Below are 72089 nucleotides of genomic sequence, written 5' to 3' on the forward strand. Positions count from 1 at the left end.
CAGGAATCCTGTAGGATTTCCTGTAGTTGTTTCTCCTTCTGAAATTCAAGCTAATATCTGAGTAGGGCTACAACTGCTGACGAGGTTCTCAGCTGACACGGAATCATAGATGGAAGGTATCAGGTAAGGTGAGTGAAAAAGGCTGCTGCTTTGATTTGCCATTAATTTTATTCTCTTTTTTTTTGCAGCATGAAGGAAACAAAATTTTTGTTTGTTACTGTGCAGGGACATAAAAACGATTTCAACGAAGATATACAGAGATGGGAAGGTGATATAGGGCGATGGATGGAGGCAAGGAGGTCCACAAGCCTCATAGACAGATTTCCAACCTTTGGGTCCTCCTCTGAGATTGATTTTGGCCTTTCTGTAGTTTCTACAGGATCCTCCTGTAGAAGATACAGAGTTTCTTGTAGGATGCGAAATTTCAGACCAAATGAGACCAAAACTTGGGAAAGGGTAATGGTGATGGAGGAATGGACTGTGAGGGATGCATGCAGCCTAGTCATGTCCTTTGTCTTTGTCTTTTGCGATCCTCCTAAAGCCTGCAATGACCTTCCTGCAAATTAGAATTTATTCAAAAGAAATTAGGTTCATTTTTTTCTTCTTTCTTTTTTTTTTTTTTAGACAGCGGGGGCACCTCCAAGGGGTTTTCACCTAGGGATCTTTTATTTCATTTCCTTTTTTCTCTGTTTTTTCTGTTTTTTTTCTTCTTCTTTTTTCTCTTTTTTTTTTGTTTGTTTGTTTGTTTCTGCTCAAGGTGTGGGTGGAGTGGAGACAGGGACCTGCTCCACTACCAGCACTGATTTACCCAGAGTTTCAATGAACTCCTGCTTAGAAAGGGGCTTCTAGTAGATTTTCAATCAATGCCCATTGACGAGCATGGGGATGCCTTCTTCATCAATGGTACGGATAAGGACTGAACCATTGTCATTGCATTTTTCCACTGTATATGGTCCCAGCCATCTAGTTCTCAGCTTGCCCTTGAAATCCTTGTACCTTGAGTCATACAACAGTGCCCAATCTCCCGGCTGAAATTGTTTCTCTCTGAGGTGTCGATCATGCCATATTTTTCTTTGAAGTTGGACTACCTATGAGTGGAGAAGGGCCTGCATTCTATGTTCATCTAATCCATTTAGCTGAAGCAATCTTTCTTTTTGTGCATGGTTGAGGTCTATGTCTAGCTGAGATGCCAGCCTTAATGTGTTATATTCAAATTCTATGGATAGTAAATCCTTCTTCCCATAGACCAGTTCATAGGGTGTGAAACCTGTGGTAGTTTTCCAAGTAGTGTTATAGGCCCAGGTGACCTCAACCAATCGGTCTACCCAATATTTTCTATTGTTGCTCACTACCTTAGTCAAAATCTCTTCCAACGCTCTGTTAGTGACTTCCACCTGTCCATTTTCTTGGGGGTGATAAGGGGTGGAAGTTCTGTGCTTAATCTTGTGGTGTGTGAGCAGGTCTTCAACTAAATTGGAGGTAAACTGACTCCCTTGATCTGTAACTAACTCTCTCGGGTAGCCAAACTTGTAGAAGATATTTTCCCTTAAAAACTTAGCTACTTTTTCTTCTGTTGCTTCTTTGGTTGCCTTTGTTTCTTCCCACTTTGTCAGGTAGTTTGTGCACACAATAATGTAAGACTTCTGTTTTGAAGGAGGGTTGATAGGACCCACAAAGTCCATGCCCCATTTCTCAAATGGCTTGAAAGTCACTTGAGGTTGCAGGCACATCTCATCACTTGGAGTCAGTTTCCCCATCCTTTGACATCGGTCACATTGGCTGATGTATCTCCTAACATCTTGATGAAGAGTGGGCCAAGAGTAACCTGCCTGCAAAATCTTCAAAGCAGTCTTCTTTGTGACAAAGTGGTCCCCACAAGGTCCATCATGACAGGTTAAGAGGATGTCAAAGACTTCTCCTCCCTGACACATCGCCTCAAAATCTGATCTAGGCCAAGTTTGAACAGGTTGCCCCCAATCCAAGTGAATGGGGTGCTTTTTCTCATGATCTTGCTCTTCTCTTTTGAGGACAGGTGTGGCAGAAACTATGTTGAAACCAAGTAATTTGCTATATCAGAAAACCATGGAGAGAGTACTGAAATAGAAAATAAGTGTTCATCTGGGATTTTATCATCCACCATTCCCTCTTCACCTGTAGGCAAATCTAGTCTAGACAGAAAATCAGCAACAACATTTTCCTTACCTAGCTTATCAACAATAGTCAAATCAAATTGCTGCAACAAAAGTAGCCATCTAATGATACGAGCGTTTACATCTGGTTTATTCATCAAAGACTTAATTGTAGCATGGTCATTGTGTATGAATGTTTGATAACCAGTGATGTAGTGTTTGAAGTTTTTTAGGGAATGGACTACAGCTAGGAGCTCTTTTTCGGTTACCATGTAGTTTAATTCTACCTTGGATAGGTTTTCACTGACAAAGTATATGGCATATGGTAGCTTCTCTTCAACTTGTCCTAGGGCTACTCCTATAGCTTTGTTCGAAGCATTTGTGTGAATGTGGAAAGGTAGGGCCCAATTTGGACCTCTCAAGATCGGGGCAGTTACCAGCTTACCTTTCAAAGAATCCAGAGCCTCTTGATAGTTGTCAGTCCATGTAAACTCAACATCTTTCCCCAAAAGACCAAACTATGGAGATGCTAGCTTGCTAAAATCCTTGATGAATCTTTTATAATACCCTACTAAGCCTAGAAAACTCCGAACATCTCTTACCTTTTGAGGAGGTGGGACCCTTTGGATGATAGCAATCTTGTTGGGATCCACTTGTAATCCTTGCTGAGAAATTGTATGACCTAGCACGGTCCCTTGAGTCATTAGGAATTCACATTTTTCAGGACTGAGGGACAGGTTCATTTCAATACACTTGGCTAAAACTTTTCCCAGGTTAGTAAATGTTTCTTGGAAATTGGAAACATAGGGGGTAAATAAATCCATATAGATTTCCACTAAATAATGAACCAGCTCAACAAATATGCTCAGTACTGCTCTCTAGAAAGTAGCAGGAGTATTGCACAACCCAAAGGGAAGGACCTGGTAGGCAAAGGTACCCCATGGACAAGTGAAAGTGGTCTTATCTTGGTCTTCTGGGCTGACTTGGATCTGGTTGTACCCGCTAAACCCATCTAAGAAAGAAAAAACTTCTTCCTTACCAGGCCATCTAACACTTGATCTATGAAAGGCAAAGGGAAATGGTCCTTCTTGGTGGCCTTTTTAAGCTCTCCGTAATCTACACAGATTCTCCACTTCCTGTTTTTCTTTGGCACTAGCACCAAAGGAGAAACCCATTCAGTGTCAAAGATGGGGTAGATGAATCCTGCATCCAGCAACTTTTGTAGTTCTTCTTTGACAATGTCCTTGAGGTTTGGATTCATCCTCCTTTGAGGCTGCCTAACTTGCTTACAATCTTCCTTGATGTAAATGTGATGAGTATAGACAGAAGGGTGGACTCCCTTCATCTCCTTATAACTCCAAGCAAAAGCATCCAAGTGATTCTTCAATAAGCTACACAACTCTTTCTCCTAAGAGGTGGATAGGCCTGAGTTGATCCTCAGGGTTCTTTCTGGGCCAAATTCCACATTCTTAACTCAGAGAGAGGTCGGATCGGCCACACAGAGATCAACTGAAGCATTGGCTTGGGTTTCTTCCACCAACTCTTCTAATGGAAATTCACTGGGGGGTGGATTCTAGATCAAGTTTTCAATAAGATCATCCTCAGTTTGTGGAACCACTATGGTAGTTTCTACTGTACACACTGGTGCGGAGTATACTTCATCCTCATCTTCCTCCTCCAACCAGAGGGGTAAATCATGTTCCAATAGAGGTTGGGCAGGAGGATAGAGGACTAGTTGCTTGGATATCTGCCCATTCTTGATGGTCATACTCCCGACTCGACAACTGATGTAGGCATCTGCAGTAGCCAACCAAGGTCTTCCCAGGATGAGAGGATACCTAGTGAGCTTTGATTTTGGTTGGAGAACCAAGAAGTCAGTAGGGCACTCCAAGGAATCAATGGAGACCATGACATCTTCCACGATCCCCTCAGGGGTCACGGTGGAGCGGTCTGCTAACTTCAGTACTGTGGAGGTATTCCTTAGGGAACCCTGAAGGTTGAGTTTGAGCATAGTGTCCCTGGTCATTACGTTAATGGCGGCCCCTAGATCAATCAAGGTGTGGGGGATTATGGTGCCATTGATGTGGACATTGACTACAGGACTCCCAGGGTCCAGATATTTTGGACAAATTACCTGTCCCAACATCAAGTCGGACAGTTTTCCTATGACATTAATAGTTGGGGCATCTCTCTTGCACCTGCCTGGGTGCCTGAAACACTTCTCTTTGATCAACTTGTTGTAGATTGGTACATCTTTTATGGCCTGGAGAAGTGGTATTTTTACACATAACTATTTCAATTCTCCCAGAAGCTCAGTTTCTTCTGGGGTCAGTTGTGTGGTTCCAGTTAGTCTCTCAGGAAAGGGTGGAATGACTTTCGGTTCACTTTCTTGTTTCTCTTCTTCATCCTCCTTAGGAGGAGGTTGGCTGTCTGGGAGGACCTTCCCAGATCATAGGTTGATCTCTTGAATCTCCACAGCATAGGTAGGGCATGTTGTTTCTCCAGTATATACCTGTTGGGTCTGTCTGTTATTGGGTTCAGGTTCGGTTGAGCAAGTATTTGGGGTTGTCTTGGGGGAGTAGGAGGTAATGGTTGTGGTTGAGAAAGCGGTGGAGGAAAAAGAGCAAGAGGAGAGTTGTATTGGGGCCTCCACCCTGATGAGGTGTATTCTACTGAGGTTGTGGCTGAACATGAGAATGAAAGGAATGAGCAGCAGATTGAGTATGGTATTGAGATGGATACGACCAAGGAGGGGGTGTGGACCAAGAAGGATGAGCAGGGGGAACCCAAGAAGGTATGTGAGTGGATTGATTGGGGTTGTAATAAGTCTGGGATGTCCCTTGCATTCCCTACTAGTAAGGTCTAGGTCCATGAGGCCTCCTTTGGTTCATGAAGTAGAGTGGTTTAGCGGCTCCTTCAGCCCCTTGGTACATAGCTTTAAATCAGGGTAAGGATGGGCACTGATTTATAGGGTGGTCTTCTTCACATACAAGGCACAATTCTACAGAGTGTAATGGACATTCGTTCTGTGGATGCTTTCTAGTGCATCTGGGACAAAAGATGGCCAAAGCCCTCTCATCTTCCTCTTGCTTCTTTTGGATTCGCAAGGTATCCATTTGCATGGCAATGGTCTATCTCATCTCACTTTTGAGGTCTTCCATCTAATTTGCAAACTTGTTTTTGGATAAGGGGGCACTAGCTAAAAGTTGACTTCCCCAACCTCTTTTTCTACTACCCTAGAATGGTTTCTAAACACAGTCTTTATGTCATCATAAGGTAGCTGGTAGATGTCTCCCCCAGCCAAAAAATGGAGGCTATCTAGAAGGTCTTCAGGGACTCCTCGGAGCATAACCAACTTCATAGATTCGGGGTCAAGTGTGCACCTGGCCCTTTTATAACTGAGTTGGAACCTCTCTTCATAGTCTTCTAAAGATTCATCACTTCCCATGGTCATCCGAAAGATTTCTTCCTTTGTTTCCTTTGACCTATAGTAATCCTGGTATTTGTTGTTAAAGGCTTGTTGCATCTGAGCCCAAGTTGTAATAATATTTCCAGGTAACCCCATGAACCACCGTAGTGCTGCATCCTTGAGGGTAGAGGGAAAGAGTTTCAACTTCTGCTCATCTTCTGCATAGTCATAGGTTCGACAAAGGACAACAAACTCAAACAAGAAGGTATCAGGGTCTTTAGTGGTCAATCCATGGAAGTGAGGTAAGGCTGAGGGACTTATGTTTTTCATCTTTGTGTCCCCATTGGTTTCTCGAATGGGAAAGGTGCCTTCTATTCTCTCCTCGTTTCCTATGCCGTTTCTGTGTTCAACCATGGCCTCAGGAGGAACGTTTTCTTGCTCTTCTTCTGTTATAGGATCTTCGTATATCTCTGGAGGTTCACCTATAGGTTCTTCTGGATCACTGCCACCAAAGAAGAGAGAAGGGTGACTTAGTGATGTGTTGGGGGTGTTGGGTAGGAATTTTCCTGAATTGTCTCTATTCCTACGAGGCATGAAAGAGAATCTCTTTTTTAGGATTTTTGTGGTTCTTTTTTTGCTTGTACCTGCAAAACTGAAATTGACTGAACAACAAATTTCAACTAACTACAATAAACCTTGCTAAAATGAAAATTTTAGAATTGAAATAAAAGCAGGAAATGACTAATCTATGTTGCTGAAATGAAATTGCATAATTGAAATGCTAATCTACACTTGCAGAATTGAAATGCTAAGCTACGCTTGCAGAATTGAAATTGCAAAATTGAAATGCTAAGCTATGCTTCTAGAATTGAAATTGCAGAAATGAAGTGAAAGAAGGAAATGCCTAGTCTATGCTTGCTGAAATGAAATGAAAGTAGGAAATTTCTAATCTACTTTTGCGGAAATGAAATTGCAGAATGGAAATGAAACAACTACTCTACTCTTGTTGAAATAAACTACTTAGCAGAATGTTGCAGTAGAAAATAGAAGAAAAGCAGTAATCACAAATACTCTGACGCTTCCCCGGCAATGGCGCCAAAAATATGGTGGGCTCCAGTATTGCAGCAATGATGCTGCAACTCCTGGGACTCCTTTCTTTACTTTTATCAACCTGGTAGTTCGTAACAAACTTGGACGGTGTTGTATGCACAAGTACTAGCTCTTATTGTTGGCTGTCACTTGATCAGCTGGCACAAGTTCACTAGGAGCTCAAGCCAAATTCTATGAGTTCTCAGAAGAAGCCTTTAATTGTGATGCAATAAATCTAAATCAAAAGAGGCTATTCTACTTTGCAGAAAGAAGATGAAAGCTGAAAGGAAATGCAAACCCTAGCAAACCCTAGTTTTACCCATTAACCCTACATTTGCAAGAAAAAGAGATGAAACTATGGAAATGGATGCCATGGACTACTGTCAAGATAAAATGAATTTACTTAAGCTAATTCTAAAGGAAAATGTGGAAGGACCATCTTTTTGTACTTTTGAGCAATTTTATGCAGAGTTATTATGGTTGTGCTTTAACTTCTTTGACTGTGTAGATGTTTGGTGGCGAAAGGAGATGGATTTGGCTGTTTCAAATGATGGGGAAGGAGTGGGGAGGACCTAAGGAGTCCCTAGCATCTTTCTAGAGATTCCCATTGCAATTAGACTTCAAAAAATCACTCGCATGAACTTCTACAGGAAGTCTGCAGGGGATCTATAGGAAGTTCTACAAGAGCAGGCCGAAAGTGATTTTTGAAGGTTTGGAGAAGGAAAAATGGTGGGAAAAGGAAAATCCAGGTTGGATGAGGGTGTTATAGGGTCTATGACTCTGTCAATGAAGATCAAACATGAAGCTGATGGTTGGTTTGGTTCAAAGGATAAGAAAGCGACTTTGCACAAAAACGTAGAAATTAGGGCTATTTGGGAAAGTGTGGCGAATGAGTGAAGAAAACCTTGAGAAAGAGACTAGATCAGGTTGTGTGATGGAGGAAGGATAGGCTAGAGTGTCTTACAGGTGCTCTACACACTTCTTTTCAAAACTAAACCAAGAAAAAGCTATGAAAACAGAGTTTTATGTATTTTTGACCTAATTCTTGACCTAGAAAACAAAAAAGTGCTGAACATAATTTTATGGACAAGAAATGATGCAAGAAAGCTATGGAAACTAAGCAGGAATAGATCTAAGCATGAAAACACAACTGATATCAACTTTTCCAACTCGAAATCTAACACTAACAATTGCATTGGAAAGCAAAAACAGTGTTTTGGTGGCAGCAAGGGTACTTTGGTCTCAATTCATGGTCCCAAGGAGGGAGAAAGGAGCTCAAATCCTACTTGGTAGCATTTTTTGTGGATCTTTTCTATTATTGCAGCAAACTAACTAGTCAACCTGAAGCAAGAACAACTATTCTAATCATCAAAAACAACCTAAGTAATAAAGCAAGATTTAATCTAAATAACAAAAATTATTTCATGAATGCAAGAAAAACACATAAAAATACAAGAAGGAGGTTTTGGTAACTTGGGTTGGGCCCAACCCCAAGAGCTACAGCCCCCTTAGAAAGACAAGTTCTGGTTCAAGGCTGAATTCATCTTCATTGATCAAAAAATAATAGTCATGTCACAAAACTGTTTACAGAAAGAGCTCGAAAATGAGCTGAATGCAAAGCTACACTAAAGTGTGAAAATAAATTGGTCAATATCTAACCTATTAAGGCCTGAGGCCTTCTTATTTATACAAGTTGAGGACCCCAACAGTCCTCCTAAACTTTAGGAACTCGGCTGCCAAAACTTGCAGATAACAGCGACTTCACTAGACCTGCTCGGCTACCCCTTGAAACCATCTTTGGTGGGTTGTTGAACTCTGAGTTGTTGGTGGAGAACTCGAGGAAGGGGTCATTTAGTGTAGGAGACACCCCTTCTATAAATCCTCAGCCTTGTTTCTTCAAATTTTGCTACCAATCTGCTCATAAATGCCTGATCTTGGTCTAAAAATGTCCAAAAATCTGCAATAAGAACGTATTAGACTTCGTGGTAAAATGACTATCCCCATTCACTCAATTAACATAAATATATTCAAAATCATGCATAAAACTATGGAGAATGGTGGATTAAATGAGAATAATAGGAAAAATTAGCCCATATAGTTACCCATTTCTGGGGATCATCAATAATTTAGAAATCAACCTTAGGACTAGGCTAAGCATACTCGACTGAGACTGACATTATTTCAAACACTTGGCATCAAAGCAACCTACAGGTCTAGCATACAAGATAAAGAATAAATGACTAAAATAACTTATGAAAAATAACCAAAAGGATCACCTCCTTCTCCATTGGACTATTATGTCATCAATTAGGTCTTGCATCCATCCATTTAACAATTACAAGTAAATACATGAAATAACCATGATATGAACCAGTCAGATAACCATGCTTATAACCATCATTAAGCCATATAAATATAAGAGATATGAAAGCCATTAAATCCACATATAAAAATGTACAAAAGTAAGAGAGCTTAGCTTTTATTAATCATAGGAAAACCCAACTAGGTTCAGGACTTCCACGTACCACCCAACCATAAACATGGCTGAACCAAATCTCTCTTTCATCCAGTCACCCTCATGCCATATTCCAAGCATGAATGTGGGATCTCATAGAACAAGCAATCCAAGAACAACCAAGGGAATCCAAAGGTTAAACCATCTCCACCCTCACCAAACCATGATCACACCAAAATCGGTGTTCCGATCAGAACCAAACCAAACTTGGAATGCCATCCGGAATCCATCATTATCCTTGAATAATTTTCCGTGTCCTTGTCTCTTAGGATTTACCACAATCCAATCCCAGATCACTAGGCCATAAACCAAGACCAGTCTCCCAAGCTTTACCATAATCCAAACCCGAATCACTAAGCCCTAAACCAAGACTTCCCCCTCAGACTTTACCGTGTATCCTGCCAAAACCGATCAAGGGATTCCTAGACCTTTGGGAATGGAACTTGAGACCACCTCCGCCCCGGATTCTGAAATCCATCTGACAAACCAAAACTCAAAAACTGAAATAAACATCCCGATACCATGGCATCCAAAAAAAGGAAAGGCTAGGCTGAAAACCATTGTCATAACCGAGAAAAACCATGCATGTCCAAACTAGCTAGGAAATCACACATGAAAAAGGTTACATGTAAGTATTCCTGTTGAAGCTAATTTATCCTACTCTTATTCCTTGATCCTTGCTTTCCTTCCTTTCCCTTTTATTGCTTTTCCTTCCTTGGTCCAGAGCTATAGTGCTCTCATAAAACTCTAAGTGACCAAGAGTGAGAGAGAGAGAGGGAATAATGAGAGAGCTCCAAACTTGAACTGAAAAAAGGTTACCAATTGATCCTCAAAAGCCTTTTTATTAATGAGGCCTCTATTTTCTTCATTTTCCATTATTTTCCTTCAATTTCCTCCTCACATGCAACTTGTGACCTTTTACCTTCCTTTTCTCCTATTTTCCTTTATTTTCATTAATAAATGTGTCAAAAATGCCTTTTTGCCTTTCAATGCCTTTGCCTTATCCTTTACCAATTTCCTTAGCCAAAACACACATCCAGTGATGCCCACTAGGATATATTTGCCTGGCATTCAGCTTGTAATAAGTGTCCCTTAACCGTGGTCTTATTTTGCCTTTATTAACTTTTATTACATGAAAGTTTCACTAGGGTTGTTACATTTTAACTAATTGAATGTGATATGTTTATATATCATGATTTTATCAAAGAGCTAATTTGACTTTTTGTGATAGGAAGTAAAAATAATTGTAAGTGTAACCTATTGATGAGATATCAATGAGGTGCGATTTGAACTTATTACAATTGCTTCTGAGTCTAATGAAAAGTATGTGCTTAGTACAGGAAAGCAAGGAAATGTCTGGTTGGGTGGTTGGAACTAGCTACAAGATTGTTAGCAGAAATAGGAAAAAGAATTAAAACATGCAACAATATGATGGTAAAGCACTTCAGGAGTAGGGCTATTGTGGGACATTAGTACCCAATAGTTTCCATTGATTGTCATAAGCATGCTATGACTGGTATTATGGTTTTGAGGCAAGGGTATGAATTGATTTTTGGACCTTCCTATGCAAGGAAACCTTTCCAAGGGATGGATCACCCGAGGGACTAGAAAGTAGAGAAGTGGATGACAAGGAAATTGGAAGTTGAGTGACTACTCGGAAGGGGGTGAACATATTTCTTGAGCGACTGGGAAGCAAAGAAGGGAAGGTTGGGAAATAAATTTGTTTTGGTGATCAACATTTCTAGATGGAATCAAAAGCACATTGGGAGTGTTCCCCAGAAAAATGAGTCGATAACTATTCACTGAGAGAACATGTAGTGCATGGATTGTATCATTAGACATTGGATGTAAAAATTGATCTTAGCTCAGTGGATTATGGACTTCCTAGGAAGGAGGTGGATCTCTGGTACTACTTTGACGATGGATGTATGAGCCTCTAGATTCCCTTGTCATTGATGTGAGCATCACATCCTTTTATTTGTTCACTGATGTGAGCATCATTCTTTTTATTTTTTGGCTTAAGAAAATGTACATGTGTATATATGTGTATATGATTGTAAATACTGTGTTGAGTTGTGATTATAAAGCTCCATATATAGTATGTTTATTTTCTAGTTGAAGAAAATGTGCATAGGTATGTATGTTTTTTTCATTATAAATACTACATCGAGATGGGTTTATAAAGCTCCATAAGAATATGTTTTTCATGTTTTCAAATTTGATTATTCTAAATACTACAATGAGTTGCGTTATAAAGCTCCATAGGCAGTATATTTTGTTGGTCATAAGCATTATAGAACACCAAGGACAGTGTTCCCCAAGGGGGAGGGGTTTGTAATGTCCCTTGGTTGGTTTTCCATGTAAATAAAATAAGACCAAGGTCATGGGACACATATTCCAAGCTGAATGGTGGGAAAACATTGTAGTGGGCATCACTTGTGATTTATTAATGGCTATGGAAATTAGCAAAGGCATTGGAAAAGGAAAAGAGACAATAAATGGCATTTAATTAAGGAAATAAAGGAAAATAGGAGAAAAGGGATATGAAGAGACACAAATATGCATGCAAGGGAAATTAGAGAGAAAATGAAGGAAAATGAAAGAAAAGGGAAAAAGGAAAGGAAGAGACTAGACATCAATGATAAAAAGGCACTTTAGAAATAGTTAACATTGTTTCCTCAGTTTTTGATCAGTTTCAGAGATTGAAATCCAAGAGAAGAGAAAGAGCACTTGGACAAAATAAAGCAAGCAAGCAAAGGACAAGCAAAAGGAAAGCAAAAGAGCGTAAGGATAATGCTTGATCAATAGCTACAATTGGATTCCATTGCAGGTAACGGGTTGCATGTGTGATTTCACTATTGAGATTGGATTCATGGTACTTGCATGTAGTTCTTTAGTTAGTTTTCTATCTTGGAATAGTATTTTCTTTGTAGCTATCTTGAGAGGGAATTGAGCCTTCTTGATGATTCTTAGATGAATTTTAAAAGTTTATAGCCAGATATGAATTCAAGCCCTTTAGATTCTATGTTTACTATCTATTTGACGAAATGTCTATCATGTATAGGCATGTACCACTGAATATTTTGATTCAGTATTTGTTGCTTAGAATTCTTATCATCATAAACATCATTCTGTAAAGTTCTGGGTACTTCTAGGAAGTGACCTGAAGGCCATCCCTAAAAATTTGGCAAATATCTCACAACTGATGGCACACAATAGAGGAATTTTGGTCATACTCGCATTGATACAATCTTATGTAGTTGGAGCCTCATAACCACATGCATGATGTGTTGTGGGTATGGTTCGGGTGTTAGGCTTGTGAAAATAAGTTCCATCTCAAGAACTGATCATCAGAGGTTGTGTACTAAATTTTGGTTTATTCGGTGTTCCTAAGAGGTATCAATAAGCTTCTAGTTTTTAGGCCTGACTTCCATAACTGTAACTTGGACGTTGGGTCATATCATAGTGACAGTCAGATCATGTTTACCTTGAAGAGCTTGTAAAAGTGGGTAAATGTGGGAGGATTCATTACAACTTCTTATATATATATATATATATATATATATATATATATATATAATATATATATATATATATATATATATATATATATATATATATATATATATATATATATATATCTCATCTATATGAAAAATAAGTTTTCATATATGTTAAAATGGTGTTTTGATTTGAAATGAGCCACATGGATGACATTGATGTTTACTTCTTTTCAAAGCCCAAAATTCCCAATGTACCTTGGGTGCATTCCCATGGATTTATTGGTGCATTCCCATGGATTTATTGGGCAAGGTACATTAGGAGCGATTTTATATTTAAATGAGGACATTTTGTATTTAAGTCAAGTAAAACATGTTGTTTAGGGACCATTCAAAATTATTTTTCTTTCTTCTTCTTCTTCTTCTTTTCAGGTTAGTGACTTTTTAAGTCATATTTTTTCTATCTTTAGTTGGTTACTATTTTAAGTAGTGACTATTTTGTATGAGAGTGTTTATTTTTTAGTGTAGTTTATTTTATTTAATAATTTAAGTTTTATATAGTGAATATTTAAAGAAGGCAGTGGCTTATGAGAGGTTTAAGGTCCTTGTGTTGCTTCAAGCTCTTGGGGTGACAAAGTTATGACCTAAGCAACACCTTAAATAGGTTCTATCACCAACCAACCCTAATAGGGGCATCATTTTCCATAAATACCATTGGAGAGAGGGGAGGAGAGACCAAATAGAGTGATTCATTCATTACCCATTTTTTATAAGTCTTCCCCAATGTACAATCATTACTAAGATGACCATGTGAATAGTATTAGCCTTCACTTGAAAGTAAATCCATTATAGTTTAGACTCTGGTGGTGATTCAGTGAGCCAAAGTTGATGTAAATGGAGTTTAGTAAGGCAGATACCAGATCAAGAATGACCAAAATCCTAGAAATCCCCATGTCTCATGAGTTGAAAGCATTGTCCTTCCCCTTTGGAAACTCTCCTGGACCTATCTTTACCTCTTTCTTCCTTATTATTGTCCTTCTGCACTCCTTCCCCTCTTGCCCCCACCCATCTCTCCTTGACACTATCATTTTAATTATTTTTTCCTAACGTCCTCCCCAACCCTCTTCCCCCCATCATAACTTACAATATGAATATCTTGTTGATGAATACACATATCCTATTTTCCTTAATGGTGGAAGCAACCTTGGACCACTCAGAGACAAACCCCATAAACCATTGACTAGAGGTAGAAAATACCTATTGCCTCTAACTCAAAAACAAGGTCATTCTTAAATTCAGTTTTGGAAATAAAATTCTATTTTAAGTTCCTTTAAAGCATCATGCCCCACTTAAGTTTCCAAATTAAATTTCTCTCCTTAAAATGAAAGGGAATTTCCAACCCTAATAAAATTACGGAATTAAAAGATATGGTTAAATCAAATGTTCCTCTTGTTAACTTCCTACAATAATCAATGATTGAATGAACTAAGACAACTTCTCTATTAAAATCGGTCACCCCCCTTTGGGACTTTGTGGCCAAAAATGCAATAGGGTGGTCCAAAGGGATTATTATAGGATGGCATAATAAACACATTTGTTTCATTTCAAGTTTTGCTTTTTAAGCTAATATCTCCTCCCTTTTCCACATTATGGACTTTGATATGTTTCTCCATGGCTTCAACATCTATGTGCCTTATGTTGATTGGAAGGATTTCTAGTTGTCTTTCATAAAGGTTCCTTCCATGGACTCGGACATCTCTAACATTGACCGAGATTTAATTTTTTTTCTTTTGGGGATCCAAAGGTTTGGAGATGTGTGGCTAGAGCATGTCCCCTTTATGATTTTATTACTAACCTCTTTGAATACATCAACCTATGTGACATTCTCCTAGCTAATATCTAACCCATTTGGTTTAACAACAGAACTAGTTCTATCCTTGATTCAAAATGCTTGGATCTCTCTCTCATTTTGGAAACTTTTTAAGATAAAAATATAAATTTTAAGCAATGGGTAACTATAGGAGGGGACTCATATCACCACCCCATGATTGTAGAATTAGAATCCTTCCCACTTGGTTTAACAACAAAACTAGTTTTCCCCTTGTTTTAAAATGTCTAAATCTCTTTCTCATCTTGTAAACTCATTTTGATAAAAATATAAATTTTAAGAAGAGGGTAGCTATAGGATGGGACTTAGATCACCTTCCCATGATTTTATACTTGGAAGCCTTCCCATCTAAAATTCCTATCCCTTTCAAATTAAATCCTTCTTGGTTTCAAGATCCATTTCTCCATGAATCCATAAAACTTCAATGGATCCATTTCTCCGTAAACTAATTTCAAACCCCTCCTATATGATTTTAGGAAATAATTGAGAGCTGTGAACACTATATCAAGATGAGAGTAAATCAAAAGGGACAAGGAATCCAAATCCCTAGGTGATATCAATTCTAAGTTAAAACATTATATTGAATTAAAATCTTCAAGATATATCTCTACAAATCATAAAACCTAAATCAAATCACTTGAGGAACAAAGGAGGAAATACCTCCAAGATAGGGAAAAATAATGGAGAATGAAAAGTAGGGAACTATGGTTACAAGTTGGGGATGAAAATACAAAATATTTTATCAAAGTTTTGGTCGTCGGATGCCTATCAATACCATCTGGTGCATATAAAAAATCGATTGATCCAAGGCCACATATTTTTAGGAGACCTCAATAAGTGGTTGTAAATACTTTAAAGAAATCTTATTGCAAGACAACATAGCAACCATAGGACACATCTTGAATATAGCTAGGCTCTTTCCTAGATATGTCACCAAAGAAGAAAATGAGTCCTTGGAGGTTGAATTCACTAAGGTGGAACTTGAAAAGGTATTACACAATTTTAAAATGGGAAAAAATTAGGTCCAGATGGTTTTCCCATTGAATTGTATCTAGAATTCTCTAATTTATTAGTGGAAAATATACTCTTAGTAGTGGAATATTCTTGGCTCACAACTCAAATTATTTCTCCTTTCAACTCAACATCCATAGCCCTAATTCCCAAAGCATACAATACTGAGTCCTTCAATCTATTCAGAACAATATCCCTCTAAAATTATTTACAAAATTATCTTCAAGAAGATAGCCCTTTGCTTCAAATGGGTCCTATCAAACAACTGAATAATTTGGTTCTCTAGAAGGAATACAAATGCATGATGTGATCATTCTAGTGCAAAAATGTCTCCACTCCATTCACAAAAAAAAACAAAAACCTATTCACTATAATATTGATCTTCCCAAATCTTTTGATCGACTTAGCTAGATCTACATTAGTCTCCTCCTCATACATCTAAGTTTTAACCATACTTTTGTCACTTGGATTATGTTGCATTAGCCCTCCTTCCTTTGAACTTCTTATTAATGGAGTTGTCTCACATTTTTCCATGAAGAAAGAGGCTTGAGATAGGGATTCTTATTTCTCTGCTTCTCCTTCTCCTTGTTATAAAATTTCTGAGAAAGCTCATATATAATTCCATATACAAAAGTAGTTTAAAAACAATTTCACTTGTTTGACATTATTCTCTAACTCATCTACTATTTTTTGATGATATTCTTATCTTTTCTAATTTCTCATTAGATTGATAAAATTCATTAAAATCTACTTAGAAACTTTTTCACTTGCCATCAAAATCCTCATCAATCATGCCAAGTCCAACATCACAGGCAACCTGAATCTTAATAGGAGGGACAAAGGTCCCCTAAAGGTTATTTTCTCCATAGAAATTTCTAATATCAATCGAGTAAAATACTTGGGTTTTGCCTTAAAGCCAAATAGTTGCATAAAATATGACTGGAAATGGCTCTAAGAAAAATTTGAAAGCTTAATCAAAACATAGTCCAAAAGATGGCGCTTTGCGGCTATTAGGTTAGTTTTATGCAATTCATTGATTAATGCTATTCCATTTTTTGGGCTTCCTTAGCATGGATTCCTTCTAGTATACTACACAATATCAAGTATTTATCTCTATGATTCTTATGGTCTAGGAAAGAGGGGAAATTTTGTTTTTCCCTTACATCCTCGAACTCGATCACATTGCCAAAGCCTCAGGGGGATGGGGCTAAAAAAATATGGTTGGTTTTCAAGAGCACTAGATGTAAAAGGAGTATGGAAACTTCTCCAAGGTGTAATTTTATGGCCCTCAATCATATCCTCAAAGTATATCGATTGTTCATCTATTGTAGACTATATCCAATTTGTAGAGAAAAAATCGCCAATGGATACATAATTTTGAAATCCACAATAGAATATTTTCCTTTACTAAGTTCACATATTGGATGGAAAGTTGGAAATAAAAATAAAATTATCATTGGAAAGGAACCCTATATTATAAATCATGGTTGGCATGTATTCCCGAAACCTTTGTTACACTCCCTAAACAATATAGGATGGTATATTTTAAACCAAATATCTTCTTAGAATCATGGATCACATTCCTAGATGTCATTTATAGATCTACATCTAGATGGGTTGAATGTTGAACCTTGGGAAAAATGAATTTTCAACCTCACCTTTTCTCATGTAGTGATCTCACATCAAGAGGATATACTAATTTTGACTCCAAACCCTTCTTGTACACACTCCTCAAATTTGGCTACTTAGCCTTGGTGCAAGAAAAATACTCAAATGATTAGCCATGGTGGGGAAATGTATCTAAGACTTAAGATGTCCCACAAAACCCAAATTATTCATGTGGATTTTTCAACAAAACAAAGCACCAGCATGGGACAACCTATAAAAAATATCTTTCATTGGACCCAACATGTGCTCCCTCTCATGATCATCCCAACAATCAGTAGAGATTTTGTTCATTTATTGTCCCTCCACTATTGTCATATGGAAGGATTTTTTAAAGATGTAACAAAAAGTTTTGATATGCGAAGGCCCATCAATAAGTAATGTTTTAGAGAGATTGCTCACAACGCCCCATAAAAATCACCTGTAAGCCCTTTTGCTTATAGCTACCAAAGGAATTTGGCTAGAAAGAAATCAAGCCATTTTGGAGGGAAAGTTCCCCTCACATTTAAAGTTTCCATTCAAAGCCTTACTATGGGAGGTTCAGTTAAAAAAATACAACTTAGATTCCTTCTCTTTCTCTCTTTAAGCCTAAATATCAAACAGATTCACCATGATATTTCTTTGATGGAGCAACATAGGGAAATCCCTTGGTGGGTGGGGTAGGTGGCATATTACATATTTCTCCTACTTTCACTATATCTTTTTCAACAAACATAACTCTTGCTACCAACACCTATGCAAAACTTTTCTATCTCAAAATAATTCTTCACATTTGTTTGAGCGCATTGTATCTCAAGTATGCATGTCTATGGGGATTCACAAGCGGTTATCAAAAGGATGAAAGGAACTACAAAGACAAAAAATTATACTTTATTAAGCCTTTCCAAAAGACAAAATGATTTCTCTCCACTTCTCCAAGATCATTTTTTATCATGTTTATAAGAACAAGAACATAGAAGATAATGCAGTCTCTAAAAGTGGCATGGACTTTGACAAAGGAACATGACAAGGTCACTCAAAATAAAGAAAAGTAGATCCAAGAATATATTGTTAACTCTTGGATCATATTATCTCTCTTAAAGTACTCCATAGTTTTGTTATGTGTTGATGCCCCAAAAATCATTGTATCAACATTGGGGGATAACCACCCGGTCCGGACCTTAGTACAACTCCTTTTCCGTTTGGAATGGTGGCTCCGACTGGGGATAATGGGACCAGTTTCCCAGAAATGGATAAACGGGATGAATGAATGATTGGTTGACTAATCTAATGATAGGCGAATAACTTAATCTATCGGCGAAATAAAAGAACTACTACTAATCCCGGGAACTATTGTACTTTTTAAAGTGTAGCGCTTGATGATCTATGTTTATAAACAGGCATGTAGATGACTCTATTCAATAAACATGGACTTTTATTCATTCAAGAATTACTCTGCTTAAATCGTTAAACAAAGGGATTAGCGCAATATTGCTACACTTTATATATCATCGATACATATATGATCAAAGGAAAAGCATCCCATAAGCATCCAATAGTGGAAGGAATAAAGAAATGTTGTTAAAACACATACATATATTCGATAATAGCAAAGGCAATCAGATAACAATTCATATGAAAAGAATGAATTCAGACATAGATAATAGTACCATATGAGCTGCTAGACACTCTCGATATCAATCGCTATTTGAGATTCTTCTTCCAAAGCAGAAATACTTTCAAACAAAGACAGTAGTGCACATTTGCATAAAAGCTTCCTTGTCAAAATTAGAATAGCTGGTCCAGTTTTATAAAAGAATATGGCTGAAGCACAATAGTGCAACTTCAGTCTTTAAGTCAAGTACAAAACTTTATGACCCTTTCCAAAACAATGAAAGGGTCTATAAATACTTAATTAATCTAACTATCTACGAAACTGAAATCCTACTTAATTGGTATCAATTGATTTTCATCATATTTTCCTCAGCAATCTGGCAGTCGGTGGCATGAATCATCAAGTAGGTTGTTTTCCTCTAAATCTAAGCTGACTTATCGCAAGCATTGGCTCCACTTCAGGTGGTCTATTGAGGCGAGAGCTAAGCTAGGCGGCATAGGTGGCATCCTGAGTATCGGGGATAATATACCCGATTGCATCTGTAAGGCACTTGAGGGCGGCTCTTTGAGTGTGTGGTTTTACCAAGAAGAACCAATAGGTGTCCCATGTTAAACTGTTAATTCCAGCAATTAATCTCCCCTTTTCCTCTAGATCTGGATAACATGACTGCTCCAATGTTTTCATTGCTGTCAATTTTCCTGGCGTGCATTGGGAAATCATATTTGACAAGTAGAGAGTGTTATTAACTAATTCAACCAAATTGCTTGTAGTTGATTTGCACCTTGAAACTGCCCTCTCTACTTTCATTAACTGGGACTGCCATTCTGTAAATAATATATCTTTATGTGACTCTAAAATTCTTGCTAAATTCGCTGCTTGTCCCTGATCAGTATCTTGCCAGTCAAGAAATGTAGCTATCGTTTCTTCAACTTGATCCAATTCCGTCCTAGCCTTTTCTATTTTCTCACTTATTGATGCCGTCAATTCACATAGTGGTTCCGCCTGGGCGATTTGTTGACATAGAAGCTTAATTTGGGCTATCAATGCCATATTTATCTGTAGTGCTTCTACTCTTAATTTAGTTATTTGTGGAACGCCCTTTGTCTTCTCAAGCTGTGCTGATAGTTGAGCAATTTGCTCATCTTTTGTTTTCAACATTTGCTCATTTGTTGCCTTCAGTTGTGCCAAGGCCTCTGACAACTCTTTCTGCTTCTGGATTGCGCTGTGGTCAATCATTTGTTTCTCTGCCTGCAATTGTTGAGTTAGTTGATTGTTTACTTGCTGTTGTGTCAACAATTGATGTTCTGCCTGCTCCGCTTTCTGTTTTGCTTCAGTTAGTTGTGCCTGTAATAAGAAGATTTCCTGGTCGTTTGTTTTCAATAAAAGACTTACCTCTGATGCCTTATCTATTGTTGTTGCTGAATAGGCTCCAACATATTGTGATAGTTTTGTCAGGTCATCAGAGCGGTCAAATTCCTCCTTCCAAACCACATTGCCCATGACCGTCTATTCTGGGAAAAGGGAAGGTTGATCAGTCCTTCTTCTCTTCCTCTGTCGTTTTACTACAGCTTTATGCCTTGGGCTGTAGAAGACATCCAAGGGAGGAATCTCTTCTACCTGCAAAATGATTTGATCGGAGGGGTCCTTTGGTATTATTTCTACTTCTTTTGAAATGGGTGGGCCGCTGGTTCCACTTAGAACCTATTTTGAAGTGGTTTCCTGTGTGTCTACTGCTTTCGAAGTTTCAGTGTCCTTTGAACATTCCAAACTGCTGATAATAGAATCAAATTGCTTCCATTCCTGGAGCAATTTTGGATCAATATGAGTATCCACATTTACTTCAATGTTGGTCTGTTTCTTCTCTTTAGTCTAGGTCTCCTCCCGCACTTTCTCCTGCTCTTTAGTCTGAGTTTCCTCCTGTGGTTTTTCTTGTTCTTTTTTTGTAACTGGAGGTTCCTTTGACTGTTCCCGTTCAGGCTCGCTTGACGATGTTGTTGGGGTTGTTGCTAACAGATCTAGAGGCAGAGTTTGCAACCTCTGTTCTCTAAGTCTGTTGAATTCAACCAACCCTTCATCTTGATATTTCATTCTGGAAAATGCCTTAACCTGCATTATTGACTCAGCTGAGGAGAACAGGTCATCGAACATATCTTCTTTATGATCAAACTTTGCCAATTTGGCCTGTTCAAGTGCATTATAGGCGACTTTGTTGGGATCAAATTGCCTATTAGGGAGAGTTGCTAGAGTTAAGGATTTTATCTTTGTAGCTTCTTTCTCTGCATGTTTGAAATCATGCAAGGTGTAGACACCACATCTCAAAGGAAAAGAGGGCCAGATCTGCTTCTTATTTTTCTTGAGAGTCTGTGTAACACCCTCAGCAATGATCTGATAAGCTATTTCCCTCGCCAACAGTTTATCAGGTATGTACAAAGGAAGGATGTGAGGTTCGGCTTGGCTACCGAAAACTCTTATATAAGTGAACTTTTCCTCCCCGAACCATCTTCCTACTGATGTCAAGTCAATCCCGGCTTGGTAGGAAATCTTGGGAGCAGGTTTATCAAAAATAGAGTAATGAATGGGTAACATAAAGCCATTGCGGACATGGTATAAATGGTGCTTATAAGAGGATTTCCATAATTTCTGATGGTATATGTGAATAGGCATGGGGTCTTGTGATGTCCACCTCCAGCCGAGCACAGGAAATTCAGAATTAAAACACAAGGTATCTAAAATATAGGCACTATAGTAGAATGGGGGAATTAACCTTTCAGTAACGCGGGTCTTATTTCTAAACTCAAGAACAGTTGTTGCTAGTTTATCTGAGAGTATAGTTGCCCAATACATTATTTCACTGTTACACGCCGCTTCCATCAAGGGAACCATTTCTATAGTGAAATTAGAAGAGTCGTGCAACCCCCACAATCTACACATCATTATTCCAGCATAACAATAAGGAGAACATAGGGAATAAACCGAGTACTTACCAGAAGATTCATGTTTTTGTTTTGCCAGATTTTTTCTCCAATCCCAGATGGGTTCAGATTCAACTAAATTCTCTTTTCGAAATTTCTCCAAAAACGCCTTGTTGTACTTCTTCTCTGGCTCAGGCAAATGATACATTTGCCTTAAATCATCAGCCTTGAATGACCCGAAAATTCTCCCGTCTCTGGTGCAGAAGGTTCTGTCCATGATTGGGATTTCCTCAATTGCCCATCGTACTACATCCGTATATGGGAGAATTTGTTCCCGAGCTGCTATCCGATGAAGGAAGGAGTCAGCTAAGTCCTTTAAAGTACCATCAGATTTCCGAGTTGAATCTGCAGAGGCTTGTACTGTTGTCACTTCAGGTTCTTCGGCTTCAATCAAATTGGAGGTACTTTGCCAAGTAGTTTTGCCGAGACCAGAACATGTAGTATCAGATATCAATCCTTTCGTTTTATTTGTTGGATCAGCGATGGCTTGTCATGTGGCTGGCGCAGTGGAAGCGACTATGGTTTTCTTAGACTTCTTCCCCATTCTGTTTGAGTTTTCTTCTTTGGAAGAATTTTGCACAGGAGTGAAAGTAAACGTAACACAGAGAATTGGTAATGAAAATCCAATATGAGAAAGATAAATTGATCAATGCGTGATGAGGGATTAACTTTTAAAGTGGCCGCGGATACAATCTATGAGGAAGATTTCAGGACTTACTATTACATTAAATGGCCGTTTAAAACCTGCCAATCCTTTAAATGCCCATCATATCATTAATCAGTCGAATGATTCGTTTAAGCGTGCCTTAGATGTTTTGGCGGTTGAGCGCAGGTAAATCATTGTTCGATAGATCAAGCTTTTAATATGAATTGATCGTGATATCTCTCTGTTTTAACGGCTTTTTTGAAATTTTCGCTTTATCGCAATCGGGCATCAGGGAAAACTTAACTCCTTATATTGACACCTGTTGAAATCCCCGATCGCCGATAGCGATATCGCATCACATCGGCAGTATGGGCACTCTACGAAAACATGGATAGTATATTGCCGATCGCCGATAGCGATATCGCATCGGGGAAAACCAATGGGCCGTTAAAGTATGCTTCCTATGTCATTGCGATATGCGATCTTGCGATCGCTTTATCGCAATGATAAAAGATTGATTATTTGTATTATTAAGATCAAAATGGGTTTATCGAAAAGGTTTTCATAATGTTTTTCATTTTGTTTTCGGACCTTTTTTGAATAATACAATGTTGATACCAATCAAAACTAAAGGGACCCATTTCATATGATAGTTTTTTTTAAATAAACAATGATATGAAATGGGGGGTTGTTGTAGAGCACAACAATTGGTGATTTGCTGGAAGAAACAGTTATCTCTGAAAAGTATGGAAATACTTAAACTTTTTCAAAATAGAGTTCTCATTAAAGGGGAAAATTCTAATATAACTAGGCATATATGCATTCTAAATAAAATGAATCTATCATTGTTAATTTCCTCTCTTGTTTAAAATTAGATACATTCTAAGTTTTAAATTGGAGTTTATTGGTTTATAATGATAAAACATAGAACCTTTCCCAATCAGCTTTTAAAATTGACTCCTTTGTCATAGGTAGAGCCTCTGCTGCCAACAAACGTTCATAGTTTCGACAGGGATACCATTAAACCATATTATTGTCCATTGTCCCATCCATTTAAGAGTGTGATTAACAGAATGAATTCAAAACATGTTTTCACATTTTGTATTTCCTTTCTTTTTCTGTTATTGCTATGATAAAAAGCCATTGTCCTGGTTTGGTGGCCAGCTATTGACAATGCCATTCACTGGTAGTAATCTAACCGAACAAGCTGGCTCGTGATGAGACCCCTTGTCTTATAATTCTAAGCCATTACCCTGTTTTGGTATGCAGTATTGGTAATGTCGGTTAAACTATTTCCCTATGAACATGGTAAGCAGGCTTGTAATAAGACCTCTTATCTTTAATATCAGATATTTTAGAATTACACTCTGAGTAACCATAAACTTTGGTGAATGGGATGGACAATTTTCTCCTTAAGAGTAAATGGATGACAAGGTAAGAGGTAAAGATGCTGAAGTTGGATTAGTTTCTGTTTTGATATTGATAACCCTTTTGTGGCCAATCTGAAAACATAAAATGATTTACAATACTTCTAAACTTTGAGAAGGGTTCACAAAAATTGAATTGTGATTTTGGAATGCAATTATACCTAGTTTCCTAGAAATTATCCCTCTTATGTAAGACTTATATTATTTTAAAAGTAAATATTCACACTACTTCTGTTGAGCAACTTTTAAATACAGCAAAGGTCAATGGAAGATACCTTACAAATTTATTTTCTAATGGTCCTACAAACTACAAAACTCTATTAAACTAAAAAGGAGAAGGGGTTACCTCCTCAATTAAAGAATTTCTTTAAGATAAGGCCATTAACAGGGAGAGAATCTCTAAAACCTGATAAATCTTGTAATATGAAGGTCGAATGGCCTATCTTCTCACAGATCTGAAATGGCCCAAGCCACATCTTCTGGAACTTGGTGTGTTTTTCCTTGTCCTCATGGGCTTTGTCCCATTTCAGAATTAAATCACCGACTGGAAATTGTTTTGAACCGGATGAGACTGAATCAAAGGATGACTTGATGATTTGCTGATGTTTTTCATGAATAACCTTGGCTTTTTCCCTTTCCTCTTCTAATTTTAGAATTTGGTCATGTCTAAGTTGAATAGAAGAAGAAGGTCTTTCCTCAATAAACTGAACTAAGGCTAGAGAAGGAAGAACAAGATTTGTTGGTAACACTGCTTCTTTTCCATACACAAGGTTAAACGGAGAAGATCCTATGGAAGCCTTCTGTGTTATCCTATCAGCCCATAATGCGAATATTAAGGATTTGTGCCATGTTTTATGGTTATGTTCGATAGTTCGCTTAATAATTTTAATCAGATTTTTATTTGTAGACTCTGCTAAGCCATTACCCTGAGGATAGTAATTAGCAGAATATTTTAATTTAAATCCTCTTTTAATAGCGAAATCAAACATAGCATTGCCTGAAAAGTAAGATGCATTATCAAAAACAAGAGCATTTGGGACACCAAACCTGGTAATGATGAATTGATCTATAAACTCAATGATTGCCTCAGAATTTGTTGTCTTCAAAGGAATTGCTTCAACCCACTTAGTAAAATAATCAGTAGCAGTAAGGATATACTTATGTTGTTTGGAAGAATGCGGAGTAATTTCCCCAATGATATCCAATCCCCATTGCTCAAATGGCTGTTCAATGTTGACCGGCTGCAAAGGAAAAGCTGATTTTCTTTGTCTTCCACTAGAAGTTTGACAATTTTGGCATTTCCTTACATATTCATGAGCATCTCTAAACAGAGTGGACCAATAATAGCCAGCATGAATGATTTTATGGGCTGTTGTGTCAGCTCCAAAATGTCCTCCTGCTGGTCCATCATGTAATTCCTGCAAAACCTTTTGTGCTTCAGGTTTTTCTAGGCATCTTAATAAGATTGACATAATTTTGCCTAAAAAGCACATCATCAATAATTGTGAAATTTTTTTCTTTCAATCTAATGACCCTTTTGTTTTTGTAAGACAGGTTAGGAGGTGCATATCCATTTTTCAAATAAAAGATTAAGTCAGCATATTGTGACTCAGAATCAGTAATACTTATCTAGTTGATTTCTTCGGTTTGATCCGTATCACCTGATTCTGGAATGTTGGATGCTCCTGCCAATAACCTGCAAAAACCTTGGCCTCTAACAATCTTTGCTGGTTTAATTTCTAAGTCATATTCTTGAAGTGTTGTAACCCAATTTGCCCTTTTTTCACCTAGTTCCTTTTGGATCAATAGTTGCCTTACTGCAAGAAAAGGAACTATAACTTTTGTGTGGGTTTTTAAAAGGAAGGGTCTGTAATGCTTGACAGCTTTATATACAGCAAAGGCTTGTTTTTCTACTTCGGAGTAATTCAATTCAGCACCCTGAAGATTTGAACTATAAAATGAAATGGGTGCTTCCAAATTGTGATCATTGAGCTGTGTGAGTACTGCTGCATAAGACAAGTTGGATGCGATAGTATACAATGTAAAATGATTAGAAAAATTAGGAGTATTTAAGGCTGGGGCATTGATTATTGATTGCTTGATTAAATCAAATGCTTCCTTTTCTGCTGATCCCCACTTAAAGACTGAATTTTTCTTAATCATATTTTGAAGTGGCAAAATAATTTGAGAAAAATCTGGAACAAATCTTTTGACAAAATTGATTTGGCCTAAAAATGACTGCATGGATTTTTTATTATGAGGGAAAGGGATTTCAGAGATTTCTCTGATCCGATCAGGATCAATATAAATGCCATCTTTAGACACAATAAAGCCTAAGAGCTTTCCTTGGTCAAGAGCAAAGAAAGATTTTTTAGGGTTAAGAGAAATACCATATCTTTTGCAGCGTTGAAAGATTTGATTTAGATCATGCAAATGATTGGACTTCTCCTTAGAAAATACAGTAATATCGTCTAGATAGACGACTAATGTTCTATTAATCAACCCTTTAAAAGCTATATCCATCGCCCTTTGGAACATCGCTCCTGCATTAATAAGTCCGAAAGGCATTTTCTGATATGCATATGTTCCCCATTTTGTTCTGAATGTGGTTTTAAGCTGGTCATCAGGATGGACCAGAACTTGGTTATATCCTGAGAAACCGTCTAGAAAGGACATTAACTCAGAGCCTGCTATTGATTGGAGTATCTGCTCCATAGTAGGTAATGGGAAATTATCTTTTAAGCTCGCCTTGTTCAAATTTCTGAAATCAATACAAATCCTAATGTCGCCATTTTTCTTTCTGACTGGCACCATATTGGAGACCCAGTTTGAGTGCCGAACGGGAAAAATAATCTTAGCTTTCAAGAGTTTGTTAAGTTCATATTTTATTTGACTCTCTAAGTTTGGATGTATTTTCCTCAACTTCTGCTGAATTGGTTTCTGATCGGGAAGCATTGGAATGGTATGCTGGATGATGGATGTATCATATGTCTTTAAATCATCATATTTCCAAGAAAAAACCTGTTTATTTTTCTTTAACAGTCTAATGAATGCCTCCTTCTCTTCCAAGGAAAGTCCTAATCCTAGATTAATGTTTTGAGGAGTTTGCTCAGTGCCAAGATTTATCAACTCAAACCTTAGGGTAGAACTTTGGAGCTTTGCATTAGTCACAGGTTTAAACCTGTCTTTAATATCATAAAGATCCTCAAGCTTCACCACAGGCTTAGGGATTAAATTTTCCTCAGGTTTACCTCTTATTTGAAGGTCATGCTCGTTTTCCTCGATGATTTGATCGTCATAGGACTTTTCGAAAGTTAAGAACTGTAAAATATCTTCATCATGGTTGAACACTCTCCAATTCGTGACATTTTCAGGAATTGATGGCCTAAAAAGCAACTCTACTAAAAATCTATCTGGGCTGTAGTCTTCGGAAGGTAGGAGCTTGGAGGCAACATCGGCTAGCAGGTCGGCTGCCGAATTTTGAGACCTGGGAATAGAAGAAATTTTGAATGCCAAAAAGTGGGAGGTAAGTTCCTGTGTCAGCGATTGATAATGCTTGAGATGGGTGGAAAGACAATGAATTGTATTTCTTACCTGTTTGATAATAATTTCAGAATCCCCGAACACTTTCAAATATTGGACCTTGAGGCCAATGGCTTTATATAGTCCTTGGACTAAGGCTTCATACTCTGCTGTGTTATTTGTGCATTCAAATTCTAACCTACGGGACAACATTGTTTTTTCCCCTTGTGGGCTAATCAAAATACATCCTGCTCCTGAGCCCTCACTAGATTTGGACCCATCGAAATATAACGACCAAAATAAAGAAGTATTAACAATTTTATTTACAGTTTTCTCAGTACCATTGAAACATCTTGACCTATCTGTTTGTGAAAAATTTTCAATCTGAGATGTAAAATGGTTTACTGAGAAAGGGGATGGCTAGGCAGCGAAGTTGCCAAAGAATGACTCTGATGAATAATTCCCCAAAATGTTGTTATTAAATGCTATTGGTTGGTTTTCTTGCTCAAACTTAGTAACTGTATGGGTCATATGTTTTTCTCGATCGATCCTTATTTGATTTGGCTTAGCCTTATAGGGAAGCCACATATGTGACCAATCAGTAGAAATATACCCATGTAGTTTCTCAGACCAATCCCTACTCAATATTAAACCGTAAAATTCAGGTATATCGGCTATTAGGATATCAATCCTTTGTACTATTATGGGATCAGCAGATAACCTGATAGTTACAGAATTAATTTCTCCCAAAACCTGTACTTTAGTCCTGTCCAACTGTACAATATGAATAGAAGACTTCTGGGGTTCAATGTTCAGTTTGGAACAAACTGAAGCTGGCATTATGTTAGAAGATGCCCCTGAGTCAATCAAACAGTTGTGCAGGTTTCTATTGTAGATCTCATAGGTTAGAAGGAAAGGTGGAGTATGAGAGTTTGATCTATCTCCTATTAGGACTGCATCAGTAGCTTCAACCATACCAGAAGGTGGTTGACCTGTATCGTTAGCAGCTTTAGCACTGGGAAGAGGTGAAGTTGGAACAACATTTAATTCTTTGAGAAGCAATTTTTGCTGATGTTTTAATTTTCTAAGTTCAAACATGGTAATGTTTGCCTTAGTTTTCTTCATATCATCAACAATATTGTAATCCATTGAATCGGATACTACCAAAGTCTTATATGTTAAAGGAGTATTTGAGGTTGAAGGTTGGTTTTGAGGAACTGCTGCAGGTGGCTTCTTTGTAGATACTTTTTCCTTTGTTGTAGCAGCACCTGCACTCCTTTTCTTTGAAGTTGCCTGAATAGGTTCGAAGGTACTTTTACTCCTAGTAGTGACAGGAAATGCTTCTTCTTCATTATCTGTATCAGAGTTAGGCAGTATGAAATCCCACATTCCATGACATTCAACAATATCCTCTTCTTCATCAGTAGGTGTAAATGTTTCTTCTTCTCCTTCTTCAAGATCTGAATCTGCATTTGATATAACATTTGGTGGTTTTGATTCAGTTTTCTTATAATTTCTAAAGGGTCTTTTGGTTGAGGTTTCGGCTACCTGTTTTTTGATTTCAACCATTTCGTTTGACAAAGTCTTGAGGACCTTTTGCAGACCCTCCATGTCATATGGATCTTTTGGGTTTTTCTTCCTTGAATCATCTTTAAAAGAAACTTTTTTGGCTTTTCTATCTTCCAGAGCAGCTTTCTTTTCTAGAGCATTAATGCGTTTCTCCACAACAAGTGCTTCTTTCATGTTTTCAGCTAAAGTAGGTTTCCCAGCCCTGTATACAAAAATAGCTATATTGGTAGGTAGGGCAGTTATATACCATTCGCTTCGGATTTGCTCACTTGGTTTGGAGGCCGTTGGGATTTTATTCAAGAGTTTATTGAATCGGGCATTAAATTCCTTAATCGATTCCCTATGCTCTATCCTAAGATTGGAGAGATTGTTTATTAGTGTAGCCAAAGACCTATCATCTCCATACTTAGTAAGAAACTGTTCTTGGCAAGTGTTCCAACTGGTAATGGAACCAGAGGGTAAAGAAAAATACCAGGATCCTGCTGATCCTTGCAAGGTATAAGGGAAAAGTCTAACAACAACATCTTTTTATGTTACTCCTTTCAAGTTGACTGCCAACATGAAGTTATTAATATGTTCCTCAGCTTGGGTCCCATCATCTGGGTTAAACTTGGGTAGCCATTTTTCAGGAGCATCAGGTAATGCATGCAATGGTGCAGGCATGTTGACTGCACCAGGCCTGGTCCATGGATCTGCCATTATAACAGCAGTAGCAGATGATGCTACTGTTGAAATTCCAAATGTCTGGGAAGGAAATAATGTTGCGGAGTGAGCAGGTTAGGATGTTAAAGCTCCTAATCCCTGATGAACAACAATATGTAATGGAGGAGTGGATGATTGACTTCACACAGGGGAAAGTGAGATGGAGGATGTGGATGAAAGCTCTTCACTGTCAGATCCTTCAGTATATTTCTTCGCATTTTTCCTTTTGGGTAAAGGGAACTCAGTGGGTTCAATACCGAGATTTTCACTCTGAAGTCTGGTGAGAGGGTGAGGTAAATTAAACTGCGAAGTCGCACTGCTTTGTGATACCTCAGATTTCTGTGGTGAAATCGAGAAGCTCTGAAGTTTGTGGATAAGAGACTGGACTTCAGGGGATTCAAGACTTAATTGTTCTGGAGTATGATGGGTTTGAGCAGTGGTAGTTGATTCCTATTCTTCTTTCTTGGATACTGGAGAACCAGCATGCAATTGGGAAGTACGAGGTGATACGGAGGGAGAATTACTCTTAGAATGGCCTGCAGATTTGGGTTTGCTTGCCATTCACAGTTGAGGCCCTCCTTCTAGTGCCAAAAATGTTGATGCCCTGAAAATCGTTGTATCAACATTGGGGGATAACCACCCGATCCGGACCTTAGTACAACTCCTTTTCCGTTTGGAATGGTGGCTCCGACTGGGGATAATGGGACCAGTTTCCCAGAAATGAATAAACGGGATGAATGAATGATTGGTTGACTAATCTAATGATAGGCGAATAACTTAATCTATCAGTGAAATAAAAGAACTACTACTAATCCCGGGAAACTATTGTACTTTTTAAAGTGTAGCGCTTGATGATTTATGTTTATAAACAAGCATGTAGATGACTCTATTCAATAAACATGGACTTTTATTCATTCAAGAATTACTCTGCTTAAATCGTTAAACAAAGGGATTAGCGCAATATTGCTACACTTTATATATCATCGATACATATATGATCAAAGGAAAAGCATCCCATAAGCATCCAATAGTGGAAGGAATAAAGAAATGTTGTTAAAACACATACATATATTCGATAATAGCAAAGGCAATCAGATAACAATTCATATGAAAAGAATGAATTCAGACATAGATAATAGTACCATATGAGCTGCTAGACACTCCCGATATCAATCGCTATTTGAGATTCTTCTTCCAACGCAGAAATACTTTCAAACAAAGACAGTAGTGCACATTTGCATAAAAGCTTCCTTGTCAAAATTAGAATAACTGGTCCAGTTTTATAAAAGAATATGGCTGAAGCACAATAGTGCAACTTCAGTCTTTAAGTCAAGTACAAAACTTTACGACCCTTTCCAAAACAATGAAAGGGTCTATAAATACTTAATTAATCTAACTATCTACGAAACTGAAATCCTACTTAATTGGTATCAATTGATTTTGATCATATTTTCCTCAGCAATCTGGCAGTCGGCGGCATGAATCATCAAGTAGGTTGTTTGCCTTTAAATCTAAGCTGACTTATCGCAAGCATCGGCTCCACTTCGGGTGGTCTGTTGAGGCGAGAGCTAAGCTGGGCGGCATAGGTGGCATCCTGAATATCGGGAATAATATACCCGATTGCATCTGTAAGGCACTTGAGGGTGGCTCTTTGAGTGTGTGGTTTTACCAAGAAGAACCAATAGGTGTCCCATGTTAAACTGTTAATTCCAGCAATTAATCTCCCCTTTTCCTCTAGATCTGGATAACATGACTGCTCCAATGTTTTCATTTCTGTCAATTTTCCTGGCGTGCATTGGGAAATCATATTTGACAAGTAGAGAGTGTTATTAACTAATTCAACCAAATTTCTTGTAGTTGATTTGCACCTTGAAACTGCCCTCTCTGCTTTCATTAACTGGGACTGCCATTCTGTAAATAATATATCTTTATGTGACTCTAAAATTCTTGGTAAATTCGCCGCTTGTCCCTGATCAGTATCTTGCCAGTCAAGAAATGCAGCTATTGTTTCTTCAGCTTGATCCAATTCCGTCCTAGCCTTTTCTATTTTCTCACTTATTGATGCAGTCAATTCACATAGTGGTTCCGCCAGGGCGATTTGTTGACATAGAAGCTTAATTTGGGCTATCAATGTCGTATTTATCTGTAGTTCTTCTACTCTGAATTCATTTATTTGTGGAACGCCCTTTGTCTTCTCAAGCTGTGCCGATAGTTGATCAATTTGCTCATCTTTTGTTTTCAGCATTTGCTCATTTGCTGCCTTCAGTTGTGCCAAGGCCTCTGACAACTCTTTCTGCTTCTCGATTGCGCTGTGGTCAATCCTTTTTTCTCTGCCTGCAATTGTTGAGTTAGTTGATTGTTTACTTGCTGTTGTGTCAACAATTGTTGTTCTGCCTGCTCCGCTTTCTGCTTTGCTTCAATTAGTTGTGCCTGTAATAAGAAGATTTCCTGGTCTTTTGTTTTCAATAAAAGACTTACCTCTGATGCCTTATCTATTGTTGCTGCCGAATAGGCTCCAGCATATTGTGACATTTTTGTCAGGTCATCAGAGGGGTCAAATTCCTCCTTCCAAACCACATTGCTCATGACCGTCTGTTCTGGGAAAAGGGAAGGTTGATCAGTCCTTCTTCTCTTCCTCTGTCGTTTTACTACAGCTTTATGCCTTGGGTTGTAGAAGACATCCAAGGGAGGAATCTCTTCTACCTGCAAAATGATTTGATCGGAGGGGTCCTTTGGTATTATTTCTACTTCTTTTGAAATGGGTGGGCCGCTGGTTCCACTTAGAACCTGTTGTGAAGTGGTTTCCTGTGTGTCTGCTACTTTCGAAGTTTCGGTGTCCTTTGAACATTCCAGACTGCTGATAATAGAATTAAATTGCTGCCATTCCTGGAGCAATTTTGGATCAATATGAGTATCCACATTTACTTCAATGTTGGTTTGTTTCTGCTCTTTAGTCTGGGTCTCCTCCCGCACTTTCTCCTGCTCTTTAGTCTGAGTTTCCTCCTGTGGTTTTTCTTGTTCTTTTGTTGTAACTGGAGGTTCCTTTGACTATTCCCGTTCAGGCTCGCTTGACGATGTTGTTTGGGTTGTTGCTAATAGATCTAGAGGCGGAGTTTGCAACCTCTGTTCTCTAAGTCTGTTGAATTCAACCAACCCTTCATCTTGATATTTCATTCTGGCAAATGCCTTAACTTGCATTATTGACTCAGCTGAGGAGAACAGGTCATCGAACATATCTTCTTTATGATCAAACTTTGCCAATTTGGCCTGTTCAAGTGCATTATAGGCGACTTTGTTGGGATCAAATTGCCTATTAGGGAGAGTTGCTAGAGTTAAGGATTTTATCTTTGTAGCTTTTTTCTCTGCATGTTTGAAATCATGCAAGGTGTAGACACCGCATCTCAAAGGAAAAGAGGGCCAGAACTGCTTCTTATTTTTCTTGAGAGTCTGTGTAACACCCTCAGCAATGATCTGATAATATATTTCCCTCGCCAGCAGTTTATCAGGTATGTACAAAGGAAGGACGTGAGGTTCGGCTTGGCTACCGAAAACTCTTATATAAGTGAACTTTTCCTCCCCGAACCATTTTCCTATTGATGTCAAGTCAATCCCAGCTTGGTAGGAAATCTTGGGAGCAGGTTTATCAAAAATAGAGTAATGAATGGGTAACATAAAGCCATTGCAGACTTGGTATAAATGGTGCTTATAAGAGGATTTCCGTAATTTCTGATGGTATATGTGAATAGGCATGGGGTCTTGTGATGTCCACCTCCATCCGAGCACAGGAAATTCAAAATTAAAACACAAGGTATCTAAAATATAGGCACTGTAGTAAAATGAGGGAATTAACCTTTCAGTAACGTGGGTCTTATTTCGAAACTCAAGAACAGCTGTTGCTAGTTTATCTGAGAGTATAGTTGCCCAATCCATTATTTCACTGTTACACGCCACTTCCATCAAGGGAACCATTTCTATAGTGAAATTAGAAGAGTCGTGCAACCCCCATAATCTACACATCATTATTCCAGCATAACAATAAGGAGAACATAGGGAATCAACCGAGTACTTACCGAAAGATTCATGTTTTTGTTTTGCCAGATTTTGTCTCCAATCCCGGATGGGTTCGGATTCAACTTCATTCTCTTTTCGAAATTTCTCCAAAAACGCCTTGTTGTACTTCTTCTCTGGCTCAGGCAAATGATACATTTGCCTTAAATCATCAGCCTTGAATCACCCGAAAATTCTCCCGTCTCTGGTGCAGAAGGTTTTGTCCATGATTGGGATTTCCTCAATTGCCCATCATACTACATCTGTATATGGGAGAATTTGTTCCCGAGCTGCTATCCGATGAAGGAAGGAGTCAGCTAAGTCCTTTAAAGTACCATCAGATTTCCGAGTTGAATCTACAGAGGCTTGTACTATTGTCACTTCAGGTTCTTCGGCTTCAATCAAATTGTACGTACTTTGCCAAGTAGTTTTGCCGAGACCAGAACATGTAGTATCAGATATCAATCCTTTCTTTTTATTTGTTGGATCAGCGACGGCTTGTCCTGTGGCTGGCGTAGCGGAAGCGACTGTGGTTTTCTTAGACTTCTTCCCCATTCTGTTTGTGTTTTTTGCTTTGGAAGAATTCTGCACAGGAGTGAAAGTAAACGTAACACAGAGAATTGGTAATGAAAATCCAATATGAGAAAGATAAATTGATCAATGCGTGATGAGGGATTAACTTTTAAAGTGGTCGCGGATACAATCTATGAGGAAGATTTCAGGACTTACTATTACATTAAATGGCCGTTTAAAACCTGCCAATCCTTTAAATGCCCATCATATCATTAATCGGCCGAATGATTCGTTTAAGCGTGTCTTGGATGTTTTGGCGGTTGAGCACAGGTAAATCATTGTTTGATAGATCAAGCTTTTAATATGAATTGATCGTGATATCTCTCTGTTTTAACGGCTTTTTTGAAATTTGCGCTTTATCGCAATCGGGCATCGCGGAAAACTTAACTCCTTATATTGACACCTTTTGAAATCCCCAATCACCGATAGCGATATCGCATTGCATCGGGAGTATGGGCACTCTACGAAAACATGGATAGTATATTGCCGATCGCCAATAGCGATATCGCATCGGGGAAAACCAATGGGCCGTTAAAGTATGCTTCCTATGTCATTGCGATATGCGATCTTGCGATCGCTTTATTGCAACGATAAAAGATTGATTATTTGTATTATTAAGATCAAAATGGGTTTATCGAAAAGGTTTTCATAATGTTTTTCATTTTGTTTTCGGACCTTTTTTGAATAATACAATGTTGATACCAATCAAAACTAAAGGGACCCATTTCATATGATAGTTTTTTTTAAATAAACAATGATATGAAATGGGGGGTTGTTGTAGAGCACAACATTATGAAAACTTTTGACATGTGATAGTTCATCATTTTTTCAAATTATGACGATACTACAACTATTTTTTTTTGGACTTTTGTAGAACTTGTATTAGGCTGAAAAATATATGTATTATTTTACTAAACTACAAAAAAAATGAATTTTGTTGGATAATAACAATAGAAAATCAGAGGACGTGTCCTTAAAAGCCAAATTTTTTCTCTCCTTTCTAATCATATTTAGTGGGCACTTTTGGCCAAAGGAATGTCATTAGACATATACATAAAGCAATTTTTCTTATATCTTATGAATATAATTACATATTTTTTTTCCCTAGGAAAAAGATAAGGCTAAATTAATAATAAAATAAAAAATGAAAATATATTTTAAAATCCATTCTTATCGATACAAATCTATTAGACTAAATTGATATGATTTAATGTATACCACTCTAGATTATGACATTAGAGTCTCCATCTTGACATGATAAAAGGTAAATTATGTTTTGTTTGATAATAACAACAGAAAATTAGAGGACATGTCCTTGAAAGCCAAGTTTTTCTCTCCTTTCTAATCATATTTAGTGGGAACTTTTGGCAAAAGGAATGCCATTAGACATATACATAATGCAAATTTTCTTATATCTTATGAATATAATTACATATTTTTACCCTAGGAAAAAAATAAAGCTAAATTAAAAATAATAAAAAAATGGAAAAATATTTTAAAATCCATTCTAATCGATACAAATATATTAGAATAAATTTATGTGATTTAATTTATACCACTCTAGATTATGGCATTAGTGTCTCCATCTTAACATGATAAAAAATAAATTATGTTTTGTTGGATAATAAGAACACACAACCAGAGGACATGTCCTTGAAAGCCAAATTTTTCTCTCCTTTCTAATCATATTTAGTGGGCACTTTCTGTCAGACCAAGAGTAACTCCAGACTTGGCAGAAAAACTGATTCATTTATTTCATTAGGTAGCTATTGTTATATACATGAATGTGACTGATCGGTTCATCTTCTTGATGATTGTTCACATTCCAAATTCACCCAATCGCAAAGTATTAGGTGTCAACATTCCCCCCCTTAATCTAAAGGGATGTTGGTGAGTCCAAGCATCATTCTAAATCTTTCAAGCTTTTCTCTTCCAAGCGCTTTGGTGAAGATGTATGCAATTTGCTCATTTGTGGAACAATGACGGAGATGGATTGTTTTGGCCTCAACATGATGTCAGATCAGATGATATTTAGTATTGATGTGCTTTGTACGATCATGGAACTTTCGGTTCTTAGCCAAATTTATTGCAGAGGTGTTGTCAATCATGAGTGGAGTTGATTGTACTTGTTTTACCTGCAAATCTTCAAGAATTTTCCTGAGCCGCACAATTTCTTTCGTTGCTTCAGCTGTTGCCACATATTCTGCTTCTGTTGTGGAATCTGCTGGAACTGATTGTTTGCGTGATCTCCAAGAGACAGCTCCTGATCCAAGACTCATAGCATATCCTGAAGTAGATACTCCAGTTTCTTTGTCTCCATCGAAGTCTGAATCAGAGTATCCAATCAATCTGAAGTCGTCCACCTGTGTATACTTGATTCCAAGGTCTTGAGTTCCCTTCAAGTACCTTAGAACTCTTTCTGCAGTAGACCAATGTCCCTCACAAGGCTTTTGCATGAACCTGGAGAGGATTCCAACGGTAAATGAAATGTCTGGTCTGGTAGTAGTGAGGTAGATGAGACTTCCTACAAGCTGTCTATACCTTGTTGCATCCTCAAATTCCTTTCCTTCAATAGATGTGAGCTTTAAGTTTTGTTCCATTGGAGTAGAAAGAGGATTGCACTCTGTCATGCCAAATCTGTTTAACAAATCTCCAATGTATTTCTTTTGAGAAAGAAATATGGATTTTGGATGTTGGGTTACTTCAATGCCAAGATAGTAATGAACATAGCCAAAATCAGTCATTTCAAAACTTTTTCCTAATTCTTTCTTTATGGATGCAATATAGCTTTCATTGTTCCCTGTCATTAAAAGATCATCTACATATACCACAAGATATACAACTGTTTTGCCAACTTTCTTGAAAAATAAAGTTGCATCGTCAAGATCAAAATGATTGAAGTTGAGTTTCAGAAGATGCTCAGTTAGTTTTTCATACCAGGCTCGTGGTGCTTGTTTGAGGCCATACAAGGACTTCACAAGTTTGCATACTTTATGTTCATGTCCTTTCACAGCAAATCCTTCAGGCTGGGACATAAAAACATTCTCTTTTAGATCTCCATTCAAGAATGCAGTTTTTACATCCATTTGATGGACTTTCCAACCGTTCTGAGCAGCTAGTGCAAAGAGTGTCTGGATGGTGGCCCATTTTGCTGTGGGGGCAAAAGTTTCCTCATAATCGACCCCTTCCTTCTGTGCAAAGCCTTTTGCCACAAGCCTAGCTTTGTGCTTGTCAAGTGATCCATTAGCTTTGTATTTGTTCTTGTAGACCCACTTGTAGCCAATTGGTTTGGTTCCAAATGGAGGATCAACCAGCTTCCAAGTGCCATTCTTTATGAGGGCATCATACTCCTTTTTCATCGCTTCTTTCCATTCATCATGAGAAGCAGCTTATTTGAAGGAAGTTGGTTCAAAATCTATAAACAAGTTCAATTCACAATCATAAGTAACATCCATATCAACAGGTGAATTAGAGTCATCTACATCACCTCCATTTTGTCGGTTTGAATTTCTGGTTCCTGTTTTTCAAATTTCATCACGATGAACACTTTCAAGTGTCTTTGTCAGCCACTTTGGGGGACCTTTCTGAGATGGTCCAGGCTGCTCTGTTGATTGAGTTGGGACTGAATCAAGATTGAGTCTCCCAATTCTATCAATTACATCACTTAAAGCATCATCCATTGTTGGAGTTTCATGCAGGGGAGATTGTTCTTCAGAAGAAGATTACACATGTTGATCTAGTATAGGAATCCCCCCTTCAAGATGTGGAATCTGATTATCAAATTCTTGAAATGATTTTGTTTTTGTGAATCTATCCAAGCGATCAAGTTGCCGCTCAACAACATTGTCAGATTTGGATGATTCCAGAAAAATGACATCTCTAGATACAACAAACTTTTTATTTACTTCATCATAGAGGCGATATGCTTTAGAGGTGTTTGAATACCCCAAGAAGATACACTTACGACTTCTAGCACCAAGTTTGTTTCTATGTACCTTTGGTATCAAAGCATAACAGGTGGAACCAAAGATCCTGAGATGTTTTACCGAAGGAACATGTCCATACCACAATTCATAAGGAGTCTTGTTTCTTATAGCATTAGATGGACATCTATTCTTTATATATGCAGCACATAGAACAGCATCAGCCCAAAACATTATCTTTACATTTTTGAAAAAGAGCATGGATCGTACCATATTCAAGATTGTTCTATTCATTCTTTCAGCTACACCATTCTGTTGGGGATTATCAGGCACAGTTGTTTGATGTTTAATCCCATGTTGGCGAAGATAGTGTTCAAATTCATTTGATGTATATTCTTTTCCATTATCAGTGCGAATAGACCCAATATGAGATTGTGCATCATTTTCAATCCATTTATGAAAATTCTTGAATGTTTGAAAAGCATCAGATTTGTTTTTTCAATAAATAAACCCAACACATTCTGGTGTAATCATCAATAAATGTCATGATATATTTATTTCCATTTGCAGAAGGAACAAGCATTGGACCACATAAATCTGAATGAATGAGTTCAAGCTTCCTATGTGCTCTTGAATGTGAATCATGAAAAGACTGTTTTCTATGCTTTCCTAGAATGCAAGCATCACATTGCTTATGTTTCCTAGGAATTGTAGGCAAACCAGCAACACCATTTTTCTTCAATAAGCGGAGACTGTCATAGTTTAAATGTCCAAATCTAGCATGCCATAATAAACTTGATGGAAGTTTACCTTCTTCATGATGAGAAATATATGAGAAATGTTGTGCATGAGCAGAGGTTCCTTGCAGTTTGAGAAGCCTTTCTTCTTCTATTCCCCTCGTGATAAGTGAGTGGTCAGATTATTTTCTTACCTCAAGCTTGCCATCAAACATATGAATGGAGTGACCTTGCTGGCGGATGTGGACCAAGGACAGCAAGTTTCTCTTGAGCTGTGGGAGATATAGAACATGATCCAGAAGAAAGTCTGGAAGACCAGGCAGTTTAAGCCTGATTGTGCCAAGCCCTGATGGCTTGATTTTTGACTGATTTGCAAAGTATACTGCTCCATCAACATTGTCAGTGAAATCTTCAAAAAAATCTTTCCTATGAGTCATATGACAGGTTGCTCCTGAATCAAGCAACCAATCATTTTTCGAAGAAGCAAGTGAAGCATTAAACAAATCTTCATTTACTCCAATGTTACATTGTGCCTCAATATAGTGAGCGGATTCAGGTGCTTTACCTTTGTCTGTATCATCATTTTTACCTTTCTGCTGGTTTCTTTTCTGCTCAATTTTGTCCCATAGTAGCTTGCATGTAGAAGCATCATGTGATCCATTTCGTTTGCAGCGAATGCCATGCAGATCTGCTTTTTCTGCTTGAGAATGTCTGCCCCCCCTACCTCTGAAGTATCTTCCTCTTCCTCTTCGTCCACCTCTTCCTCTTGTAGAATCTTGAGCATGATGCTTTTATTTATGAGCAAGGCAAACAGTCTCTTCAGAAGATTCAGGGACTGTCTTCTTTCCAAAGGTTTTCTCTCTTTCAGCAAACTTTTTCATAAGAGAATCAAAGGTTATATCTTTAAGATTTCTATTTGCTTGTACAGACTCAAGATAATTGGAGTAAGTAGGATAGAGTGCCTTGAGAAAAGAAATAAGAGGGATATCCAACTCAACCTTAGTGGATTTAATATCATGCATTATAGACTTGACTTCAGATGCAAGAGCAAGAGGATCATTATTTTTCAGTTCAAGAGTGAAGAGTTTAATCATGAGCTGAATAACTTCAAGTGCCGAATGTGAGTCATAGAGTTCTTTCAGCTTTTGTAAAGCTTCAAAGGCAGTTGAATATGATGAAATATGGTGACTTACTTCTTCATTTACAGATGTTGCGATTAATGCATAGGCTTTGCTGTTCTTGTTTTCCCAAATGACGAGCTCTTTGTCTGATGTAGGCTGCACTGGGTCATTTTCTCCTTCTCCGACACAGACTCCTTTCCACAACTCATTGAAGATGAGGGTGTGTTTTATCATCCGGGACCATTCAGGATAGTTCTCGTTGCCAGTGAGAACTATTCCTACCATAGAGATGATTGAATGCATTCTGTGAAAAAAAAAATAACTTCTGCTGATAGAATAATACTTCTAATGGAAATAATAATGTGCTTTTGTGGAGAAAAAAAACTTTTGCTGCTAAAAGAATGATTCTGATTCTGCTACGCCATTTATATATTATTGACTATTGAAATGAATGGTGATAACATGCTACCACTGTAACATATATCACCACATATATATCACAGCATGAACAATTTGAGCGCTTGTGTTAAACACTGCCACTTTAAAATATGAGCACTACTATCACCGTACCATATATCACCGCATATATATATCACATGAAAATGTAACATATATCACCGCATATATATATATATCTATATATATATATATATATATATATATATATATATATATATATATATATATATATATATATATATATATATATATATATATATATATATATATATATCACATGAAAATTTAAACGCTGCTTACTGTAACATATATCACCGAATCATCATAGCAGAGATAATGGCCAACACATGAAGCACCAAGCTATGAGGGAGGAAGAGTCATATTTGTGCATTAAGCATCAAATTTACATAACATACCAAATCCCGCTCAACCCAACCGTAGCCCAGCGCTCTAGTTTAGAGCCAAGCCACAAAGGAGAGAGCCTACAAGGGGTGCAAGTGTATGCACGTACTGGAAAGAAACCCTGGAATACCGCTTCCTTCCAAATGACTCTTCAAACCACCGTTCCAAAGCTGGCCGATAGAGGCATTCTCCAAAGCTCAAGATTCTGATAGACATGAAACCACTAGCAATAACAAAAACAACTTTCAAACTATAGAGCAACCATGTCAGTTCATACCAGTCTTTAGCCACATTCGATACCATTCATAAGTATCGATCAGCAGTATTTATTTGAAACAGGCTCCGATACACGAATTCGATACCATTCATCCAATCTTTAGCCGCATTCGATACCATTCATACCATTCAAGTGCCTCAAGGCATGTTGAATGCCAGACGAGCTGACGAGAAATACATTATATGATCTCTGGCGTAGCTTTTCAAACAAGTAACCATTCCAAAGAGCACTTCTTGATGCAAGCGATTAATCAAGGATGCTATTTTTCATTTTTCAAAAAAACTGGGTTGTTTCCAACCATCTCTCAGACAGCCCGAAATTTCTCAACATTCTGTGCTACAGCTTGACAGCGTACCCATTGAAGAAGGTACCGACAGGGGATGTGTTCGAGGCTTGATGTGGAGCGCCTCAGGTATCTTGACTGTTCAATTTCAGATGTCAGGCCTATGCAACTCAGAGACAAGCGTTATGGACAGAGCGCAGTGGCAGAGGCAGAGGTCAGGACAGAGGAGTTACAAGGAGCATAATAGCTAAAACAAGGAGTTGGCTCTGATACCATGTCAGACCAGGAGTAACTCCAGACTTGGCAGAAAAACTGATTCATTTATTTCATTAGGTAGCTATTGTTATATACATGAATGTGACTGATCAGTTCATCTTCTTGATGACTGTTCACATTCCAAATTCACCCAATCGCAGAGGATTAGGTGTCAACACTTTCAATCAAAGGAATGCCATTAGACATATACATAATGAATTTTGTATTATATCTTATGAATATAATTACATATTTTTTTCCCTAGGAAAAAAATAAAGCTAAATTAAAAATTTTAAAAAATGGAAAAATATTTTTAAAGCCATTCTTATCGATACAAATCTATTAGACTAAATTGATATGATTTAATGTATACCACTCTATATTATGACATTATTCATAATATCGGCACTTGATAGATCCAGAGTTAAGATGGATCTAGGTTGGTTTTAGTCATATGTATTTTCCATTGGTTTCTCCAATGACATTATGATAGTAGTGGCTAGTTGGTTGAATTTCAAAAGAAATATAGCAACATTTCTTTCAATTATATCTAAATGATCCTTTGTAGTTTCCATTTTGAGATTCATATATAACGAGGAAAAGTAAAACATGGTTATTTTAATTCCCTTCACAAAGGCAAAGGATTCCTCAATTTCACCAATAGAACTTCCATGTATAACTGAAAGTGCCCCTAGGTGATAAACAAGTGTACCAACCTTATTTATTATAAACACTTCATTAATCTCCCATAATAAAATCCTAATTTTAACACTATAATTTGAGGTATCCCTTGGCCACTTTGGGCTTACGTAACTGAATTTTATAATAGAAATTATTTTGATAAGTATTTCAACTATTACCAACCTATATTAAATCAATGCAAGCCCCCTCTATGTTTCATTTATGATCTATCATTTCTCCCTTCCAGCCCTAGTAATTTTCCAAGATCGAGTTCCCAAAAGCCACAATTTCTTTAAGTAATTTTCCCCAGGTGTTGCTCCAAATGTCTCCAACCACCATGACATAACAATGGATCACTACCAAATTGAAATAAACCTCTTTGAGACTGCACCAATCACCCATCAATTAGACTTGAATGGAATATGCCTCATATGAGGTGAATTTCTAATTTTTCCCAAGATGAGTATTCTCACAACTTGGCCTACCATCATAAATGGAAGTTGAGCTATATCATTTCATGCCTTATGGGTCGACAACATCGCTAACCTACACATTAACGCCCCCTGCTCTTCTTCATACTGTTACATAAACCTTCCCACCACTTTTCACATAGGATGTACTTATGTACATTCGGGATGGGAGGCCATGTATTGGACCTCTCCTTCCACATTTTAATATTATATTGTATGGCTATTCATGGATCCTATGGGATGGTGTTTAGACTTGAATATCCATTCTAAACTAGGACACTTTCCTCCAACTTGGATCCCTCCTTGGTTAACTTATCTACTTCATTATTGTCCCTTCTCAGGAAGTGATATAAATGAATTGAGGAGAAGGATTGCATTATGACATTTGTTCTTTCAATTATGTCCCTTAGTTTTTTGTATTTTGGCAATGATTATTTCACCATGTTTTGAATGATCATTTATAAATCTCCAATTACCACTAGATCATCAATCCTAGTTATTTTAGCCAACAATATCCCTTGAAGCATGTCATATACCTCTGTACGATTATTGGCCATGTGTCCCAAGCCCCAAGAATATTCTATTACCTTGTTTCTTTAGGGTTGAGAATGACCCATATGCTCCTACCACACATAGATTGTGATTGCATGCACCATCAAAGTTGAAGATAAGGGAGGATTGAGCCTTCATCCATTTACCATATTCCTCCTTTTCCATCATTAACTTCCATGGTTCCTCAAAAAAAAAAAATTGAATATTCACATCCATTTAATATTATGTACATTAAAATAATAAAAAATAATAAATTAAATTTATATTCTTTAATTATTTAATAAATTTGAATAATTTGATTTTAAAAATAATTTAAACTCATTTATATACATATATAATTATCTATTTTTATTTAATTAATATATTACTTAATATATAAATATAACTATTTTATTGATTGGGGAAAAAGATAGTTCTACCAACTGAGGAAGCTCTGGCGATCATGGCGGCTTAGGGTTTAGCAAAATCTGCTACGATAGACCTGCACAGTTTGCAACAACTCTGCCATCTCTTACAGCAAGACGACAAACCATAAGGGACAAGGAGAGGCACGTGAATCATGATTCTCCCTCAGGGGGAGGACATAGAGCCTCCCCCCAATGAAAATGAACACACTCCAATGCATGAGGAAGCCTGCAAGCAAACCATCCAGGGAGAAACGGGAGAAGGACAAAATACACAAACAGACAAGGAGACCGATAATGAGAATCCCAAAGTGACATCGACCACCTGCAAGCCGGTTGCAACCAAGAGACCTAAGATTGAGCTCCCAAGCAGTAGGATCAATGCTCAAATCCAATACATGAAGGACCATGCCTTGATCAGGAAGTTTATTGGCTTTTGGCCCACAGAAAAAGCATTGCATGGTTGGATCGCAGCCAAATGGAAGTTGAAAGGACACATAACCCTGCAGTTGCATCCTAAGGGCTTCTTCACGGCGATTTTCAACTGTCTAGAGGATAGGAACAGAGTCCTTGATGGAGGGTTGTATTTCTTCAACGCTGTTGGACTGTATCTGAGGGATTGGGTTGAAATATTCAACCCAGATAAAGAAGATCTTAGTTGGGCACCAGTTTGGATCCACCTCTACTCCCTTCCTCTGGAGTACTAGGATGAAGCTTCACTACAAGATATTGGTAACAGCCTTGGTGAGTTCGTCAAGATTACAGAGGAGACTAAGCTTCGAAGATACACCTCATATGCCCGAATATGTGTCTACATGCCTCTTAGAAATGCTCTTCCAGATGTGATAAGCCTTTTCCATGACGATTTTGAATGGGTCCAATCAATAGACTATGAACATGTCCCGTTTCGCTACAGGAAATGTCACGCCCTTGGCCATTTATTTCGTGACTACCCCTCAAATCTGAAGACCTCAGCCCCAACCCCCTCTAATAAATTTGATGCAGATGGCTTCACCAAAGTCTCCAATTGCAAAAATAACCCCAAAAAATCTTGTCCAAACCCCAAGACATTTTCTGACAACCCTTCCATGCCGTCCACAAGGAACAGTTTTGAAACCTTGGCACAACTAGAGTTGAACAACCTCAAAGCTCCTGCTCTCTCTAAGGAGCATCCCAAGTCAAAAGTCCAATCTTCCTCCACCAGCGCAAAGAAACCCCAAAAATCTACTCCTTCAGCATCATCAAGTAACCCCTTAAGCCATGAAGGCCTCTTCCTAGAAGAGGAAGGCTCATATGGAGGAGGATCGATCGGATCCATGGGTTCTTCTACATCAGGCATTGATTCATCATCCTTTTCTTTCGGTTCCCTGGTGTCGGCTTCTTGAGAGCTCCTCAAAGTCAGAAGATTGATCACCTTGCTGAGAGCCATATCTTCGTCAAAGGTGACATCATGACTAATTATGACTTCCCTTTGACTAGCTACATAGATTCTATAGCCTTTAGTATTTTCACCATAGCCCACGAAAATTCCCTTCTATCCAGATGCTCCCAATTTATTTCTTTTCTCTTTCGGCACATGAAAGTATACAGGGCTTCCAAAAATTTTAAAATGAGAAACATCAGATTTCTTACCGGTGAATTTTTCTTCAGGAGTCTTGGAACCCAATGCTTGATGAGGGCATCGATTTTGTACATATATGACAGTGTTTGCAGCTTCAGCCCATAGAAACTTAGGAAGACTTTGATCATGTAGCATGGCCCAGACAGCTTCCATAATTGTGCAGTTCTTCCTTTCTGCCACACCATTTTGTTCAGGAGTATATGGTGTAGTAGTCTCCCTCTTGATGCCAGCCTCTTTACAAAAATCATGGAACTCATTAGATTCATATTCAGTCCCATTGTCAGTTCTTAAGATATTGATCTTCTTTTCGGTTTGATTCTCGATTAGGGCTTTGAAGTGTCGGAACCAAGGGAACACGTCATCCTTCTTTTTCAAGAAGTATATCCAGGTCTTTCGAGAATGGTCATCTGTAAAAGTGAGATAATATGAGTATCCTCCCAAGGAGTTCACAGGCATCATACCTGATATGTCTGAGTGAACTAGTTGTAATATATCGGAGGTCTTGCTTTGACTTGAAGGGAATGGTCCCCTTTTGAGCTTTCCTTCGGCACATCCCAGACACACACCTTCTTTCTCTACTTGGAATTCAGGCATCCCTATTACCATCTGTCTTACATCGGGTAGAGATTTGTAATGAAGGTGGGCAAACCTCCGATGCCAAAGTTCGGACTGAAGCATTGTGTCACAAGACATGACACCTAGCGGACTTCCACCGACTTGATATAAAGAATCAACTCGAAACCCAAGAGTGAAAGCATATTTAACATTACTTTTCCATATGCGTACCTTACCATCGCTGAAGGTTACCTTATAGCCTTTGTCTTCCATTGCCAAGACGGATACCAGGTTCTTTTTGAGATCAGGTACATATAATACATCTTGTAATTGAATCGTATTACCTTGATTCAGTTTAAGAGAAACATTGCCTACACCTTTCACTGGGTATTTCATGTCATCTCCAAGGACAATTTCCAAGTTAGTTTCTTTCTCTACCAGATTATAGAGTACTTCTTTGTAACCAATGAAGTGTATTGAGGAACCACTATCAATGAGCCAAATTCCCATTGAATCCAAAGGAGCGGAGGTAGATAGAGCAGCTGGTAGATAATATTCAGCCTGCTTATCGTCAACAGTGTTAGATTCATACCTGGAATTTCTAGCCTTCTTGAATGGTTACCCTCTTCCTTGATTTCCTGCATTCCGTTTTCCTTTATTGTTGAATTTTCCAATCCTTTGATTACCATGAGAGGGATTTTGATCATCGTCACGGTGAGAGTCCTTTCTATCAGGGCATTCCCTTGCATAGTGACCTGCTTTATTGCAAATGAAACATCGTCCTTTTCTTCCACCCTTAAATCCAGCCTTTCTTTTTGATTTAGACCCAGAATTATTTCTTTTCTTAGCATGAGAAGAAAAAGCAGCAGGAGGACCTTTAGGCAAGGGCATTTCCTACTCTTCTACCCTTGTTTGTTCTTGAATGCATCTAGCCATTAATTCCTCGAAACTAGGAATTACATTATTGTTCAGAAGAGTAGTCCCAAACACATACCATTCAGATGGTAATCCTCAGAGAGTTGTGAGTGCCATTCCTCTGTCAGTAATGGTTTCCCCAATAGATAGGAGATCGTTCTTGATCTCGGTGATTCTTAAGAAGTATGCTTGCATACTTTCATCTTTACCCTTCTTGATTTCCCTCAACTTATTTCTAAGAAACAAAACTTGATTTGCATCATCAACTTTAAATAAACTCACCAGTCTGTCGTAGATTTCCTTGGAAGTGTCTAGATCAGAGATGTAGGCCACCAAGCGCTTGTCGATAGAGTCCCGGATGATCTTCTTTGTTTTGACTTCTCCATTTTTCCATTTGTTCCAAGCAGCAGCAGATGCATTTGATGAAGGCTCAACAATATTGCCTCTTACATGGTCCAGCACTCCTTGATCTTCAAGGGTTAGATCAATAGACATCTTCCATCCGTGATAGTCAGCTTTCTCATGGAGCTTGTCTTCGGCAGGAAAGAGTGTTGAGGACCCCATAGTTCTTTTAGGATAGCCTTGCCAATCTTCTCTTCAATGATTGCTCTTGCTCTTGCTTGGGCTTTGTCTTCACCTCAGCTCTGATACCATGTTAAGTTATGGTATGTTCTATGCTTATAACAGTTTACTTATTTTTCTTATTATATTTCACCGATTAGCAATCACATGTACATAAAGTAAAGTGCAGATAGAACATTAGACGATCGACAGAAAACAAGCCAAGACAAGAGACACAAGATGTGGCAGCTAGCCAGGGACAAACCCCACAATGTGTGGGGAAACCCTTTGATCAAATCTTCTTTTATCTTCAATAATTCAGTAGAGAGAAATAGTACAAGAAATCTGATTCATATCAGCAGTAGCAAACCCTAGATCAGTAGCATCAGCATTAGTGGCTTCATTATCAAACTAGGGCAGACCATATCTCACAAACCGACAGTCAGATTGACTTCATTCCACCACCAAAAGTTTCGGCTTCCAGAGGAGGTTTAGATGAACCTACAGCGCAGTTCAGATGAGGAGATCTTCTAGACCACGCAAGTCAATCTTTACTTCTGCAGTTGCAGCTTCAGTTTCAGCAGTTTCCGGCTTCAAACTAAGGCAGTCGATATCTTGCAAACTGTTCGTCGGATTGACTTCATTCCACCACAAAAAGCTGTGGCTTTCAAAGGAGGTTTAGATGAACCTACAGCGTAGTTCCAAAGAGGATATATTCTAGGCCACGCAATTCAATCTTTACTTCTGCAGTTGCAGCTTCAAATTCAGCAGTTTCCGGCTTCAAACTAGAGCAGTCGATATCTTGCAAACCGTTCGTCGGATTGACTTCATTTAACCACCAAAAGTTGCAGCTTTCAAAGGAGGTTCAGATGAACCTATAGTGTAGTTCCAAAGAGGAGATATTCTGGGCCACGCAATTCGATCTTTACTTCTGCAGTTGCAGCTTCAAATTCAACAGCTTCCGGCTTCACATGTGTGAGAGAGAGAGACCCATTTCAGCGCAGTAGAGAAGAGACTCATATCTGCGCAGTAGAGAGAGAGAGATGTGATGAGATGAGTGAGTCCAAATGAGGAAAAGTCCTCTTATATTTATACACAACGTTGGTGGGTGAATAGATGCGACTGTTGGGCTTCTGAGCCTACATGAGTTGTAGGTCGACTTGATAATAATTCCATAATCAAAATAAATTCATATCTCCATGAATACTTATCGGAATTGGATGATATTTATATCAATCCTACACCTCTCGATGAGAGGAATCTAATAAAAATATTATTAGCCATGAATAAGATGACCCACATGAAGTTTTTCCCTGGTTGCCAATTTTAACAGCCTTGAAAGGAAATCCAAGAAAAGCAGGGTTTGGAGGAATTTTCAGAGATCATAAAGGTGCTCCCCTTCTAACCTTCATAGGCTCAAATGGATGGGACACAAATAACTCAGAATAAATCAAAGGGCTATGGCAGGGGCTCCTCCTAGCTCAAACGCATGGTTTCTTCCCACTCATGATTGAAGGTGACTCTCAAATCCTAATAAATATGGTGAACAAAATTCTGCAAGGGACACCCTCAAACAAAGTGGGCAACAGTTGGAGACTAGCAGAAAGACTGGAACTCATTGATGTTTGGCTCAGGACCCATAGAGTAGTCAATTTCAAACATATTCGTCGGGAGGGTAATAGAGTGGCTGACCTTCTTGCCAATATTGGAGTGGCTCTGAATGCAGACTCACTATATACTGTAGCCACGGAGGCCTAGTTAAAGGACTTCAATGAATTAGTGAAGATTGAGAAGGCACTAGAAGAAGGAGAGCACCCGAATGCGGGTGACATTCAAGAAAATTTATGAAGATCATGAAGAACGACGGCGAGAGGATGGGCCACTTGGCTGATGGCGCCTCACCCCATACCACTCTACGCCGATCTAATGACAGACCACAGGCAACATTTAATGCAGGCTCGAATCGAGAAAGGGCTATTATCTACCCAAACATGGAATCCCCTCGGCTCATTGTCTCTCCTTCTCCCCTGCTCCACTGCAACTGCCCGCCCCAAGCTACTGAACCCAGCTCCCACATAGTCACTGGGCGTCACTGCTGGTTAGCTTGTTGTGTTGATTTTGGTAATGGGCATCACCACTCCCATTCTAGGTTCTGCCAGTTAACCAACCCCCAGCCGGTCCTTGTTCCCCTTCTCAATCCCTCCACCATCGCTCCCTCTGAACACTTAGCTAGGTATTCTAACATGGTTCGACATCGCATGAGGAGTCGAAGAGGAGGAACCCGGGGAGGTAGTGCCCACCCTCAGACTGAGCTGAATCCTGAGCCTGCTGCCTCCTCTCCTTCCCCTGAACTGTATCACCCCCATAGCTATGGTTTGGGAAGATATCCCAACACTCGTAGTGGTCAGGGTCGTGCTCTATCTCCAAGTGCAGGTCGCAGAGATTTTGCAGTTCACACTACCAATTTCCCTTTGCCCCCTCACCCCGCTCCCCACTCGACCCAATTCAGATTTCGTAGCACCTTGAACAGACCAGTGATTACTGCTACAGTCACCATCCTTTTCACTGAAGATAATGAGCAGCCAGCTACCCAGGTGGAAAACTCTGACTTGCGGCAAGGGGAGGCTCAAAGGCGCAGAAATGGCTGAGACACAGGAAAGAATCTGCTGGACGAAGGAAATGTTGCTCTGCATGGCCAGACCATGGGTGGCAGTCAGCATGCTGAGGGTGGTAGTTCTGGTGCCACGCACTCCCCAGGTGGAACAGGGATTGATGGGCTAGCTCCGAAGGTGGCGGCTGGCAGCCATGGCGACGTCCATCTGGCAGGTGGGCCACACAGCGGGGCGTCAACGGAGGAGGAGGATGACTGGACGACATATGCGTGTCCGATTGTTGAGGAGCCCATCCCGAAAGAACTCAAATGATATGACGTGGCTGCCAGGTGTCTTTTTTCTGGTTTTTTTGATATGTTAGTTCTACTGGAATTTGTCTGGTTCTTTTTTGTCATGGTAAAACTTCTCTGGTTCTTGTTTTTTCCGGTCTTAAAGATTGATATCCCATCTAGGTATTTTTGTCTCTGCGGACTGGTTTCCCCAATGTTGGGGTAGTCAAGATTCTCTCTGATACACTATGTTAAACTCTGTTGAGGCCTGAGCCTCTCTGTACATTTTTGTTACATATTAATAGATTAACCTAACTTAGAAAAAAAAAATATAACTATTTTATTACTTATTGAGTGACCTTTTATTATGGAACCAACATTTTGATTATACAACAAAAGTTTCTCCATTCTCTTTTCCCACTCTTTTAATTCATGGACCCATATACCCACTTATTTTCTATTAGGCATGTATATGTACATTACATAATTGGTTTTAGGTTTCTCCATTCTCTTCTCTCACTCTTTCGATTCATGGACCCATATGCCCACTTATTTTCAATTAGGCATGTACATGTACATTACATCATTGGTCTTTATTGGATCGAGATTCATATTGGTATGCCATAGGATACCTCCACTAACTTGCGAAGTCACAAATTATTAGTATATTTAATTCGTAGGCTATTAAATATATTTTGAAATTATAACTAGAATATTTTTAAATTATAATTGGAATCATTTTAACAAATTACGGATTTATATTATTAAAAAATATATATGAAAAAAGTTACATGATATACTTATTCACTATTTGTGCGAAGAGGCACTATGCTAAAATAAAAATAACTTCAAATTAATATAACCAACCTAGATCCATCTTAGCCCCGGATCTATCAAGCATTGAGAGGGATAAAATCTGTGGAGGTGCAAACCTCTTTTTTGAGTGAAAAACTTAAGGAAAGGTTTTCACCTTGACAGATTCGATCCCTTTTGGTGCTTGATAGATCCAGAGTCAAGATGGATCTAGGCTAGTTTTAGTCATGTGCGGCCAAGGAAAATCTATCGAACATATGATTACTTTTATCAATAATATGTAAACATGTCTAATATGAATATAATCACTTTAAATATGCTAAATATGTCTAATATTTATCTAGTCATTTTAATTTTAAGTTTGCTTAGTTACCTCAATTTGTTGAGATGATAAATATTGTTAATAACTTTAATGATGGAATACAATTTTTGAATGCGAAGTGACAATGTAATAGTGTTGAATGATAGAAAATGTGAATAATAAGAATGCAGTCAATTACAAATAGTCTTCATAGTGATCAATCTCAAATTATTTTTTTCTACTATTCTTATTGTCACCCTTATTACTTTTTTCATCTTTTCATATTGATTATATGAAAAGGACAATTGAAATTGTAAACCATTTAAATCTTTAGTCGAGTTGTTGCAGTAAACATCATACCTTGTCTCCCTTTGATCCAAATTGGATCCTAGAAAACTGTCTAAGTTTTCATGAACTCTTTAAAACTCATGCCAAGGATTAAAAGTCTTATAAAGATCAAGCTTATTAGAGATATCCTCGTAACAGTTGCAATTTGTGATCAGCGCGGAGCAACGAGGACTGTTGGTCAAGCGCGCAGATTGTCGGCCCATGGTAATGCACGCTATCACAATTTAGCAAAACCAGAGGCCATTTCAAGAAACGGGGATAGTTTCTGATATGAGATTAGTGACAAGTCACTAATTGCATATCACAGGGCAAACCCCTCAAAAAAGGAAAGGCCGCAAGCACTCGAACCCAAAAAATCATAAAATGCAGCGGATATCATTCCTATTCCGTCAGAAGTGGGATTCCACAAAACTGACAGAATATTAGAGGGGATTCGAGTGGTAACAGGTTTCAACCGATTTCCACTTGATGCCATACAGCGAGTGCCACGCGTCTGGCAAAAGAAAGAGAAAATCGTTCACATCAGACAGGTAACCATCATGCTACTTAGCCGCCCGATATGAATGATGACTATACGATCTGGGGCCCCCAAATCAATAGTGGAGACGCGTTTCGATGGATGACCAGATTTGACAGGGTCAACAGGCAGAGTTGTATAGGATTTGAGGCCCGATATAGACGATGCATTGGCAGAAGGTCATGTTTTGCGGTATTCTTAGAGTTAATGGAAAAAAAATGGTCGTTTCAAACATCTCCAAGAAAACTGACACTCATCCATTATGAAATAGGTGGCCATCTCCCTGTGAGGCATTATACGATGATTGATTATGTAGGACAGAGGGATTCAAATGAACAGAGGTAGGGAAGCAGAAACGAATAGCCAAGAAGCAGATTGGCTTAAAATCCACCAACTAAAAGAGAAAGGAGTAAGAAAAGTAGAAGCAGAGAAAGCTAAGAAGCTAAAAGCAGAGAGAAGAAGCCGAGCTGACCTGCAGAGGCAAAGGAAACATCGAGCCAGAGTTAAGATAGAGACAGAGAGAGTCAGATAGTTTGTGCACTCTAGAGAAGGCTTGAGAGGTTCAAGAGCACTCCTCTATAATGCCTGTCATGTATGAGTCTTAGATTGGGCTCATACCGACGTGACCAATAGAGGTCCAGAGTCAGTAAGGAGAGTCTATGTACTACAGAGACTTGGGGGATCCAAGTACAGTCTTGCTAATTTATATCTATTGAGTGAGACTCGAAATGAGCTTACTGTTGTAAAAACTTTGCTTGAAAACATAATAAAGAGGCCACCACTAAAGGTTGGATCGGGAGATGTAGCCTAGGAGTATTGGGTGAACTCATTATTAAACTTGATGTGTTTATATGTTTGCCTGTTATGTTTTCTTTAACTGCTTCATTTCTTATGTATGTCACGATATTATCAATCCGTTGCACAAAATAACATAGGCACATCCATGCACATGAGTCTGTAATACATTATTCATTGTCTTATATCAATTCTAGATCAAGTGGTGTCAGAGCTCTAGGTTGCTAACGTTAGACAAGATTGTGCTGGAGTTTTTTTTTTGTTGAATGCTAACTAGGACAAAGCTAAAATTAGGAGAAGGAGAGGTTATTTAAGCTAACTTGGAAATTGGAAGAGTCTATCCTAAGAGGAAAATGGCAGAAGAAAGTCCCTTGGAATCAGACTCCTAGTTCATGGCTAGTTTCATGACCATGAGGGCCATGGTAGAAGAAATGTATTGAGAATTTAAGAAAGGTCGGAGTGAAGATTCTTCAACTTCCCAGCATGACAAAGGAGTAGAAGAATCTCTCCTAAATGACCATTCTAAAGGCAAAGGGAAAGAAGAAAAACTTCCCACACCTCCTGATAGTCCTGAAAATAAAAATAAGAAAGCATCTTTAATTAAATTAGATGTTAAATTTGATTTGCCAATATATGATGAAGATTTGAATGTAGAGAAGCTAGATAATTGGATTAGATAGATTCATGTATATTTCAGGGTGCTGAGCATTGATTCAGACAAAAGTAAGATTCATCTGATCAGCCTACGCCTTGGAGGAACTGCCTTGGTATGGTGGGAAGGCAGAACACAAGCTGACATGAAGAAGCATGGTAAAATTCTTTCTGTCTGGAGTGAATTTGTTTTTGCAATTAAAAAACAATTCTATCCACTAGCTTACATGCAGCAAGCTATGATGAGTTGGCAAACTCTTCGCCAATTGAAAGGGCAAAGTGTAAAAAGTTACACCCAAGAATTTAGAAAAAGAGCTTTGATTCTAGGAATTTCTTTAGACTCACTTGAAACTCTACTGAAGTATATAGGTGGTCTATGATGAGCCCCAAATTTGGTAACTTGTTGGGCTCATTTGGCCTAATTATCCTTGTTCAATCCTTCATTTTTCATAGATTATGCATTATTTTTCAGTATGTTTATGTCATTTGTATGAATAAGGGTAGTCACTCTTCCTAGGTGGCTAACACGTGCTCATTTCAGGTTTTTTTGACACATGTTGGAGCAGAACCGAGCAATCATGGGCTAGAAGACAGCCAAGCTTGGGGTGAGGATTCGTAGGGGGGTTGTCTATGGCATTAAATAGCCTTCCTCGAGATCTTCACCCCCAACTCCGAGCTCCAAAGGCCACCAAAATTGGATCTAGAAGGCAGCCAAGCAGATTTTGGAAGGAGCTGTCTACTCACATTTTGGGCAGCCAAGTTCCATAGATTTAGGAGGCCAGCTAGGGCACTCGTGGTGTATAAATGTTAAGGCTTCAGCCTTCATGAGGGAATTTTGGAAAGCATTGCATATTTTGCACTACAGTGCTGTTACTCTACTTTGTTCTCTTGTAGCCATTTTTGGCATAACTCTTGACTTATGACTATTTTTTGATAATGAGAAGCAGTCCGATTTGATATCAACTCTGAGTTTTCTATAGGAGCCATAGCTCTCAGGGTTGGGCCCAACCTGAGAGCCTAGGGCTTCCTTTTTGTACTGTTACCTTTCCTTTATGCATCGTAACTCTTGACTTATGACTATTTTTTGATAATGAGAAGCAGTCCGATTTGATATCAACTCTGAGTTTTCTATAGGAGCCATAGCTCTCAGGGTTGGGCCCAACCTGAGAGCCTAGGGCTTCCTTTTTGTACTGTTACCTTTCCTTTATGCATCGTTGTTCTCCTTTTATGCATTTGAAACATATTTCTGTTGGGCAGATTTAGTTGTGTTGGTTAAATAGGTCACTGTGTATGAATAGAATTGCTTCAGATGTTTAACATGGATTGGTAGGATACTAACAGGAAGAAGCTCCAAAAAAGGGTCAACAACACTCTCTGTTTCGCCTCATCCTTATTGGATCAGGGGTTGGAACTGAAGAAATAGTGTTGCCCCAACAAAAACACTAGTTTGCTTGACCATGCAATCCTTAGTGTAATGTTTTCATTTGCAGAAGTTAGTTATGGGTTCATATCTCTGAAATGTTTCTTTGCATGATTGATGTACATGGTTTTCTTTCCAAATAAAGATGCTGTTCATTCGTTTTTTTGACAGTTAGATTAGATTAGCTAGGACTTTGATTATTTGTAAGACGTTGTTGATTCGGTTAAAGGTACATTGTGCAGGGCATCTCTACCACTCTCTCATCCACCTAAGCTTCATCAGAGTTGTTAGCCTCCTGCTGCAGCAGGTTAATCATCTTTCATGATCGACAGTTTTACATGCCAAATATGTCGTGTTATGCATGCTGCAATGCTCCATATTTGCTACAGATGGCCAAAAAGTATCCACTAGAGTAGGCTGGTCTAAAGGCCACTGCTGTGTTCCAATTTTGATAAAGCAATCCATTTTTGGGTTGAGGCGGTTTTTTCAGTTGGAGGTACTCAGGCTGGAGTTCACTAACATCTTTTTTTCTCATCACCCTTATTATGTAACTCCCTATTAGTTTTTACCTCCCCCTATTAAAATCATGTATATAATTCCCCCTATGTAAATACCCCTCCCTGGAATTATAGCCATACTTTCTACTAAGTCCGGGAAATCTCAGTCCATCTGGGAATTTTTAGCCCATCCGAGTCATTGAGGAACTAGTTTAACATCTGGTCAGCTAGCAACCTCTCCCTTAACCCCAAAACCCCCAAAAACCCATTTTTTCACCTTCCCCTTGTAAAATTTCACCCCACCGCTGTAAAAACCCACATTTCGCCACTAACCAAAAGATCCTGCGCATAAACATTAACCCGCGCCTTCACTTAACCCCGCAATATTAAGTTTGGAATATTCCTGCGAATATTCCCGCCCGTTAACTCCCCATCCCGTTGCGTCCGCCGCCAGCCATCCGATCCATAGCCCCACAGATCTACGGCTGGCGGGCATCCTCATCCCCGACGCGCCCGACCTTTAACGTCCGGGAGTTCGGCGGTTTTGCCGCCGTACTCCCGCCACGCGTCAGGCATCGAGCTGTGGCAGAGCCCCTCCCTCCGAAACCGCCGTCCCCCATAAGCGGTGCGCCACATACCGCTTACCGCCTGGTGCGTCACCAGCCCACGTCACCCCCCTTGTACAGTCACCCGATGAGTCATCCGCCTGCGTGGCCTCCTGCCATGTCACTTCCACGTGTCCCGCCACCGTACCTGCCACGTCATCGTCTGTACGAGATGACGTCATGCTGACGTCATCCCGCCATGCTGGCGTCATGTTGATGTCACTCGCCGTACAATGCTGACGTCATCAACCCTTTTTTGACGCAGAGGCGCGAAAGTCGCACTTCGGAGCCCCGGAATCGAATTCCGAGGCAGTTTTCGCTCATCGCAGGATTTTTTGGGACAGAATGGAGAATCTTCAGGGAATATTTAAGGAATCTTCGCCCCATGCAGCCCCAGGAAGCCCGAAAAGGCGCAGAAATGATCCATTTTCTTCACAGAGCATACCAAAATGATCAGAAGACAATTCCAGATGATACAGGGGCCGAACAACGGCCATTTACTGGTGATTAGACACACAGCATAGCAGATCAGCAGCCCAGATTTTTTCAGAGAGTATCAGTGGAAGAAAGGACGCCAAAAAGAATCAGTCATGATTTTTTAGGGGCTCGAGGCACCTGAACATTGATGAAGCCCCCAGAAAATCACATCGATAAGCATCAGCCCATCCTTGCTTTCAAATCACCGTCAAGACATTTAAGGCACCAAGAAAGCAAGGAAGCCTAAACCCATACCCATTTATTGCAGAAAGCACTGCAGCAAGCCACCGAGGACAGCATCATTCATTCAGTTTTGACACTTCGGCCCTGAGCACGGCCCGAGACATTCTTTGCATTTATTTCTAGATAGGATTAGGCCAAATAGTCATTTTTATGACCTAATTAGGTCAAGATGTAATAAAGGAACTATGCAGAGAGTTTTTCCCTATATATACCACCCTCTGTATAGTTCTAAGGGTTGGTCAATTGATAATTTTCGCTAGAGACTCGCTGTGTATACCTGAATTTTTTCTGTAATCAAAGATTGCTTAAAGCTTGGAGAGCGAACTGTCTGTTGTTGATGAATGTGTTGAAGAGTTGAAGATGGAATTCCTGCGCTGCGGCCTGAAGCAATAAGTGCCTCTTATCTTTGTTTATGTGTTTGCCATTATCTAAGTAGCAAGAAAAAAGAATAGCCTAGAATTAGTTAAATACTCTCTATGCTCAATTCCTGCTGCTTCTTGATGTTTTCTTCTGAATGAATTGGTTATGAACATTGAATTCCTTCTGGCTCATGTTTACCCCAGTTCACCTGTGCTGGCCAATTATCTAGGGATTCTTAACTGCTCCTAGGTAGCGCCCTGTTGTTTCCTCTGCTAATTTGTTGGAGAGATTCTTAACTGCCTCTCTTTCTTTAGCATTCTTGCCATCCCTTTAAACCTGAAAGTTGCTTCTGCTTCAGTTATCTTGCTCCATTTTCCCCTCACTGTTATTAAGGAAAGACAGCAGCAGTTCCCCCTCCTCGACTCCACGCCCAATGGTTTGAAACATTCAGACTATACTCAGCCTCTCTACCTGAAAGTGTCAGTTTTCCCACCAAAACTCAATCAAGACCCCTGTGCATCATAACTAGCCTAAAATCAACCCCTTCAACAAAGCTAAATCATAAAGAGAGAGCCCTCCCAAAGTTGGTTTGTGGTTACCTCGGCCGTATCCCTTTAGGAGTCAAAAGGGACAACCTGAGTGATAACATAATGGCGACTCCGCTGGGGAAATGAATCATCTGTCTATTAGTGTGAATCCTCAATTTTGACCAGTTCGCCTCGTTTTCTGGAGAAAGTCTTCCTTTTCTTCAGGGATTTTCATGTTCAGCTCTGATCTGTGATGGTGGACAGAGATCAGGCACTTTAAGGTTACATCATCCACCTGGCGACTCCACACCATCCTCATAATAAAGACTCCGCTAGAGAAATGAACCCGAAGGAACTATATAAGCAGATCAGGTTCTTGATTTGAATGATCATCCAAGAGACCATGTTCTTTCTCTTGCACCAAATTTTGTTGTGCATATTGTACTTTAAAAGCGATTTTATGTCACAATTCTGTGTTTTTTCTTTGGAAAAGATTGTTGAAAAGCCTCCTTGCACATCAGAGCAGCAGCTTTCAAATGTTTTTGAAGATCATCATACAGTCAAGGAGGAAACAAAAATAGAGCCATTGAATATCAGATTGAGGACCCAGAAGCACAAGCATATGACCAGAGGATCCAAGTGGATCCCCTGCCTCTTTGTTCTCATCCATCTGAATTATTCAAAGAAGAAGAAGACCAGCAGCCCGCATAGATCAGTCCGGCCCTATTCGAGCCAGATTGTAATAAATTACAAGCACCCCTGCAAGTACCGAATGACCTATCCACGGGCAGGCAGAATAATGAAAGAGATCAGTGCACGTCACCACCAACAGGCTGCGAGGCTCAGTATCGAGTTTTCAATGATCTCCGACTCCAAGGCATGGTAGTGATCCTGAACCTTTGTACAGTTCTTTAATTCAGCCAAAAAATTGTATATATATGTTGCAGGACAGTTTTGTACGGTATTTAAACACCGCAAAGGAGGTCAGTAGCTTCCTGATCTTCTCAAAGATTGAAAAAGCCATAACAAATTGCAAAATCTTAGTTGATGTCACTAGCAAGCATAAGCAGCAAAGCCCACTCATGTTATTATTACTTAAGTGGCTGCATTGGTTATTTCACTTCACCTAACAGCAAAGTAATTGCTGGTTAGGGTAGGTAGGTAGGTAGGATCAATAAGGCGGCCAGCCAAGAGAAATTTGCAGAACACAGTAACAGTTGAATACAAGGCAGTCTGACCTGCTGTTCTTGACTTTTCACAAGGAAAAGCCATCCCCAAGTGGAGCCACTGTTAGCCTCCTGCTGCAGCAGGTTAATCATCTTTCATGATCGACAGTTTTACATGCCAAATATGTCGTGCTATGCATGCTGCAATGCTCCATATTTGCTACAGATGGCCAAAAAGTATCCACCAGAGTAGGCTGGTCTAAAGGCCACTGCTGTGTTCCAATTTTGATAAAGCAATCCATTTTTGGGTTGAGGCAGTTTTTTCAGTTGGAGGTACTCAGGCTGGAGTTCACTAACATCTTTTTTTCTCATCACCCTTATTATGTAACTCCCTATTAGTTTTTCCCTCCCCCTATTAAAATCATGTATATAATTCCCCCTATGTAAATACCCCTCCCTGGCATTATAGCCATACTTTCTACTAAGTCCAGGAAATCTCAGTCCATCTGGGACTGTTTTTAGCCCATCCGAGTCATTGAGGAACTAGTTTGACATCTGGTCAGCTAGCAACCTCTCCCTTAACCCCAAAACCCCCAAAAACCCATGTTTTCACCATCCCCTTGTAAAATTTCACCTCACCGCTGTAAAAACCCACATTCCGCCACTAACCCAAAGATCCCGCGCATAAACATTAACCCGCGCCTTCATTTAACCCCGCAAACCCGTTTTCCTAAGTCTATAACCCACCGCACATATTAAGTTTGGAATATTCCTGCGAATATTCCCGCCCGTTAACTCCCCATCCCGTTGCGTCCGCCACCAGCTGTCCGATCCACAGCCCCGCAGATCTACGGCTGGCGGGCATCCTCATCCCCGACGCGCCCGGCCTTTAACGTCCGGGAGTTCGGCGGTTTTGCCGCCGTACTCCCGCCACGCATCAGGCGCCGAGCTGTGGCAGAGCCCCTCCCTCCGAAACCGCCGTCCCCCATAAGCGGTGCGCCACATACCGCTTACCGCCCGGTGACGTCACCAGCCCACGTCACCCCTGCACAGTCAACAGCCCACGTCACCCCCTTGTACAGTCACCTGATGAGTCATCCGCCTGCATGGCCTCCTGCCACGTCACTGCCACGTGTCCCGCCACCGTACCTGCCACTTCATCATCCATACGAGATGACATCATGTTGATGTCATCCTGCCACGTCGCCATGCTAACGTCACCCGCCGTACAATGCTGACGTCATCAGCCCTTTTTTGACGCAGAGGCGCGAAAGTCACACTTCGGAGCCCTGGAATCAAATTCTGAGGCAGTTTTCGCTCATCGCAGGATTTTTTGGGCCAGAATGGAGAATCTTCAGGGAATCTTTAAGGAATCTTCGCCCCATGCAGCCCCAGGAAGCCCGAAAAGGCGCAGAAATGATCTGTTTTCTTCACAGAGCATACCAAAATGATCAGAAGACAATTCCAGATGATACAGAGGCCGAACAGTGGCCATTTACTGGTGATTAGACACACAGCACAGCAGATCAGCAACCCAGATTTTGTCAGAGAGTATCAATGGAAGAAAGGACACCAGAAAGAATCAGTCATGATTTTTTAGGGGCTCAAGGCACCTGAAAATTGATGAAGCCCCCAGAAAATCACATCGATAAGCATCAGCCCATCCTTGCTTTCAAATCACCGTCAAGACATTTAAGGCACCAGGACAGCAAGGAAGCCTAAACCCATACCCATTTATTGCAGAAAGCACTGCAGCAAGCCACCGAGGACAGCATCATTCATTCAGTTTTGACACTTCGGCCCTGAGCACGGCCCGAGACATTCTTTGCATTTATTTCTAGATAGGATTAGGTCAATTAGTCATTTTTATGACCTAATTAGGTCAAGATGTAATAAAGGAACTCTGCAGAGAGTTTTGCCCTATATATACCACCCTCTTTATAGTTCTAAGGGTTGGTCAATTGATAATTTTCGCTAGAGACTCGCTGTGTATATCTGAATTTTTTCTGTAATCAAAGATTGCTTAAAGCTTGGAGAGCGAATTGTCTGTTGTTGATGAATGTGTTGAAGAGTTGAAGATGGAATTCTTGTGCTACGGCCTGAAGCAATAAGTGCCTCTTATCTTTGTTTATGTGTTTGCCATTATCTAAGTAGCAAGAAAAAAGAATAGCCTAGAATTAGTTAAATACTCTCTATGCTCAATTCCTGCTGCTTCTTGATGTTTTCTTCTGAATGAATTGGTTATGAACATTGAATTCCTTCTGGCTCATGTTTACCCCAATTCACCTGTGCTGGCCAATTATCTAGGGATTCTTAACTGCTCCTAGGTAGCGCCCTGTTGTTTCCTCTGCTAATCTGTTGGAGAGATTCTTAACTGCCTCTCTTTCTTTAGCATTCTTGCCATCCCCTTAAACCTGAAAGTTGCTTCTGCTTCAGTTATCTTGCTCCATTTTCCCCTCACTGTTATTAAGGAAAGACAGCAGCAGTTCCCCCTCCTCGACTCCACGCCCAATGGTTTGAAACATTCAGACTATACTCAGCCTCTCTACCTAAAAGTGTCAGTTTTCCCACCAAAACTCAATCAAGATCCCTGTGCATCATAACTAGCCTAAAATCACCCCCTTCAACAAAGCTAAATCATAAAGAGAGAGCCCTCTCTGACTGCAGGCAGGCTAGGGCCTGCAATCCAAAGTTGGTTTGTGGTTACCTCGGCCGTATCCCTTTAGGAGTCAAAAGGGACAACCTGAGTGATAACAAGAGCCAGTTGTTCCATCTCCTAGCTAGGTTCCTCGTCTCACATTTGTCCTCTTGCCCACATAACCCTACCTTTTTGTGCAATGATTGTTTCAGCCTTATTTGAGCCAATTTAGCCATCTACACCTTCTAACCATTCGATCCACCTGTCCCTGGGCTACTTCAGACCCCTATCCTACCTCCATATCCATCCATGCAACTTCCCTCACTCACCCATCCTCGAAGATCCAATTTTTAAACATCCTGTAGAAATTTCTGAACATCCTGTAGAAATTCCTGAACATCCTATAGAACCCCTGCAGACTTCCTGTAGAAGCTTACAAATGAGGTTTCTTTATAGCCAAACTTTTTGAAACTCTCTGGAAGGGTGTTAGGGACTCCTTAGACCCTCTCTGAACCTTCCCGACCTCTTCCAAGCATTTCTCCTCCTTGATCCACCCCTGCACAGTCAAAGAACAGTGAAAGCATATGCATGATGAAACTGACAACTTAATCAAAAATACAAAAAGATGTTTTCTTCAGATAGAGGTAGTTTAGACACATGTATTTTACCTTCATAGAAGTAATGGCATCTCTTTCAGTAGTTTGCATTCTCTCCTTTGCATCAGTAGGACTAGTTGGTAGAATTAGGGTTTGCTAGGGTTTGCGTTACTTTTTGGCTTTCAGTTCTTTCTGCAAGTAGATTAGCTTCCTTTGAGTTAGCTTCCGTCCATCAGTTAAAAATCTTCTTCTAAGAGCTCATAGAAGTTGGCTTAAGCCCCTATCGGACTTGTGCCAGCTGACCAAGTGACAGTTGCGGCAAGAGCTAGTACTTATGCATACAGCACCGTCACTTCCAAGTTTTTTACGAACTACCGGGTTGATAAAAGTAAAGAAGGGAGTCCCGGGAGTTGCAGCATTATTGCTGCAATACTGGAGCCCACCGGTCTACACAGTTATTTAAATCACACCATTCTCATGTTTAATCCTACTAGAATAGATGAGGTATCTGTTCAGGCTACACATCTAGAGGCTAGAGGCAAGAATGTGAACCCATAAGTTGGGGGATTATCGAAACCCACTGCAAACAAGAACAAGGAAAAGAGAAAGTAGAAATGGAAAGAGAGGAAGACAAATACTATACAAAAGACCAAACCTTCATGCACTCAATACAAGAAGGATGGGCATGATGATGAACACTTTTGGATTCTGCATCCGGAGCTGAGGCCCAAGAAGTACGATTGCAAGAAGAATAAGATTGCTACAACTATTCAGAAGGATTTGGGGTCAGACTCAAGGGATGAAACAATAATCACAACCACAGGTATAAAAGGTAAAAATTCTGAAGCATCTACTAGTAATTCTGCACAATCTACTGATAATGAAGAAAATGAGAGGAAAAGACATGAGCTTTTTCATATTAGAGTTATTTCCAAGCATCAAAAGATTGATACTTTGTTTGATAGTGGCTCACAAGTAAAATTAATTTTTGAAGCAATTGTAAAGAAGTTGGGATTACTAACCACACCTCACAAGAAGCCACATCCATTGGGTTGGGTATGTGATAAAGCAAAGCTACAAGTGACTAGACAATGTAAACTTAGGTTTTATTTTGGGTCGGCATTTATAGATGAGGTTGATTTAGATATAGTTCCTTTGGATATATGTGGAATTGTTTTAGGGAGTCCTTACTTGTATGATAGAAAGGCCATTTTCTATAGAGCTGAAAACAATTATCAACTCGTTAAAGATGGAATTGAATATATTGTAAGAGCTCATAAACTCAAGAATAATTATACTCTCATAAACTCAGAGTAGATGAAAATAATTGTAAATTCATGCAAAAATATTTTACTGATGGTTGTAAAGGAAAAGAAACCTAATAAAACCAATGTATTTGAGGGCTGTAATGCTAAACATCAAGCTGATTTAGAAAAAGTTGTTTCAGAATATGATATACTATTTCAAGAACCTAAAGGTCTGCCACCCAAAAAGGAAATAGTACATGATATTAATTTGCAACAAGATGCTCCATTGCCTAACATTGGAATGTACATGTTGTCCGCTTTAGAGAATGCAGAAATCAAGAAGCATGTACAAGAGCTGCTAGAGAAAGGGTTCATAAGACCTAGCACATCACCATGTGGGTCTCCAATCGTCTTGGTGAGAAGAAAGATGGATCATGGAGAATGTGCATTGATTACCGAGCACTGAATAAGATAATGATAAAAAATTGTTATCCCCTTCCTTGCATAGATGATCTATAAGATCAGTTGAAAGAAGTTGTTTACTTTTCCAAGTTGTACTTGCATAGTGGCTACCATCAGGCCAGAGTTGCAAAGCAAGATGCATGGAAGACTACTTTCAAAACAAAGCAGGGATTGTATGAGTGGTTAGTTATGCCTTTTGGCTTAACCATTGCTCCTGTTACTTTCATGAGAGTAATGAATGATGTACTCAGGCCTTTTACTGATGATTTTGTCATTGTATATCTATATGACATTCTTGTATTTAGTAAAACATGGGAAGAACATTTGAAGCATGTAAAATAGACTCTAGATGTTTTGAAAAAAGAAAACCTTTATGTTAAGTTATCAAAATGTGAATTTGGAAAAATATCTTTGAATTATTTGGGTCATATTGTAGGGGGTGGTGAATTGAAGATAGATCCCTCTAAGGTTGCAGTCATTGTAAACTGGCCTAAACCCAAATCTGCTACAGAAGTTAGAAGCTTCCTAAGAGTAGCACAGTATTGGAGAAAGTTTATTGCTAACTTTTCCTTGATTGCAGCTCCCTTACATGCTTTAATAGGATTGAATAAGGTGTTTCAGTGCGGAGGCAAATAGTAGAAAGCCTTTGACACCTTAAAAGAAAATATTAGTATAGCACCAGTACTAGTACTGCCCGATATTCAAAGACACTTCAAGATTGAAACAGATGCCAGTGACTATGCCATGGGAGCAGTGTTGATGCAGCATGGTAAACCCATATGTTATCATTCTGAGACATTTAATTCTATTGTAGTTAATTATCCCACATATGATAAAGAATTTTATGCATTAGTACAGCATGTGAAAAAGTGGAAACATTATCTAATGGGAAAAGAGACAGTTATACATACTGGTCATCAACCACTTCAATATTTACATTCACAAACTAAGTTGCAGCAATCAAGACACTATAGGTGGATGGGTTTTCTACAACATTTTCATCTTGTCATCAGATATAAAAATGGCATACACAATAAAGTTGTAGATATGTTGTCCAGACCAATCATAAATGCATCTACTATACTTAAGCATAACTCAGTATTGCATGAAAGCTACATTGAACAGTATGCTCAAGATATAGATTTTAAATATTTATATGCAACTTTAAGTCATGGCAAACAAGTAGAAGAATTAGATTATCATATTACGGACCTACTCTTGTATCATTTAGGAAAGCTATGCATTCCTCAAACTGAAAGAGTAAAGATAATTCGAGAAGCACACACTTTTCTAATATCAGGTCAGTTTGGTGTAAGTAAAACAGTTGCACAGCTACAAAGATTTTGTTATTGGCCAAAAATGAATGAAACAATTTCTAGATATGTAAGAGGGTGTACCATGTGTGTTAAAAGCAAGCCCAGCAATAGAAAACTAGGCTTGTACACTCCACTACCAGTTCCTTCTCATCCTTGGGAAAGTATTTCCATGGACTTTGTTGGGGGACTGCCTAAATCTAGAAAAGGTCATGACTATTTATATGTTATTGTGGATAGGTTCAAAAAATGTGTATTTTAATACCCTGTAACAAACAGATTACATCTGAACAAACAACAAAGTTGTTCTTTCAGCATGTATGGCTTCATTTTGGATTACCCACTTCCATTATATCTGATCGAGATTCCCGATTTGTTGGGAAATTTTGGTCAAGTCTATGGGAATTGATGGACACCGAGCTGAAGAAGAGCATAGCTTTTCATCCACAAACAGATGGCCAAAAAGAGGTGGTTAACCGGACAGTGATCCAGTTTCTCAGAGGCTATTGCAGCAAGCATCCCAAGCTTTTGGATGAACATTTATGTTATGTGCAGCATGCTTACAACCGGGCTAAACATTCTTCTACACAAAGATCTCCTTTTGAGACATGTTTTGGTTTCACACCAAGGTATCCCTTGGATTTTGTCTTCGGTAAAGACATAGTAGTTGATGGACACAGTGATGTGGACAAGGCAACCAAGTTTATTGAACAAATCCAAGAGATTCACCAGGCAGTACAGGAATAGCTGGAAAAGAGCCAAGCCAAGTACAAGGCAAGGCATGATAAGCATCGGATTGAGCATAGTTTCCAAGTTGGTGATCAAGTATGGTTGTAAATAAGCAAAGACAGAATGCAAGGTGAAGGTAAGAAGTTGAGGCCAATAAGGTATGGACCTTTCAAGATACTTGAGAAAATCGGTGAGAATGATTTTCGCCTTGATTTGCCAGCTTACATGCACATCTATTCAGTAGTTAATGCAGAAAGCTTGAGACTATTTGAACCCTCATTGATTGAAGATCTCGAAGAGCAAAGTCAATTGCCTTCTAGATGATCTGTTGCTTGAATATCTCAATGAATTGCAAGAAGATATAGTTCTGGACAAGAAGGTGAGAATTATGCGCAGAGGGGATGTTGAGTACCTCAAGATTTCACTGAAAGGTTCAAAACCAAGGAATGCAAGATGGATAGAAGTTGGGCAAGTGAGGAATCTATATCCTCACTTGATTGATTCTTAAAAGCCAACTTTTGGTTGTACAAAAGCTTTTTAGTGGGAAGGCCGTGATCCAAATTGGATCCTAGAACACTCTCTAAGTTTTCATGAACGCTTTAAAAATCATGCCAAGGATTAAAAGTATTATAAAGATCAAGCTTATCGGAGATATCCTCGTAACAGTTGCAATTTGTGATCAGCGCAGAGCAACGAGGACCGTTGGTCAAGCACGTAGACCGTTAGCCCATGGTAATGCGTGCTATTGCAAATTAGCAAATCCAGAGGACATTTTGAGAAACAGGGGTAGTTTCTGATATGCGATTATTGACAAGTCGTTAATCGCATATCGCAAGGAAAACCCCTCAAAGAAGGAAAGGCCGTAAGTACCCAAACCCGAAAAATCATAAAATGTAGCGGATATCATTCTGATTTCGTCGGAAGTGGGATTCCATAAAACTGGCAGAATATCGAAGGGGCTTCGAGTGATAATCGGTTTCAACTGAGTTCCGCCTGATGCCATACAGTGAGTGCCACGCGTCTAACAAAAGAGAGAGAAAACCATTCACATCAGATGGATAACCATCATGCTACTTAGCCACCCGATATGAACGATGAACGTAGGATCTGGGGCCCCCAGATCAATGGTGGAAACGCATTCTGATGAATGACCGGATCTGACGGGGTCAATAGGCAGAGTTGTATAGGATTTGGGGTCCGATATGGATGATGCATTGGCAGAAGATCGTGTCTCGCGGGTATTCTTGGAGTTAACGGAAAAAACGGTCGTTTCAAACATGTCCAAGAAAACTAACACTCATCCGTTATGAAATAGGTGGCCACCTCCCTGTGAAGCGTTATACAATGACTGATTATGCAAGACAAAGGGATTCAAATGAACAGAGGCAGGGAAGCGGAAACGAATAGCCAGGAAGCAGATTAGCTTAAAAGCCACCAACTAATAGAGAAGGAGTAAGCAAAGAAGAAGCAGAGAAAGCTAAGAAGCTAAAAGCAAAGAGATGAAGCCGAGCTGACCTGCAGAGGCAAAGGCAGCATCGAGACAGAGTTAAGAGAGAGACAAAGAGAGTCAGAGAGTCTTTGCACTCTAGAGAAGGCTTGAGAGGTTCAAGCGCACTCCTCCGTAATGCCTGTCATGTATGAGTCTTAGATTGGGCTCATACCACTATGACCAATAGAGGTCCAGAGTCAGTAAGGAGAGTTTGTGTACTCCAGAGACTTGGGGGATCCAAGTACAGTCTTGCTGATTTATATCTGTTGAGTGAGACTCGAAATGAGCTCACTGTTGTAAAAACTCTGCTTGAAAACATAATAGAGAGGCCACCATTGAAGGTTGGACCGAGAGATGTAGCCCGGGAGTATTGGGTGAACTCCTTATTAAACTTGATGTGTTTATATTTTTTCCTGTTATGTTTTCTTTAACTACTTCATTGCCTATGTATTTCACAATCTTATCGATCTATTGTACAAAATAACATAGGGACATCCATGCACATGAGTCTGTAATACCTTATTCATTGGCTTAGATCAATTTCGGATCACTCTTTCTCTCCAATATTAATAGGTTGAATTACTATAACACAAAAATTAATGCATCTAATGCAAGCAATCAAATAATATTAGAAAACACCATCTACATTGAAATCAATGCATCTAATGCAAGCAATAAAAAAGGATTAAAATCAAAATCTACACTCAAATCAATGCATCTAGTGCAAGTAAGGAAATAGGATTAGAAACCAACATCTACACTAAATTAATGCATCTAATGAAAGCAATCAAATATGATTAGAAATCACCATCTACATTGAAATAACTTCATTTAGTGCAAGCAATCAAATATAATTTGAAATCAACATCTAAATTGAAATTAATGCATCTAGTGTAAGAAATCAAATAGGATTAGAAATCACTGTCTACACTAAAATCAATGCATTTAGTGCAAGTAATAAAATAGGATTATAAATCATCTACATTCAAATAAATGCATTTAGTGCAAGCAATCAAATATCATTAGAAATCAACATATACACTAAAATCAATGCATCTAGTGCAAGCAATCAAGTAGGATTAGAAATCACCATATACACTGAAACCAATGCATCTAGTTTAAGAAATCTTCTTCCTTCTCTCCCCCCTCCATATATATCTATATCTCCCTCCATCTCTCCTTGTTTGTCTCTCTATCTCACCCCCCAAACACACACACTCTCTCACTCCATATCTATCAATCTCTCTATACCTCCATCCCTCTGTCCATCTCTCTCTTCTTTCCTCTCTTCACCTTCCATCTATATCTCCATCTCCCTTTGTTTCCCTATATCACCCCCAAAACATACACTCTCTTTCTCCAATATATCTATCTATCACTCTCTCTCTCTCTCTCTCTCTCTCTCTCTCTCTCTCTCTCTCTCCAATTATGCTACTATATCCATATCTCTCTCCTTCTCTCCCCCTTTATCTCCATCTCTCCTTATTTGTCTCTTTATCTCACCCCCAAACATACACACACTCTCTCCATCTCTCCATTATCACTCCTTCTCTCTCTCCACTTCTCACTCTCTATGTCTTTCTTCTTCCCTCCCTCTCTCCCCGCCCAACTCCATCTCTATATCCCCCCCTCTCCCCTACTCTCTTTCAAGTCCTATCTCTTGTCCTTCATCTCTCTCCCTTTCTCTCCTACCTCTCTCTCTCTTCCCCCATCACTTTCTCTATATTTTCCATCCAATCCTCTCTCTTCCCCTATCACTCTCTTCCTCTCTCTCAAGTATTCTCTTTATCTCACCCCTAAACATACACACTCTCTCTCCTTCTCTCCCTTTTCACTCCCCCTCTCTCTCTCTGCCCTCCAATCCTCTCACTATCTCCCTCCCTCTCTCCTTCTCTCTCTCTCCCATCCATATTTATGTATCCCTCTCGCTCTCTTAACCTTCTCTACCTCTCTCGCTCCTCTCCCTCTCTCTCTCTCTTCATTCCTCCTCTCCCCTCTCCTTCAGTTTATCTTCATCTCTTCCTTGTCACTCCCCCTATCTTTCCACCTCTATCACTCTATGTATATGTTCTTACCTCCCATATATATCTAGAGTTAATATATATCATGATATATTAATATATATTATAATATAAAAAATTTAATATTGTATTAACCCAAAGTTATTAAATTTAATAATATAAATATTATAATTTATTAATATGAATATTAGATTTAATAATAATAACAATTTAATATTAATATTAGGGTCAATAATGTTTTTTTTGCATGTTATTAATTCGCCGATGGGCTTATATATTTCAACTTTAGATGGATGGAGGTTTTTGAATTTTTGAAGGGATGGTCATGATTTATTGTCCACGGAATATGCTTCATTTGAACATGACATCTATTGTTCATATTTGAAGAGTGCAAAGGGTTACAAACTGGAAAAAATATTCTAATAAAAAATTGGTTATGTGTTAGCTTTAACACTCACCATGCAGTTTCCCTTCTTGCAGTTGTGTCAATTATTCCTCCTTCTTTGGGTGGAAATACATAAAAACAAATTGCATAATCGTATAACTGTGGGAAAAATCGCCATGGTTTCCTAAGAGATTACCACATATGTCCATCTTGTGACATTTGCATTTGAAGTTAGGAGGAACTTTATAATAAAAATACATTTATTTACTTTAGTTAAAAGAAAACATAACTCATGACTCTGTTTGGAAACCATGGGAGGAACCAAAAAATGAGTTTCATAACCACTAGACAGATAAGGAAGAAACATTTACTTGTACTCCTTCCTAGAGGGAAAGGAAAAGAAGAGAGAGGAAGGAAAAACAAACACAAGACTAAGAGAGAGAACTCAGGGGAGAGAGGGGAGGAAGAGAGGAATTTGCTTGGAGAAACTCCAAAGATGGACTAAGAGCTAGTAGAAAACACTCCAGATCTAGATTGGCTATGATTAGAAAAGATTCTAGGCTAGCCTAAGGAAAGTCTCGAGGCCAGTTAATCAACCACTTCAAAATAATATTGTTCTCGAGGAAAAGCATGGGGGGAGGTTCAGGATGTAATAGACTGTCTTCGTTGGCTAGGAGGAAAAGGTATCACCTATAAATTTTGGAATCTCGACCAGAAGATAAGTGTTTGTAGAGTTATTTAATAGTGTGCAGATAGTAAAATTAGCACTCAGTAATTTGTATATAATATTATGACCAGAAAAACAATATTAATGTGTGCTTTTTTTTCTTTTAAGGAAAAATTAGTTAGCTTTTCTGTAGAAATAAAGTTTACAAGGCAATGTTAAAGACAAAGTCTAAGTTTCTTATTCAAAAAAAAAAAAAATTGCCATTAGAAAAGGTGTATTTCTTGATTGAGTAATAAAAGAAGATTTATTATGAACAAGAAAGGAAAACTTGGAAATGTGATATGATAACTAATAATGTGGAAAAAATAGAAATTAAATACACAATATACATATTATATTTGTTTTCCTATGCTAATCTAAATAATAGATCAAATTCCTTAGGAAGCTCGTGAACTCAAACATAGTCTCCTAGGCAGGCCAAGTACCAGACTAACCTTCGTAGAGTTCCAGAAAATAGATGATTCAACAACAAACCCTTATATAAATTTCTTAAGTTGTTAAAGAAGCATAATCACAACATAGGGTTTATAAAATTAAACCTAGCTATGGAAGGCCAAGAAGATCAGGAGGTTTGATATAGAACCAAAACAAAATAAAATCCTTTGGATTTACCTCTCAGGGTTACCAGAGGAGGTAACAGAGAGGCGGTTCTGGAAGGACAAAAATTTCTCATATGCAACAGGAACTTACCCACAACATTGCAACTCCCTACGTTAATTATATACAGACTGGCAGAGAATGGTAATTGAGCAAGAAACTAAATTATCATTAATCAAAGATAAGAACTCTGTATATGAAATTCTGAACCACGAGAACATTAAAGCAAGAAAATCTTACGAAGGTAACCACAGAAGAAAAGCACATCGAAATTCCATCGACATCATAAAACTATACATACGTAATTCTAATTTTTATGCAATGAAAATGTAGTGAATACATTCTAGTGAGAGTCACTACAGTGGATCGAAGTCTCCCTCAATATAAACTTAATTGAATCAAGTCTCCAGTAACAATTTGCAAACTAACCCTATCGCTATCATTTTGATGAGGGTTCTTAAGGACAAAGAAGAGAACTACAAAATCATTTAAGGCCTTAGGGTTTAAAACCAGTAGTAGCAGAAAAAACATGAGACTTTCATTCATTTACAACCAGTAGCCATAGAAACACCTGGAATCAAGAGCCATGAGGTGAACCCATCATTTTCCACCCAAGCTAGATCCAAAAATTAGTCTTCATGTAGATGGACAACTCACACCATGATTAAATCATGTAAATGTGTAACTTATTTTATCTCTTGAACATAAATACAAGAGGGGAGATACATGGAAGGACAAATTAACCCCGTCCACTACCAAACTCGTGAATAGAACCAGATAAAATTGAAGTGTTGCCACTAACCTACGTAC

This window comes from Pinus tabuliformis, chromosome 8, assembly GCF_031772625.1.
Source record: "Pinus tabuliformis cultivar Carrire ecotype Pingquan chromosome 8, CPIR1, whole genome shotgun sequence".
NCBI lineage: Eukaryota > Viridiplantae > Streptophyta > Pinopsida > Pinales > Pinaceae > Pinus > Pinus tabuliformis.